Source organism: Apteryx mantelli, chromosome 1 (assembly GCF_036417845.1).
Source record: "Apteryx mantelli isolate bAptMan1 chromosome 1, bAptMan1.hap1, whole genome shotgun sequence".
NCBI classification, from domain to species: Eukaryota; Metazoa; Chordata; class Aves; order Apterygiformes; family Apterygidae; genus Apteryx; species Apteryx mantelli.
This window is the reverse complement of record NC_089978.1, coordinates 163,817,625-163,874,093: the sequence shown is the minus strand read 5'-3', so window position 1 is coordinate 163,874,093 and position 56,469 is coordinate 163,817,625. Positions and strand designations below refer to the sequence as shown.

The 56,469-nt window shown below is 48.5% G+C and overlaps 3 protein-coding genes across 7 annotated transcripts; all 3 read left to right on the top strand.

Annotated features, from left to right (window-relative positions):
- Positions 1-12,584: 12,584 nt before the first annotated feature.
- Positions 12,585-20,779, top strand: EIF3D (eukaryotic translation initiation factor 3 subunit D). Of its 2 annotated transcripts, none has more exons than XM_067309337.1 (15): positions 12,585-12,684; positions 13,100-13,231; positions 13,590-13,635; positions 14,018-14,154; positions 14,266-14,351; positions 14,839-14,911; positions 15,042-15,154; positions 15,374-15,506; positions 16,132-16,279; positions 16,487-16,617; positions 17,079-17,164; positions 17,389-17,518; positions 18,000-18,142; positions 19,230-19,510; positions 20,611-20,779. In XM_067309337.1, exons 2-15 carry the CDS (start codon positions 13,109-13,111, stop codon positions 20,622-20,624), a joined length of 1,644 nt encoding a protein of 547 aa, XP_067165438.1. In that variant the 5' UTR covers positions 12,585-12,684; positions 13,100-13,108; the 3' UTR covers positions 20,625-20,779. The 2 variants fall into 2 exon arrangements, with proteins under 2 accessions (XP_067165438.1, XP_067165429.1); XM_067309328.1 differs by having other exon boundaries at positions 15,039-15,154.
- A 639-nt stretch (positions 20,780-21,418) lies between these two features.
- FOXRED2 (FAD dependent oxidoreductase domain containing 2) lies at positions 21,419-32,974 on the top strand. Of its 3 annotated transcripts, none has more exons than XM_067309287.1 (9): positions 21,419-21,470; positions 22,335-22,871; positions 24,785-25,036; positions 25,805-26,074; positions 26,833-26,999; positions 27,672-27,837; positions 28,367-28,608; positions 29,520-29,690; positions 30,449-32,974. In XM_067309287.1, exons 2-9 carry the CDS (start codon positions 22,357-22,359, stop codon positions 30,712-30,714), a joined length of 2,049 nt encoding a protein of 682 aa, XP_067165388.1. In that variant the 5' UTR covers positions 21,419-21,470; positions 22,335-22,356; the 3' UTR covers positions 30,715-32,974. The 3 variants fall into 3 exon arrangements, with proteins under 3 accessions (XP_067165388.1, XP_067165395.1, XP_013803499.1); XM_067309294.1 differs by lacking the exon at positions 21,419-21,470 and adding an exon at positions 30,235-30,319 and having other exon boundaries at positions 22,261-22,871; positions 30,449-30,691; XM_013948045.2 differs by lacking the exon at positions 21,419-21,470 and having other exon boundaries at positions 22,261-22,871.
- A 243-nt stretch (positions 32,975-33,217) lies between these two features.
- On the top strand, positions 33,218-42,705 carry TXN2 (thioredoxin 2). 2 transcript variants are annotated; one of them, XM_013948009.2, is made up of 4 exons: positions 33,218-33,345; positions 33,985-34,235; positions 36,394-36,517; positions 41,999-42,705. In XM_013948009.2, exons 2-4 carry the CDS (start codon positions 33,985-33,987, stop codon positions 42,113-42,115), a joined length of 492 nt encoding a protein of 163 aa, XP_013803463.1. In that variant the 5' UTR covers positions 33,218-33,345; the 3' UTR covers positions 42,116-42,705. The 2 variants fall into 2 exon arrangements, with proteins under 2 accessions (XP_013803463.1, XP_067165406.1); XM_067309305.1 differs by having other exon boundaries at positions 33,335-33,404.
- The last annotated feature ends 13,764 nt before the right edge of the window (positions 42,706-56,469 follow it).

Genomic DNA, 56,469 nt, shown 5'->3' with positions numbered 1-56,469 from the left:
AGGGTGTATTAACACTTTGGCAGGCATGAGCCCTTAAATTGTTACTGTGTACTCCTCCTGGGTCATGGACCTCACTAGATTATGTCTCAGTGCTCCTGCTCATCTCCCCCATTGCTGGCAGTGTGGTCTGCTGGACACTGGGTATACCACGTGTGAAAGGGTGGGCAGGACATCAGGGTTTTCTTCTCCTCTGCGGTGCTGCGCCTGCAGGGCCCATTAAAGACCCAGGGCTTAGGAAGCTGGGAGACTTCCAGCCTTGTGATTGAGAGATTAGTTAAAATATTTGGGTTGGAAAAGCCCCTCAGTCTCAAGCCACAGCGCAGGGTGAGGACAGCTAGCAGACCTTTTGCAGCACAGCAGCAGTAGAGATGCAGCATGCAGAGCCTGCTCTGACACCCTCAGCCAGACCCCATCGCTCCCCAGCCCCTTACCAGCCCTGGACCTGTCTTCCAGCCTGTTGCTCCAACGCTGCAGTTGGCACTGCCTGTTTCAGGGGAATCCCCCTCCCCAGCTTTCAGGTGCTGGAGGAAATCGGCACCCCGCCCTTCATGGGGATGATTTCAGGCAGTGCCTCCACCTCCAAATCTGAGGACATGCTCTCAAACACTGACTGGGGACAGGTGGAAAGGGGCCAAGGTTTTTGCCAGGAAGGGTGCTGCCTTGCTCAGACAGAGAGGAAATGCAGTCCCCTAGGAAGGGAATTGCCCTAAGCACAACACTGGGAAGGTTTCCCAGCCACTAGTGGAGCCAACGGGCCCTTCCAGAGGATCCGGCAGAGTATCCAAGCTCGAGAGGACATGCTCTGCCCAGGGGAAAAGGACAGCAGTGGCAGCAGTACCAGATCTTCCCTCGCTGTAGAGGCAATGTGGCTGAAGATGGGGTTCCCTTTTGGGAGTGGTACACGGCAAGGGAACATGGCTGGCAGTGGGACTACTGCTGAGTAATGCCTGGCTCCTGGCTCTGGTGGGTCTGCCGTTAACATGTGCTCTCTGCTCCTCTGCTGCCTCTCTAGTATGGATTACATCCAGGGCTGGCTTGGTTTTGCTTCTGTGGGAGATACTCTGAGAGCTCTGCATGTGGGGAAACCCAGATACTTGGCTATTAAATTAACATAGGGCATTTAACAGCATCATTTAAATGGTTTAAACACCTAGGAGTGGTAATTAGTAATAATGGTTTGGTGAGGGAGGAAATTAAGACCCAGGTATGGAGCCCAATACTTTTCTCTGCAGATAATTTTTAGTGCCAAATGACTACAGAGAAAGGCCAGGCATCAGAAACACAAATCTATTGTTTTATTTGCATGTGAAGACTTACACGAGGGAGTAAGATAGACACTTATCTCACCTTTCAAAAAACACGCACTGAAGCCAAGAAGGGAGAAAGACTTGGGAAGAACAGCTCATAGAGAGAGGGGGTCCGTGAGGAGTATAGTCAACTAAATGAAAGCCACAGGAGTGAGCAAGGCTGACAAAGGACAGCTAAATGTCTCCTGGAGGGCAGAACTGCCTTAACAACCACAAGGCAGCTTGATGACCCATCCTTCAGTGCCTTCTGCTATTGGGTGTTTCTTCCCTCCTTCCTTCAGGCTTTTCTGGGCACCCACCAAAGAGACAGACAGAGGAGGTGACAGTTTGTGTAGAGAAGGGAGGCAGAGGAAGGATAAATTTTATGAGTGTCCAAGGACCTATATAAAGTTAAGGAGTAAGAATTAAATGCCACTGGCCTGAATTTTCCCTCCAGAAGCAGAGAACAAGTTATCACTCTCACAAAGATGAGGCATGAAGCTGGACCCTCCAGGGACTGCTGCCAAGTATGCTGCTGCTGATCCAGGCAGGGTATTTATAAGAAGTCCTGACTAAACAGGGTGCACTGGTACTGCATTTTGGTGACTCTGCAGAGCTCCAGGGCAGCCGTGCAGCTGTGCTGCAGCACTGCAGGCTCCTCTCTGCTCAAAGAGCAGTTCAGGTTTGGGAGGAGGATCATGGTTGGGTGACCTTACCCTCCATCTTTCCTTTCTTGAAGCTGGTGGTATCTGTAGCTGTAACTACTCTGTCCTGTTCCCAAACTCCCTGACCAGCAGCAGTGCCCTGAAAGCTGAAATCCCCAGAAGAGAGGAGAAAGTCTGGTTTTACAACAGTCTTCACGGTGCCACTGTGTGTAGTCCAGATGTCCAGTATTCCTGAGTGCCCCATTCCCAAACACACATGTCCTGCAAGGCATGATGGGCCCTATATCAACACCCTTTTCCCGCACATGCAGCCTGCCCCATCACTCACTCCAGGCCTCTCCACTGTAACATTTCCCATTTGGCCAGCCCTGCAAGATGGCTGCCCTGGGACTGCCACGTGGAGGAGTGCTTCTGGTCCCTGTTGCAGGGGTATGTGCAGGGACACAACTCTGCAAAGGTCACCCACATCTACCTGGAGATCACTGGCCACGGGGGAGTGCTGGAGTTGAGAGCTGCACAGTATTAACAGTGGAAAATCTCCAGGCTACCTCCAGCACAGACCAACACAGGAACAGCTGCTTGGGGGGAAGGAAAGGGCAGACAAATTTGCAACAGGAAGTATTTTAGGTGGGAGCCCTTTTTGGCTGGGAAGGCACCACTCCATGGCTACAAGAGCTTCTTCAGGACACTTTGGAGAGGAGGATGAGGGCGACAGCTGGACCTCCAAGGATGTTTTCAAAGAGGATATCAACGAGGCATCAGGCACCATATACACGCCACCTCTCCCCATGGCCACCTCTCTGCTGCAGGACCTGTCTCCTCTAGCCTGAGTGGAAGCCGAGATACCAGCCTGGCTAGGGTGAATGCATGAAGATGCCTCTTCCTTCCTGGCAGGTCACCAGCAACACCCAGCATCATGTCACCAGCTCCTCTCCTGGCTCATCTAGCGGCCAGGTTGGGGGCTACTGGGGTGGCCATTAGTTCCTGCCCCAGGCCTCTTGCCTCTATTCCCTGAAATGGGGAGGTGACCGAAGTGTCTACTCCAGTACCTGGCTCTCAGAGCTGGCACTGATCCCAGTCCCTTCTGAGGGAGGCTCTCCAGCAGTGCCTGCAGGGGCAGGCACGTCTCCTCTGGCTCATCTCAGCCAGGGGAAGGAAAGAGGGGGCTGGATGCTCCTGCACGTAGGATCCCTAGAAAAGGCTGTGCACCCTGGCTGGAAACACTGACTGCAGGGAGGGAGGCAGGGACATCAGTGGTCACAGCCCCAGTCGGGGTGCAGAGCCAGGCTTCACGCTGCCTCTTCTTTCCTGCTTGCTCTAGGGACACAGTCCGCTCATGCAACACAGCAGTTGCTGACCCCTGCAGGGCCTGGGCTGCACAGACAACCCACACTGCCCAGCCATTGCTCCTGCAAGCCTGGCACACACCTTCACGCTAACAGAGCGCCCTACGCAGGACGGGCTCTCCAGAGCCCTAGGACAGGTCCTAGAAGGGCCTTTCCTCATTGTCCACCCAGCAGCAAACCAGCCCACCAGTACACTATCCAGCTGCTGTCAAGAGGCCCCAGGCTGTCTTCAGCCCAGCCAGCACAAAATATGTCCCTTGAAGGCAAATGAGCAGCAGGCTAAAAGGCAGTAGCGTAAGCAAGAGAACCGCCTGGCCTTGCTTTAGTCATTCTGCTGGCAGCACAGACAAGCAAAGCTCAAGTTCCTGGCAGCAGAGACTAGAGCAGCCCAGTGACCATCATCAGCAGGCAATCCCAGGGCTCCTGGTTACAACTGACAGTGTCCCCTGCTACCTTCAATAACCAGGAGTATCCTCCCAGACCAGCTTTCCAGGGATCTGTGTCCACAAGGCTAGAGAGGACACCCGTGATGTTCCAGCATTTGTGATGGATACCCTGGCCCAAAGGAATCAACCAGCAGCATTAGCTGGTAGAGGGGAGTTAGGGAGCTGCTGGGCATTGGGCTGATGTGAGGGCCCCACAGGATAAGTGAGGGCCATTGGGCTGCACTGCTTCCTGTGGGTACAGCAACAGAAGCAGAAGACTGATGTCTGGGTGCACACAAAGCCCTCATGTTCCCGGGCTGCAAATCCCAGCTTTGACCTGGCTCTGGCAGAGCTGATGCAGACGTGAACTGTTCTGGCAGAGCGTTGTCATTTGTGCCAGTTTTACACTGTGGAGAGGAGTAATGTGTGAATGACGCCAAACCCTGCTGGCCTCATTTCGCTTGCCCTTTATTGAAACCTCTGGGCCTATTCAGAGGTAGGAAATGGGGTACAGAGTGATCCACCAGAGCTAGGAACCTTGGTGTGGAATGAGGAGGATGTAACATCTCATGTGCGCAATGAGAGCTAACATGAGGAGGCCTTGTTGTCCTCTGCAGTGACCAGCCCTTGACATTGTGGAAAGTCGCTTGGAAGCCAGCTGGCCCAGCATCGGCAGCTTCAGCAAAGGGGTCAAGATATACGGATATGGGTTGAGTCCCAGAAACAGATCTGCAAGGGCAAAGCACTGGGCTAGGGAAAAGGTTTTCATTGCTGCTGCTCCTCCTACCACTCCTGATCCCCTCAGGGATGGAGAAAACAAGGGACTTTGCTCTCTAGGGACCTGTCAATCAGAATCTGCCACCATCGTTTAATTTTCTGAATTTATCCCTGCCAGGAGTGAAGGCCTCTCTGCCCATTCCTTAGCAGGCAGTGCCATCCTGTGGGACAAGCTCAGCATAGCAGGAAAGTCTCAAAACCGCATTGTGCAGGAAGCAGAGCAGATGCACAGTTCTGAGACAGTGTGAACCTGCAAGAGATCTCCCAGCTCTTTGCAGCAGGACCGGAACTCAGAGTCCCATTTGTGTGCAGGGGGTGGCCAGCCAGGCAAGCAGACTGGTCAGGACATGCTGTAGCCAGCACAAAAGCTCAGGGAAGAGCCTGGCATAAAGCCTTACAGAGTGTTTGAACTAAAAAGACCTCTTTGTCACCAAGATAAGGCAAGAAAAGTCTTTCGCTAAAGCTTTCCTAAGCAGTGTTACCAACCACGAGGTGTGCTCAAAACCATACCACTGAGGGGTACAGCCCCTGCACTCAGGAGCTTACAGCCCAAGCTGACAAAAGACAAGAGAAGGAAAGTGCCAGGGAGATCAAACAAGTAGGTCAGGAGCTGTTGCAGAGCTGTTGCTCCCACATGCACTCCAGTACACTGCAACTAGGTAACACTGACTTTTAACCAAAAACGAAGTTTGTATGTGCCATCAGATGTGCACAGGGCAACTTCCAGTTTGCTAGGGTTCCTCACTACCTGCTTCCTTCTGCTCCCCCTCCTTCCAGCAGGAAATCTCAGAATGAACACAATGATATAACTCAGTTGCACACAGCGATTCAGCTCATTCCCATCCTGGACATGCTCTAGCCAGCCTGGGGGAAAGGTATGATTTTTAGGAGGAGAGAGCAGACACAAAGCTGTTGCACTGAATTTGGTGTGGTAGTTTTTGAGGCAGGCATGTCCTAACAAGCTGCCTGCTGAGCAGAGCCAAGGCCATTAGCAAACCTCATCAGCTCCCCAACCTTTCCTCTCCTAAATTTTACAGCTCCTCCAGTCTCTGGCTGGTGCTGCGCTAGGGATTGTCCCGGAGAGCTCAGCTCCGAGATATTTCACACGTGCAGAGAAAAGCACAGTCCCACTGAGCAGTTCTGACTTTGGGAGCTTTGTGCCTGTCCTATGCCTTTTCTCACCTCTATTGCTCTCCCCTGACACCTTGGCACTGTTTGTGTGTCCTTCTGGGAAGCAAGAGGTGCAGGATAGGTCCTTTGACCACCCCAGGCCCTTCCCATCCTCTCCTGCACAGCCAAGGCCATCTGGCTGCCTCGGTTCAGAGGCTGTGACCTTGGGAAGTGCGTAATTCGGAGAGAGGGGTAGAGGACAGGGAAGAGGAGAGAAACACCTTGGCCTGCTGCAGTGGGAGTTTTCTAGAACAAGGCTGAAACTGTGCATTCTCCTTCCCGGCTACCTTGGGGTGTCTGAAGCCCAATAGGGGACATATGCAGCACAGCTTTGCCAGAAGAGACAAAAGCACACAGCTGACTCCTCCAAAGGCAGGATGGAGCAGATGGCACTGAAATCTGCTCAAGAGGAGAGAAAGGAATAGCCTCGAGGCTTAGCACACCATATACCTCAAGAAGCACATTTGTCCCTGTCCAAGCGCGGCAGCCAACCCCGTCTCTGACTTTCTGAGGGGCAGGGAAGGGAATGTCAACAGTGGGCCTGCCGGACTGCTGTGTGCCCCTTGCCCCTGCTGTCTTTTGTGGGGACTTTCCTCACTTAGACTGAAAACCCGCTGCCTCAGATGATGAGGGAGAAAGGGGAAGTAAGGCTGGGGGCTGAAGGTGGCATATCCTGCAGACAGCAAGGTAAAGGGAAGGTTGGCTTGCCCAATATTGCTGCTTCAGAGAGCTCGGAGGGAAGGAAGGTACTAGAGCAGAGTCAGAGAGCCATTGGGGAGGGGAATAGCATATTATATACTGGTAGCACTTGCATTCAGCTCCCTTCTGTGGAGACAGAGTTGCCTTGATAACTAGGCCTTGTGCAACTGGGGCTTGACTCCTGACACTGTTCCCTAGTAGAAATCGCTTATTCTGTTTTTCTTCCTCAGCTCCTGATGTCTTGCTTAGTTTTGCCTGGTTGGTTTATTTAAGCAGTAAGCTTTCCAGAGGACAAGGGGGACAGCTGAGCAGGAGCATTTGTACAGCACATTTAGCTCCAAAAAATCCTGATTTTTCACAGAGGTTATTGTCACACTGCTCAGGTTGAAGGAAATAACTGTGGGTGCTTCTGTGCTGGGCAGGGCCCTTGTAAAGAAAGCCTGCATATGCCATACATTGCCTGCAGTTTTGCTCACATACACTGAGATCCAATTCAGGGCAGTACTGAATATAACTTGGGTACTGCAGAACCACAGGGCATGGAGCAGGACTCCCACAGTTAAAAGGCATAATGCTAATTAAGTGGTGAGGAGTCATCACAGTCCCTGCACTCACCATCATTCAGAGCCCCATTCTTTTCCCTGCTGTTGCTCCTGTTCGTGTCTGTACAGCATTTCCCAGATGCAGCAGTCATGATCTGCTTCTGCCTCTATTTAAACGGTTCCTCATCATCATCATTCAGAAGCACCTTTTATCTTTAATGTATTTCTCCCCCTGATGAGGTAAGAAGATGCTGTCCCTCCCAGCACCCACATCCAGCACTATGACCCAGGCCCCAATTCTGAATGGCACAGAGGTACCTAACTCCCACTGACGTGACTCGCGAGAGTCGCCCAGAAGACTGCAGTGCAGCAGGGATTTGCAGTTCAGTCAGGGGAGCCCCAAGCCCATACCCCAGCTACTGCACCAGCCTTCCTCTCCTATAAGCGCAGAGCCAGCAGGGACACTGCCGGCACCAGCTGCTCTAATTGAGCTTTGTAGAATAAATTTGTGGAATTAGCCTGTTGGCTGCTGAGATAAGATCCAGTGCTGAATGCAGATCAAAGGAGACAATCTTCCCAACAGTTAGTGTGGAGACAGATGAACCCTGGGCTCCTTCTACAGCTCTGGAAAGGGCAGTGTTCAGCAGCTGAGGACTAGGATAGAGAGTGATAGACATTGCCCCTTTGATAATGCATGTGGTCCAGGTCCTGAAGCTTTAAGTTACAGGTGCCTTGGAGAGATGTGACACTGGTGCCAGTGCAAATAAAAATAGTCAAAGCCAGGCAAGAGACAGTATTAATTCAGAGAAGGACAATATTTCCTAGAATATATTCCAGGAAGCTTTGCCCAACATCCTTTTTCTAGTAGCATGAAAGGAGTGGCTAAAGTAGGGCAAAGCTCTACATCTAGCCTGCAAAAGCAATATGGTTTACAAAGAAGAGGAAGCCTGTGCTTGCCAGGTTTCCATATATCCTTGGAAGTGAGATGGTCTGCCCCAGCAGAAGTAGGGAGCACTAAGCACGGCTCAAGGAGGAACAAGGAGAAAGCCTAGAGGTGAAAGCACTATCCTCTACCAAGAATACACTCAGCCCTTCCCCTGCTTGGACCTTACTGTACAGACATGACTGGTCTGAACACATGCAGCAAATCAGCCAGGTGCCACCTGCTACCAACCCAAATGGATTGCACAGGCAGCAAATTCAAAATCACATTCCCAGCACACAAACAGGAAAGTTGCTCTATGGCTGTTTTTCCAGGATTTCTAAAAATCATATCAGTCATCACCCTGAAAAAGCTGGTGAGCAACTGTCACTCAAGAAAGGCAGGTTTATAGTCCAACATCCAGGCAGTTTAGGAGAGGGGTGAAGAAGGAGCACAAAAGGAAGCCACACTTAGCACTGAAGGCACTTGGCCCAGAAGAACAGCAGATTGAGAAGGCAGTTAAAAGTGCAACTGGAAAGATGAGATGCAAAGAGGAATACATGCCAGGGAGGTAGGAGGGCTTCTCAATCTGTGAACAGAGGGAGAGAGCAATTGAAACATGTCTTTTTCTGGTGTACAGTGATCCTTATGGGCAACTGAGCAGCCAGATAGTTGCTGGCCTGTGACAGGAGCCACTTCAGATACAGTGAAGGTCGTCTGCAGTGAGAACCCAGGAGCCAGCATTAAATCTTGCCACTTTAGAAAAGATGACTTTGGAAGAACAGTCTGATCTGAAGAGGTTTGTAAACATTAGGCTTCTCAGCTGGGGGAAGGTGTTAAGGCTGAAGATTATTTTCTCTGGTTTCTGGGTTTGGACTAAACATATGGTACAGGCATACAGTGTGCTTGTTGTCTAGTTAAAAAAAAAGAAACAATCTGCTATTTTGATGCATTTGCTATAAGAACTACAAAAGGAACTACTGGAAATTAGTGTTTCAATGAACGTTAGTCTTCAGGTCCCCTCTTTGAATAGAAGTCCTGCACAGCAAATGGGAATCACAGTCACACAAGTTGGAAAGCAGCTCCTATCCTAAGGCTTTCTAAGGTGTCTCCAGTTAGGAAAGAGAGTAGCATTTCTTCTAGAAAAGGACCCTAATAGGTTGGGAGCTTTGATTTTCTTTCCTTCATTTAAATCCGGTAAACTTCTGATGATACTGCCTGAGCTGCATATTGTACTTGCTCAGCAGGATGAGTCTGCTGTTCAGTACACAGCCAGCCCACAGAACAACAGCTCTTGAATGAGCCCTGAATTGCTGTGGGAGATGGAGGGAAAGCACTAGATTATGGCTATGAAGCCTTTGGACTGGAACAGCCATGATGCTAGGACAAGCCTGCTTTTATAGATTTGCTAACACCAGTGCAGATCCCCAAAATAGAGAAATGGGAAACAAGTCTGCAAAATCAGATAGGAGCAATTTATCCTGGCTGTTCTCATAAGCATCTTCCAGGGAAAATTGATTAGCCTGATTAATTAATTGATTAACTGGAATTGTGGATTAATGATTAAATGATTGCAAGGAAGTGTATTCTGAGCAACTCCAGACTTCACTGGGAAACTCATATGCCTGTCATTGAGCTAACAGCCAGATGGCAAATTATTTGCAGAAATGGTGCTTGGGGTTAGGAAGATAGAAACAGAGGGGTGCACACAACACTGGAGCCCTGACCACAGCATGGGACAGGAAATCAGAGGCTGCAGTGTCTGGTGCTAAATAAAAAGTGAGATAAAGCTACTCACTCCCCACCCACCCCACCCACCCCCCCCCCAGTAAATTTGATCTAAATGTGGCAGAGAATCTCACCCTCTTCCAGTCTGGAATATGTTCTTAGAACTGAAATACTTTCCCCTAAATAAGAAACTGGTACTTTACGTTGGAGCCCAAAGGAGTATTTATTCTGGACAGGACACTCCCTATGCAAGCTCTGCCCTCTGAATCATGCCTTGTACCCAACTCTGTCCCCAGAGAAGGTATTTTGCTGGGCTAGGCCAAACTGCAAATAATCTGTCGGCTCTGGAAGACAACAGCAGCATTACAGTCTCTTTTAAGAACCTCACACAGGATTGGGAGTGAAAGGGATTTAAATTATCAGTCCATTTGTCATTGCTTCTCTTTATTCAATCCCTAGTCCAGTTTTCTCTTTGGGGTTTCCTGCTCCTTTTATCACTGCCTCCTAAGCAGGACATGAACATAGCAATGCTCAGACTGAATCTAATGTGTCAAGTTGAATAAAGTGTATTTATCTGTTCCACATAGATAGATAATGAGGAAATTAGTTATAGGCTGGAATACAGCCACAGCAGTCCCAAAGGTGTGCATGGCCACTTCCCACAGCCAGAGTCCTTCTGAGCCTACTCAGCCCAGCACCCAAGTAGGGGAGGGCAGGGAATGGGAGTTGGTAGGGTGCTGCAGGAGTCATCTGGAGCTAGAATCCACTGCGCTGCCACTGGAGAGCAGTGAGGCAATTCCAGCACTCATTACGTTTGTCCCCAGGAGGGCCGTTTAGGTGGGACAGTTACAAATTGTATTTTATAAACTATATTTCTATAAGTGGCTTTTTCACCAGCTAGGAAAATTGATTTAATAATCCTACTCCTGATTAATGGGGATGCATCCTGGCAAAGTAGAGACTGCTGTAGCTTCCGTTCTTTCTCAGAAAGGAACTAAAAGTGGTGAATTTATAAATAAAGGAGAAAATGCACACCCTTCTGAAAAATATTGATCTAGACTCTTCTTGGGTTAAGGATACCCAGAAAAATTCTCTAAAGAGTTAGCTCTTAGCCTGTGAGCTGAAGACAGCTGTAAACTGAATCCTGCTCTTTTTAATGTTAGAGAAAATTTCAGTCACTCTGATATGTAAACATCTAAGATTTACCAATGAATTTTTGCTCTCACCATCTGAGAGGGGGAAATATATCCCAGTTATAGACAGGAACCTGAGGCATATGATATATCAAATGACTTGTTCAGGGTCTCCTAGAGAGGCTCTGGAGTTGAATCTGAAGTTGTAGCCCTATGTTTCCCCTCTAGCAGGTCAAGGAAAGCCACCAGAGACAATGCAAAACATTGAATACCATATTGTGAAGGCAACAGGGACAACTGCAATTACCACTTTTCACACATCCTTACCCCTCAAAGTCAAGTATTTTGTAACAGCCTCTAAAACCAAGGTCAGTTGTATGATCATACAACTGCAATCAAGACTACCTACTTTTCTAAAAAAGCATTACAAAGTTTTCAATACATTTTTATTTCAAGAGGCTAACAAAAAATATTTTGTCTGACAAAATTCAGAGGCATAGAATTAAATCATGCTTCCTATTCTGATGCACTGTCTTATTGACATACTTCTTGTCAGGAGCCCCGCAAGTCTGTTCTTTATCACAGACACAAATCTCTTAATTTCTGTCTCCATGTCTATCTGTGAAAACAGGACTGTGAAAACAGGACCTGCCAGACTTTACAGTAAATCTATTTCATGTCTGCAGAACAGCCTGGCACAACTGGAAAGGGGGGACTGAACCATAGCCATATAAATATTTGTTTTACTAAGCTGAGGATCAGTATTCTTTCCTATACACAATTTTAGGCAGAGTAATTTGTGCTCAAGCTCTGTCAAAGAGAAAAAGTCTTCTGATATGGGGCAGTCACCTCTGCGATCATGAAGTTCAAGTATCCCTACGAGAGTAATAGATAGAAGAAACAAGGAACTCTGTGAAACAATCTGTGCCATTCCACTGCTGCCTGGCAGATCAATTATATCAAAATCATTCCCAATAGATATTGGCTTAACAAGGCTTAAATACCCCTACTGATGTTACACATTTCTAGAAGTTTAATCAACTTTACTACAAGAAAAAAAATTTCTAACATTTCACTCAGATCTCCATTGTTTCAGTTTGAACTCCCTATTTCTACTCTACCTTCAGCAGGCAGGGAAAACAATGTTTCCTTCCTCTTTGTGACAGCTTGGTACAAACCGAAAGGCTTTGTCATGCCTCATCTCAGCCTTTTCTACTTAAGGCTAAACCCAAGCTTTTCAATGGGTTTTCAAACTACCATTAATGTCATTTTTTTCCTTAATCCTACATACTTCTGTGCAGGTAATGAAGAGGGTGTGAGATTTCAGTAAATGTTATTGTTACAACAAAAAGACATCATCGGGACAGGCTAACTCAACCCCAACACAAGCTACAGGTGATGCGGGTTTACCTGAACCGTGAGCCCCCACCCCATCCATCCCAGCAGAAGTGGCACCCCCAGAGCAGCTCCCGGGGCGCTGACAGAGGGCTTTGAGGCACTCCACAGGCTCAGTCCTGCGAGCAGGCGGCAAGACGAGGAGGAAAACTCTGGCAGACACAAGAATCGCTGCTGCCGGGGGACCCAACACCGAGACCCCCCCGAGACCCGTCGCCCCCAGGCCCGCGGCCCCAAGGCACTCTGGGATAGTGGAGGGAACGCGGCGCACCATGGGGCGCTCGCTGCCGCCCGCCGGCGAGCTGCGGCCTTTCTAGCCAGTCCCTCCTGCGGCTCTATGGCTCAGGCGTCATCAGGATGACGTATGGCGTTTGGCGGGGTGGGGGAGGGGCGCCCACGCTTTACGGCAGCGCCGTGGAAAAAGCTTCTCGGCGGCCTTTTTTTTTTTTTTTTTTTTTTTTTTTTGATCGTTACGGCGGCGGCGCGCGGCGATGACGCGATAAGGGCGGGCCGGAGCTGCGTAGGGCCCTTTCCTCGCCGCCGCCGGCTCGTGCCGCCGTATCCGCCGCCATCGGGGCCGCGCCGGGGCCGCGCAGGTGAGGAGCCGCCGGGGGCGCCCTCGGGGCCGGCTCGCTGCCGTGCTGGGCCCGGGCCCGCGGGTATCGGGGCCCCCCCCGGCCCCGCCTCTGCCCCCGGTTCCGGTTGGGCCGAGGTTCCCTCCCCCCCCCCCCAGTACCCACCCCGGGAGCGAGGCCGCGGCTCCCCGCGTCGCTCCGCCTGCGGCATCGTGCGGGGCCAGTGCTGGGCCCGGGCGGTGAAGCAGGCCCCGTCCTTCCCCTCCCGGGGCACCGAGCCCTGCTCGAGAGGGGGTGGGCCGCGGCCAGCGGTGTTCGTAGCGCAGCCCTGGCCTGCAGCGGGTGTCACGGCGCTTGACAGGGCTCGCCACTTAAAAACAGAGCTTTTCTGTTTGCTTTTTTCTTTTTCTTTTTTTCTTTTTTCTTCCTCCTGAAGGTTTAAAGAATGGCCAAGTTTGTGACACCCGTGATCCAGGACAACCCCTCTGGCTGGGGCCCTTGTGCTGTGCCCGAGCAGTTCAGGGATATGCCATATCAGCCCTTCAGTAAAGGAGACCGCCTGGGAAAGGTATTAAAATCATGCCATAATGTGGAGCCAGGGAAGGTGGCAGCCTCTGTGTTAACCTGCTGAACGATCCCTGTATTCCTTCTTACATCTCACCTGTGCATCGTATTGATGTTTTGTTTTTAGAACTTCTTTACTAATTACTGTTATTGTTCTTGAAACATTCTTTGTAGTGCATCCTAATTAGCACAGTTGTGAACTATTAGTAAGGCTGGCAAGCAGAGGTGGGAACTGAAAGGATTAATTCTGGAGCATAGAACCATATTTGCTTTTGCTGCTTGAAGTCCTGCATATGTAAAATCAGAGTAGCAGGGAATGTCATGTTGCTACTCACTTATTTTGACTGTTTGTTTGTCCTTAGGTTGCAGACTGGACAGGAGCCACATATCAGGATAAGAGATATACAAGTATGTGATGTCTGGTGACTGCTCCAGTCATTTGTTTTGTGCAAAGTTTACTTCAAATGTCGTTCCTGCTCTCGTGTTTCGTACCAGCTCTAGTGGTTATCTACATACCTCAGCAAGAGCTGCTTATATTCAAAAGTGTGCCTCGCCCTTGGGAGAGCTCCGTAGGGCTCTCCCTGTCCTTAGGGTTTACTCCTGATTTTGTACTACCTCATGATGAGTGCTTTTCTTGGAGATTTGGAGGGAGAGGAAACTGTGGTGGTGTAAGGCAGACAGTCCCAACTCATGCATCAGACTTGGGGGAAGGCAGTTGGAGGGGTTTGTTCCCCCATCCCCTGATCTTTTCCTGGAAGCTTGGTAGCAAGATGCTGTGTTTTATTTTCAGACAAGTACTCTTCACAGTTTGGTGGAGGAAGCCAATATGCATATTTTCATGAGGAGGATGAGACTAGCTTCCAGTTGGTGGATACGGCACGAACACAGAAAACCGCATACCAGAGGAATCGTATGCGATTTGCACAGGTAACACCTGTTTTCTGAAACTCCCGAAGGAGAGCTTGAGTGGTAGACAATAATTTTATAACTGAAATGTCTTTTTTTTTTTTTCCTCCTTCCCCTGTCCCCTTTTCACAGAGGAACCTTCGGAGAGACAAGGACCGTCGGAACATGCTGCAGTTCAGTATGCAGACGCTGCCAAAGAGTGCCAAGCAGAAGGAGAGGTGAGTGCCTCAGATATGAATATACTGTACTTGTACAAAGTGTGTCAACAAGCTTTTGATAAATTGGTTAAGTTACTGCGATAGAAACCACTAGAGCTAACAGTCACCAAAGAAGAACTTCAAGATACTTTCAAGTCCAGTGTTTTGCTGAAGTCACTTGTAGTTATAAGCATGGGTTTCAAACAGCTACTTAAGAATTTAGGAGAGTTTCTAAATCCAGTTCAGAAAATGACTACGGTAATTTAAAATGGAATATACCCTTTTTGGAAGCTGTATTGTAGTCTTCAGAGGAGAAAATATTTAAAGAACTGCTCAAAGTAAAGAGCAGAGCTTGTAATGCTTCAGGCATTTTGATCAACAGCAAATGTTTCAGTGGCTTGGTGCCTAAAGGCATTGTTCCTTTGGTAAATTGGAAATGTAGGAGTGGTTGTGGCATCTAGGAATCTAGAACTTGTCTTGATGGCTTTTCACATACTTGCCTTTTTAGAGACCGTTTGCGTCTACAGAAGAAGTTTCAGAAACAGTTTGGAGTGAGGCAGAAATGGGACCAAAAATCACAGGTAAACTAGCTTTCTGACCCCTATGATTGTTTAGCTTTCTGTCTGCTTTCATGAGGCAACTTCTCTTTCACAAATCCTGATGTGCTGTGTCTCTGTCTCTTTGTCTGTCTACCCTCTCGCTGCACAGCAGAAGCCTCGTGACTCCTCTGTTGAAGTTCGCAGTGACTGGGAGGTGAAGGAAGAGATGGACTTCCCTCGACTGATGAAGATGCGCTACCTGGAGGTGTCAGAGCCACAGGACATGTGAGTTTCAGAAACAGCTGGGTGCTTGCTTCCTGACCTGACTGGATTTTGGAAAGTAGCAGGGCAAGGGCCTCCTGGCCCATGCCCGGTGTTCCCACTGAAGTCACAAAAGCAGGAGTGTTAATGGAAAGCCTGACGGGCACCTCAATCCTGTGGTATTTATGGGTGATGTTATTTGTTGTATGGGGGTATCAATATTGCCTTGTCATATCTTTGCAGAGAGTGCTGTGGAGCCTTGGAATACTATGATAAAGCCTTTGACCGCATTACAACAAGGAATGAGAAGCTACTGAGGAGCATTAAGCGCATCTTCCATACTGTCACTACTACTGATGACCCAGTTATCCGAAAGGTGTGTTTACCATTTTGCACACTCCAGTAGTATGTTTCTCACTGCATGCTGTTAGAGGCCTGTTGTCACAGTTGGACCAAATTTAAGGGTCTGCAAGTAGAGACATGTCTCTGAGTAAGAAAAGAGATGGGCAGAAAAACTGCAGATCTCTATGCTTACAGGAAAGAGCTTTAGCTGGTAACCATTAGTTTTCTTAGATCCAAAGCAGAGATAGATTAATGCAAAATTAGGAATATTGGCCAAGGAAAAGCTATAATTCTGGAAAGGTAGGCAGACTAGTACTTGAGCCATACTGGAAGAGAAACATCCAGGTTAGAGGTCTGGTTCTTGAAGTTTCTGCTCTTGGAGAAGACAGAAGTTTGGAGATTTCTCCTTACAACACTACCAGCAATGAGGAACTTTTCTCAGCCAGCTCACTTCTTGTAATACCTTCCTTTTACCTTGTTGCAGCAGGAGTCAACCTGGGTTGCTAGGCAGTTCTTCATGCTTTGTCTAGTAATCTGCTTCTGAGAGTGGGGGAAGAAATTCGGTCTGGTTTGCTAACACTACTGAATTTGGTTGGAAAGGGAAAGGATGTATGTTCACATTGCTGAAACACACTTTTCTCCTCCTTCCCTTTCTGTAGCTGGCAAAGACCCAAGGAAATGTGTTTGCCACAGATGCCATCCTGGCCACACTGATGAGTTGCACTCGCTCTGTGTATTCCTGGGACATCATTGTCCAGAGAGTTGGATCCAAGCTCTTCTTTGACAAGAGGGACAATTCTGATTTTGGTGAGCTTATTTTATTTATTTATTTTTGAATTTATTCTATGTCTCAGTGTCCAGGTTATAGTTGGAACAGTGTGACTGCTGCAGTACAGTTACTAGCTGTGAAGGGTAACTTCAACATTGATCTGTTTCAGCATGGGGCTAGAAGCTCCTTGAAGGAGTCATAGTTACTCTTCTGGTATAACCACTTGTGACTTGTTCTTTTCTCAGACCTACTGACAGTGAGTGAAACAGCTAATGAACCACCACAGGAAGAGGGCAACTCATTTAATTCTCCACGCAACCTTGCCATGGAGGCTACCTACATCAACCATAACTTCTCCCAACAGTGTCTGAGGATGGTACGGTCAAACAGCCCTGGGTAGTAGGGTCTGTGTTTTGGAGAGTCTCAAGGAGAGATTTTATTAAGGATTTATTAATACAGTTTGTTCAGCACAAAAACATTTTATTTGACAAAGATACTTCACACTAATATTGTTTGAGTTTTGAAAGAGGTGGGATGGGTCAGCAGTGTGCTTTTTATAGAAAATTTTTCACTTTATTTCACAAATGGGAAATTCCACTCCCATTGGTGAAGCAGGCAGGCTTCTGAGTATGCATAGCAAAGCTGAAGTGCCAATGGAAATAATGCTTATAGCTAAGTGGCTAAGGTGGAGAAGAGGTTTCTTATTAGCTGTCTTAATTTTCTAAGCTCTTTCTATGTAAAAGAGATTCGTTATTCTTGCTGTAAGAGAGCATTTGTCTTATAGAGGTAGTTCCTTTGTTTTTTTCCTGATGTGCCCTTCTTTTTTTTCCTCTGCAGGGAAAGGAAAAATACAAGTTTCCCAACCCAAACCCCTTTGTGGAGGATGACATGGATAAAAATGAAGTAGCCTCTGTTGCGTACAGGTACATTGCTCTATCTCTGATGCCTAGGTTTGGCAAGGGTGCAGGCTATTGGTGTGATTTGCAGGCAAAACTTGTCAGTAGTAGTGCTGTAGCTTTACTGTGAGAGGGATGCCTGGACTTCCTCACAGTGGACAGATGGAGGGTGAAAGAACTTTGCTGAGTACTTGCATAGCTCTAAAAGAGGGCAAGGGTCAGGAATAACCAACTGGAGTGTTTGTTTGCAGATACCGAAGGTGGAAGCTGGGAGATGATATAGATCTCATTGTCCGCTGTGAACACGATGGAGTGATGACGGGAGCTAATGGAGAGGTGTCATTCATCAACATCAAAACACTGAACGAATGGGATTCCAGGGTGAGGAAGAACAAGATCCCAAAGCTAGCTCTTACTGCTTCACTGCTGCCTGACATACCAGGTATAGCAGGCAAGATGAGACAAACATCTGATGGTGTCCCCTTGGTTATTACGTTCCATCAAAGGAACGTAACTTTGGTGGACAAGCAGTGCTGGTAGTCTCTCCCCCAGAAACAAGGTAGCTGGTTGGAACCCTCTTCTGTTCCTGTGTTTTTTGCAATAGCAAGTCTGTTCAAATGCTTCCCTCGTGAACTCTTCCCTCTCAGATTTTTCCCTTCCTAACTAGTTCTACGTCTGTTGGCCATACATGCTGTTCTCATTTCTCCCTTTCCCCTGTGCAAGGGATTTAAGTTACTGTCTGGATTCTCTTGTTATGCTGTCAAAGGGTAGACAAAAAACTTTCCTGCATCATGTCAAGATGGCTGAAGAGATGACTGATTCTGGCTTGTTAGACTGACCCTGGTTTTGATTTTCCTCTCAGTATTGCAATGGAGTAGACTGGCGCCAGAAGCTTGATTCTCAGAGAGGAGCCGTGATTGCCACAGAGTTGAAAAACAACAGCTACAAATTAGCCCGTTGGACATGTTGTGCGCTGCTGGCTGGATCAGAATATCTTAAACTCGGGTAAGACAGGATTTTAACAACAAACATCTTTTGGGTGCGTTTTCCATTGTTTTAACACAGTATTTGTCAAACCATTTGTAGAATGTGAGCAATTGTAGAACTGCCTCACATTTGGAGTGTGCAGAGAGAGCCTGCAGTGAGTGTTGTCAGTGGTGACCCTGGCCTTTGTGTAAGCTGCTTCCCCTCAGCATCTGATTGATGTGCCACCCATTGTGAGTGACCTTGAGAGACCTCACACAAGTGAGAGGCAGGCGGCCTGTGCAGTTCTTGACAACTTCTTCACTTCTGAGATTGCCAACAAGGGAAATAAATCCAAAGACTGTGCTACCTGTCAGGAATTTGATTGAGATCCTTAGTGCATCATTACTGAGAAATTGAGCTGTGGCAGTACCTCCCTTCCACCAATTTAGAATCAGCTTAGAATCAGTGAGTCTGTGTCCCATTATTGATGGCCTGAATGAGCTGCTTTGTGTGCTAGCTTCTTCCAGGCATGCAGTTTCCCAGGTGTCTCAGTCAGAGTAGATTTTCTGTGGTTCCTTTGCACAGCACCAGCACAGAGCAGATGTGAGTCCCTTAGCTAGGACTCATTGGTAGATATCAAAACAGATGAAGTGGCTGCTGCACTGTTTATTTTGCCTCTGTTGAAGTGTTACCAGATTGTTACTGCAATACATGTTTTTTTTTATATACATTTATTTATTTATTTTTGGTTGGGGCTAGTGAGAAGCATTTGCTAATTCAATTCTGGTGGCTCTGCAGTTCTTCTGGATTCCATCCTTGTGATATGGGACTGATTCAGTCGCATCTGTTGAGTCCAAACTCCCTGCTAATCATGCTACTGCAAAATTTTTATTTGTGGAACTAATTCTTCTGTCTTCTGATCTGAGGTAGTGGAAGGATTTCAGGTACATTACTGACAGACGTGGAAACAGCTTGTAGCCAGGAGATCCTGTCAGGTTTCAGTATTGCAGTGTAAGGATGGTTCTTGCTGCTCAACGCAGAAATAATCACACTGCTTCTCTTGGTGGTGTTCTTACATTGGATGGGCTGAGTCTCCTAATATTCCTTTGCTTTCTTGTCCTGCTAGGTATGTATCTCGTTACCATGTGAAGGACTCTGCCCGACATGTGATCCTGGGCACGCAGCAGTTCAAGCCAAATGAGTTTGCCAGCCAGATTAATCTGAGTATAGAGAATGCCTGGGGCATCCTGCGATGTGTCATTGACATCTGCATGAAACTAGATGAGGGAAAGTACCTCATCCTCAAAGACCCCAACAAGCAAGTGATCCGTATCTACAGCTTGCCTGATGGCACCTTCAGCTCTGATGAAGATGAGGAAGATGAAGAGGAAGAGGAGGAAGAGGAAGGTTTGTAGTGTGCTTGATAGTTACTTTCCAGTGATTTGACTGATCTGGATGAAAAGGGTAATATAAGGTTAAAATTAGATCTAAGGATTAGATCTGACTAGTATAATGAACGTCCTCAGGGCCACACATCTGTCAAGTTAGTGATGGAGATGATGTATGTTAATGACATTCAGAAAATACTAAAGTGGAAGGACCAAGAAGGTAAGTAAAAAGAGCTGAGAGTTAGTACAGATGTTGTGCCTCTGTGTGGGTACTAAGGACTGTTTTTGTTTTGTTTTTTTTCTTTCTTTCTTTTAAGGGGGTGGGGAGAAGGGACAGGTCCAGAGCACTGACTAGGAAAATGGAACTTGCCAAGGAGTGCTTCTTTAAATGTTGCCAGGATTTGATGTGTGGTGCTCATTAATTTCAGTCAGTAGTGGATGCTGACTGCTGCTGACATCAGGATATTTTTTACTACAGTTCTAGAAATGGGAATGAATACCAAAAAAAAAGCATTAAAAATGTGCTACTACTTACCATGAGTGAGACAATTCAATGAATGTTTCTTTTAAGTGAATATCAAGAAGTTGGGGGATCCCTAGTCTGAAAGCCTGAGAGTTTGGGAGGAGAAGTCCTAATGTCTAACTGGACAGCTGCTATCTTGCCCTTTGTCTAAAACAATTTATGATGCCTGGTATATGCAGTTTAGGTGCTTTCTGTTCACTGTGGGAAGCCATTTGGCTTGGAACTCTTGCTCCTGTGATGTGGAAAAATACCTTACTTTTTTGTGTGTGTGTGTGTGTGTGCGCACTGTAAAGTTAGGCTAGCTATTCCTTTTTATTATGGAAATTTTAAAGTTGCTGCATAATTTGCTCAAGAATGTAAATTGCCTAACTCCAAATTACATGTATGTGGCCTTGACTAATAAACAGCTTTGCACTGGCTGAGGAGGCCAGGCAAGTTGAGGGGGGATGACTTGCCTTTAAATGTCTGACTTCTCTTTTTGTTCTTGTTCTCTGTGGCATTTTCTTGAGCAAAGGAAGAGGGTGGGAGGGAGAGGTGTTTTTTCTCTTCTCTCCCAGCTGCACTTGTTCCATTATTGTTCTTCTTCTCTTTTTCAGAGGAAGAGAGCTGAACCCTGTGGTTGGATAATGGGGGTTGCAATGTGACCCAGACAGTCATCCCTCTCCTGTGCTGTTGATGGGTGGGATCATGGGTCAATCTTTGCACCATGCTGTTCTGGAGATCTGGAAGGAAAAAAAAAAAAAAAAGAAAAACAGAATAAAGTTACTTTGTTCTGTTAAAATGTGTTCTGTGTTCTATGATGAAATTTACTGTGAAAGAATGAAAGGAACATAATGGGAAATTTTGGAGTGAAAATAACCATGTGGAACAAAAAGAGAAATTATATGAACTGAATGGCTGGCTTTATGTGTATTGTCTGGCAGCTGTGCTGTCCCTTTTCCCACATACTCCCTTGCAGTAAAGAAGGGGGAGTTAAGGATTTTTTTCTTCCTCTCATTTTTTGAAGGGCAATCTTGTTGCTGAAGCTGGAGCCAGCACAAGCCGCCCTTCGTACCTGTGCATGCCAAAATCTGGGGCTTCTTCCCTCGAGGTGCTTCCCGCTGCGGGTGCCGCTGGAGGGGAGGGGGAGGGCTCCTGGCCCTTTAAGTGCCCCCGCTCTGGACACGTGATACGCGTGCGGCGGCGCCACGCAGCCGGCGGTGGGAAGCGGCTGCGGCGTCATGTGACCCGGCTGGGAGGGGGGCGGGGCCGTTATGCGAGGGGCGCGGCACTCGTCCGGCTGCTGGCGGGGCGTGCGCCTCCCGCGGAGGGCGGGCGGGCGTTCTGACCACCTCTCGCTCGTTGGTGGCGTACGCTCTGCCCGGTGGAGGAGGACCGGAGCGGCCGGAACTCTATGGTGCAGGTGTGGTTGCTGATGGGACCGGCCTGATCGATTCGCGGCGGCCCGGCGCGCCAGGTGCGTCACTACATCACGTGCGGCGCTCGCGGGCGCCGGCCACGCCCCTGTCTCTATTGGGCGGAGGTGGGGGGGGGGTCGTTGGGGCCAAGCCCTGTTCCCATTGGCTGGGGAGGGAGGGCAATGTGCGTTCTCCCCCAATGGGAAGGGGTGGAGAGCACAGGGGGCCCCTCCTCCCTATTGGCGGGCCAGCTAGTGCCTTCTTTTCCCATTGGCTGACAGGGAGTGGGGGAAATGAGGAGTTTGCACCCCATTAGCTGGAGACAGCTGCTCCCTCTTTCCTGTTGGCTGCAGTGAAGCAAGGGGGCTAAGGAGGGGCTTCACCCATTGACTCCAGCATTCACACTCCATTTGCTGTTGGCTGGGGCAGCAGGGGGCTCAGTGTGCCCATTGGCTGGAAGACCCAGGCTCCTTTTAGCCATTGGCTGACATGGAATTGGGGGGCAGGAGAGGGGGGGTGGGGTCATCATGCAACACCACTCATTGGTTGGGGCAGCCAGGCCCATTTCCCATTGGTTGGCAGGGAGAAGGGGGTTGTGGTGTGGTGCCACCCATTGGCTGGAGAATCCAGACCCTCTTTGCCATTGGCTGGCAGGGAGAGGGGCCAGGCCCTGCTCCTGGTGCCCTGGGGCCTTGCCTCCTCCCATCAGCAGTGCTCTTCTGGTGGGGCAAGGCTGTGAGGGCAGCGGTGCCCCTGGAATGGGAATGGGAATGGGAATGGGGATGGGGATGGGAATGGGGATGGGGATGGGGCCAGGCACTGCCAGTCACATGCCAGGTGCTGCTGGGACCCTGCGCAGGGGGAGCTGGGTGCTGGAGCAGTTCCTGCCCCCAGTGACTCGCCTCTGGGGTTTTCTCCAACAGAGCTGGCTTTGCCATTCCCGCCATGGCCCGGGCAGTTTGGGGGACGCTCCTGAGGCTCACCTTGTGCACAGGCGCTGTCTGCACCACTGCTTTTCTCTACCACGACTACTGCGTCATCGGGGCTGGCCCGTCAGGCTTGCAGATAGCCTATTTCCTCCAGCAAGCCGGCAGGGACTACGTAGTCTTTGAGCGCAGCCACGCTCCCGGCAGCTTCTTCACCCTGTATCCTCGCCATCGCAAGCTCATCAGCATCAATAAGCAATATACGGGCAAATCCAACAGCGAGTTCAACCTTCGCCACGACTGGAACTCGCTCCTCAGCCACGACCACCGGCTGCTTTTCCGACACTACTCCCACGACTTCTTCCCCGATGCCGACACGATGGTGCGCTATCTGGAAGACTTTGCTTCCCTGCTGAAGCTGCAGGTCCAGTACAACACGGCCATTGTCCACGTCACGCTAGACAGAGATCAGCAGGCCTGGAACGGCCACTACTTCATCCTGATGGACCAGAACAGACAGAACTACAAATGCAGGTAACGGGCAAACTGAGGACTATCTGTACAGCTCTCCACGAGTGTATTTAGAGTCACAGAATCACAGAATCAGTTAGGTTGGAAAAAAACCCGTAAAGGTCATTTTGTTCTCTTGCTCAAAGCAGGGCCAACTACATCAGGTTGCTCAGAGCCTTGTCCAGTCAAGGTTTGAATATCTCCAAGGATGGAGATTTCATAGCCTTTCAGAGCTGTACAAAGGTTTATCTGCCATCCTGGCAAAAAAATTTTGCAATGATCAGTGGGGCAGATGGGTAAAAAAACTGCTCCTGGGAAAGTGTTGCCTTTCATGAGCAATAAGGAGCTGTCAGAGGAGAAGTCTGCATTGCTGAACTGCAGCTGGTTCGGTCTGTGGTAGCACCTCGCATTCCACAGCTCACAGACCTGTCTCGCTGCCTGTGGTTTTCACCACCAAAATTTCCATGCCGTATATGTAAGCTTGAAATCGCTTCTTCTATCACAAGATACTTGCTTTCAGTGAAAAAATAACTCAGCTGTACTCGCCTTAGCCACTACTGCCTTTATTACAAACTTGTGTCACAGAATCACACAGAATCACAGAATGGCTGAGGTTGGAAAGGACCTCTGGAGATTGTCTGAGTCCAACCCCCCCTGCACAAGCAGGGTCACCTAGAGCATGTTGCACAGGATCATATCCAGGCGGTTTTTGAATATTTCCAGAGAAGGAGACTCCACAGCCTCTCTGGGCTCTGTAGCCCTCACAGTAAAATGTGTCAATCAGTACAGTGACAGCCCACCTCAGTTAACCCACATGTGTTTAAAAAAATCAGTATTTAAAATATGCCCCAGCAAGCTCAAGCTCTTTGGTAGCATGGAACGAGCAGGAGAGACAGAAGGGAATCAGGGAAAAGGGGGGCTGTTGTGAAAGAGGGAGCAGACTATGAGAAAACACAGTCGAGGTTACTTGCAGGACAGATCTCTGAATTACCCTTCCTCTTGTCATACTCCGCACATGCATATCCTGTACTGCTACTGAATTACATTGTTATAAATAATCTAGAAGCATATGGAGCTTCTATGTGAGCTCACATATTCCATATGTGAGCATATGGAATATATTTCTCAATTCTTGTGAGAATCTCAGATCTAGAACAGCAGGTCATGCTGGCTGTCACTTGGAGGTACACTGGCTGGCAAGCATGGAAGGACAGACATGTAATATGGGACTCCACACATCATGAATGAGTTACTCTCAGGAGCTGTATGAACGAGGCTGGAACAGTAGACAGTGCTGCTAGCCTGAGCTGATATTTCCTTCTATGTCATAAAAATTCCCCTAAAATTTACATAGAAGTTCCTACAGTGAGATATTAAAAAGATTACCATACTTTTAGTGTTAGTGATTAGTATTAATTCTGATAACATATATTTTATGAGTAGTACTTAAGTTTTAAAATACTGAAACCATTTTCTATCCTACTTTAAAATTACTTGTGTTCCACTACTAAAAGGCAATGCAAATTTTAAATCGAAGTAATTTTTTATGCAGCATATAATCAACCTATGAAACATGTTGGTATTGTAATATATATTGTCCGTGAGTATGTATGAGCAATACATGCACATTTACAAACAACTAAGGGAGACTTAGGAAAAGAGTGGAGATTATATGCGCAGCCTATGCATGGACTTTTGCTAAAATTACATTACTAGTCTTCATTGGCTTAGTGATAGGGAAAATAGGAGTAGGTCATTAACTGAAGCTGGGGAGAGGTTTCTGTCCAAACCAGAGCACCAATTGCACTAAGCAGCTGATTCACTGTGGCTGGAGGTGGCACATTACAATGGTCTTTTGCAATGGGAGGAGGGAGGAGTGATGAGATGGAAAGATGGTCTGATTCCTGTATGCCCTAATGCTATCTGTGGTTTTGCAGCTCTTTGTTGGTAGCCACTGGTACGTGGGTCCCCAACGTGGTAAACTTTCCTGGCTCAGAATATGTAGAGGGTTATGAGACTGTGTCCATCAATCCAGAGGATTTTGCTGGCCAAACTGTGTTGATCCTGGGCCGAGGGAACTCTGCCTTTGAGACAGCAGAGAACATTCTGGGCGTCACTAATTTTATCCACATGGTGAGCCGATCCCGTGTTCGTCTCTCTTGGGCCACCCACTACGTTGGAGACCTGAGGTAGGAAACTGTTCTTCCTCTTTTTAATGCAGCTGGAGTATTAACAAAGGAGAATCACTTCTTGCCCAGGAGACTAGTTGGACTGGCACACCAGGCACTGTGGTTCTGGGGGTCACTAAGGAAACACGAGGCCTTTTATGTTTAGGTCCTTGGTTTAGTACCAGTCCAGGTTTGCAGGTGCTGCACATAGGAACTTTCTGAGAGCTCTTCACTGGTCTGTGTGAAACACAGAGATGTTCCCGCAGAAGTGTATCATAAAAAGTGCTAGCTCCCAAGTTGTTCCTTTGCAAGGGCAGCACAGTGATCAGGGTACAAGTCTGGGGTCAGCAGATCCACATCTGGCTACTTGCTCTGCCACAGACTTCCTAGGTGACAGTGAGCACACTACTTAGGCTCTCTGTGCTTCTCTGCCCCATCTTTCAGATGAAGCTAATAGCATTCCTGCACCTTGCAGGAATGCTGTGAAAATTAATGCATTAATGACTGTTCAAGAATGGGGCCAGATAAGAGGTTGGGCTCCCCTTTTATTTCTGCTAGGTGCACAGGGGACGACCCTGATGAGTTACAGGAGTGGTGCCTAGCACTGCCTGTCCGCGTATGTTACCAGCGCTGTTCCCATTAGCCCTGAGGCACTAGGGATAACTTTTACACTGAAGAGGAGTGTGGGATCCTGGGTAAACTTGTCCAGTCTCCAGGAGCTGGGATGAACCCTGGATCCCACCTCTTCTCCCTTCTTGTAGCGCTTCTTACATTCCCCTTCATTCGTAGAGCAATTAACAATGGCCTGCTGGATACATACCAGCTGAAATCTCTTGATGGGCTTTTGGAGGGCGACCTAGAAGATCTGGCTATTGTCAAGGACAAGAAAGGGAAGTTGCACATCACGCTCCGGTTCTACCTGGAGAACAGGAACACCAGCGCAGGCATTGACTCCATCACCCTCCCGCAGGACGAACTGGATAATTTTGCCACCCGTGCACCTTATGACCGTGTCATTCGCTGTCTGGGCTGGAAATTTGACTTCTCTATATACAACAGGTGAGGAAAAAACAGTATCTACAGGGAAGGAGGTATCTATAGCAATAGACTATGAAAGGCCCTACCAGAGAGGAATGGGAAGGGCAGGCAGGGTGCTCATGGTTCTTATCCTGGCAGTACTACCTGGTCCCCCATGTGCTCTGAGTCACCTGGTGCTGCACAGTCCTTTGTTCACCCTGCAGCTACGTCCATGTCCCAGTGGGAACATGTGTGCCTCTGTCCTCTGACAGACAGGCTGTAGGACTGAGCAAATGGTGTTGTTGGGACTTGGCTCATACAGAAAAGGCTTGTGCCTTTAGAACTGAAGATCTTGACTCCCCAGATCACATGGAAGTGGTTAGCTGTTTTTTGAATGAGGATGGTATGGATGCGGATCAGTACAAAAGGTTTTGTCTGCTTTTTGTCCCTGACGATGCACTCTTCACTCCATCTTAGTTTGTCTCCTACAGCTGAAAATGCTATTGCTAGTTCTGCTAGTTCTGCTAGTTCTGCTCTCTTCTAAAATTCACTGTCAGTGGCTAAGACTGTAATTTGATCTTGTCCAGAACTATCTTGAAATGAGCACACTTGGCTTCTGGAAGATACGTGTTGACTTCAAGTGCTAGGGAAAGTAATAAATCCCACTGAACCCAGTGGAGACATGAAGTTCTGTACACATCTTTCAAAGTGACTACAGTTTAACTTGTGTCTCATCAGAAATGATTTATTTTTCTATCCCTCTCCCTCCTGACAGCCTGCTTTTCTCTTTTGCACATTAGATCCCTTAGACTGATGCCAGGAAAAGGGAATAAAAAGAAGTATCCTCAGATCAAACCCAGTTATGAGTCTAGAGGCACTCGGGGGCTCTTTGTTCTTGGCACTGCTAGCCACTCTGTTGACTTTAGAAAATCTGCTGGGGGCTTCATCCATGGATTCCGGTATACAAGTGAGTAATGGGGTGTACAGAAAGGGCAGAGATTGGGGTTCAGCTCTAGACTTCAAAGGAAAAATTCATGGCTTACTGCTGGAAAGAGATCGCCCTTAATCTGGTGCTAGCAGCGAGAATAATAACACACAGCCAAGTTACAGCTGCATAGCAAGGTCTGAAGTGGAGGAGAGGCCATGGAAGTGATTTGGGGTCATATCTGAAGTCTTTAGTTGTCTGTCTTTGTTTTGTCTTGCGTCTCTCTTGCCCATTGTCTCCTATTTATGTAACATAATACATTTCTGTCAGCCAGATGCTCTGCCTCGTGACATGCTGTGGGTGAGAGGTCTGTTCTGTGGAGTTAAAACCTAGCAGCTTGGGCAGTAGAGAGAATTTGTGTGTTTGTGTGTATGTGCCCATCCTTTTCATTAAAGGGCTGCCCAGAAGTAATGAAATATCGATGAAGACCCCTCTCCCCCTTCCCAACCACTTAGTATTGCCTCAGCTTTCTGAGGGCCTCTCTACTACAATTAGCAGTGATCTGAGTGTGAGATTCTGAGCACAGCTGAACTGTGAAGCTTATTTATTGTGTCCTGCCAGTATCTGTGTGTGTCACAGTGGAGTGATCAAGTTTCTTAAAAGTGTAAGCCTGGATTTTTAAATAAGATGCCTTTGTTTCTCTCAATGTCTTAGCTCGTGCAGTCCACCACCTATTGGAAAACCGTCACCACAGTGTCCCCTGGCCATCCACAGTCTACCCTATTACACAGCTGACCAATTCCATCATCAAGCGGGTGAATGAGGCCTCAGGCCTCTACCAGATGTTCAGTGTCCTGGCTGACATCATACTGCTGAGAGAGTGAGTGAGTGAGTAATTATTCCCAGCACTGCACTCCATCATTTAATTCCTTTTCTTTACCATTATTTCCCACGGTGCCACATACAAATTGTTCCATTGCTGTCTAGGGACATCAGCATCATGTCGGTAGCCACCTCAAACCCTGTACCACTGCCCCAACTGATGTCGCCAAATCCCATTCTGCCAATTACTTCCCTCTCCTAAATGACTGAAATGGTCCAGAACTTCCTGCTAGGCTCAGAGGTGTAGTACCCTTTCACTGTCCCCAGGGAAAAGCTTTCCCTAAGCTGTGCTAATGTAGAGAGATATCTGGGAAATGGTCTGGGAATATAATGGAGTCTTGTAATAGTATATGCAGCTTTTGTAAGAGCTGCATCAAGTCCAGCACAGGTCTGTAATGACAAAAAATCATTATCATCTGATGGCTTTTTGGCCCTAGCCTCTGTCAGCTGAGGGAGTGCTGGATCACAGTTAGTTTTTCTCAGTCTTACAGACAGAAAAGTCTCACAGGTGTGGTTGCAACTCTTAGGAATGCTACAGCATTTGAATACCTCGAAGAATACCCAGTTGGAGTCCTGGCTGAGCTGGAAGCACAGACAGGGAGAAAAGCTCCCAGTGGACTGTTTGTCATCATTATGGAGTACGGGAGAAATTTCTCTGGGGCCGATAAAGACGTCTTCTACTACAACCGAGCTGTAGGGGAGGCACAGCATGCCTGGCAGTCCAACTTTCTGCACCCTGTTATTTACTATTACAAATGCCTCCCAACAGGTAAGTTCTCCAGCCTCTGTTTGCTAATTATCTGATATGAGCAAAATCAAGAGGGCTGAAGATACTTCAGGGCCAAAGAGGGGGTACGCAAATGCATTGCACACCTTCCTTCTCCACTTTCTTCATGTCCATCCTCTGTGACATCACTGCATGAGCTAAAGAAAAAGCTGGAAAATGGTAAGAAGTTCCCATCAGTCATACAGAAATGGAGTAGTAGGACTAGAGACCTCACATTTGAGAAGAGAGACAAACAAGGGTGCTGGGAACTTCTCCATACCCCAAAAGACTCCAGAGTCATGAGGCAGTGATGAACATTACTTCCATTTGCCTGGCACCCTGCAAAGCATGTGTATTACAGAGTCCTGGCAGTCATGGCTGGGGTGTTCAGTGTCATTGCCAAAAGGAAGCTGCTCTCTGTGGCCTGCCCAGGTCTGAGGGGTCATGTAGTGATGGAGGCAGCCAAAGGCAAGAGTTTGAAGATGAATGTTACCTCCAGCAAACAAACACACTCAGAATAAACTTCCTGGGGCAATGAGTGTGCTGAAACTTCATCTTCAGAAACATAGGGTCAGGCTCTGACCTGACTTGCTCAGAGAGCAGTGTGATGAGTAGTAGCATTAAAGCTTACACACAGTTCAGCTTGACTGGCAGTCCCTAACCAGAGGGAACCAGGCTGAAGGTACAAAACTGAAATGACAGGAAGTGCTGCAGTCAGGGAGGGATAAGGGCCAGCTGTAGAGTGGCAGGGCTGTTCAGAACGGAACTAGCAAAGGGTATTGCAAATGAAAGTAAGGTAGGGATTAGAAGGCTAAGACAAAAGCTGGAACAGCTGTCATTGCTGCTTTCCTCTCCCCAAGCCTTTTTTAATGCCATTTTGATTCTGAGAGATTCCTTTAATGTTCTCTTGGCAGAGCAGGAGATGAGACTTCGCCCCCCCAACTGGTCTCTTCCCCGCCCAGATGCCATCCATCACATTGTGGAGGATTTTCTGACAGACTGGACGGCCCCGAATGCTCACATCCTGCCACTGAGACGTTTTCTGGAGAACTGCCTCGGCACTGACCTGCGCAATTTCTTTGCAGGTAATTTGAGCAATGAGTGGAGGTGGCAGCAGGAAGAGGAGGGATGCGAGGGATGTGCAACAGGAGCAATCTCTGCTGCAAATAGCTGAGATCTCTCTGTGATGAGCTAGTGATCTCCCAGTCAGTCCCACCTCTTTGGTGTGCTCCCCAGACAGTGAGAAGTGCTGGTGTGTGTGTATGTTCCCAAATAGCTTGTGCTCTTGGTCACCACCAGAAAGAAAGTGACTGCCTGCAGCACACCCTGTTTTAGGGAAAGCTATATGAGGTTCAATTCAATCCCTTTTCTAGCTGCAGTTTTACCTCCTCTTCCATTACCTGAATGTTCCTTTGTGCTGTCGGGTACCAGTTCTGTTTTCACATATTGCTGATGGGATTGTTTTCATGCTGCTGAGTGGGAGTGGGAGTGCTGGGATATTATGCTGGAGAACTGCTCTGGGAACCTAATGCAGGAATCCCATTTGGCACCCAGAGGGAAGCAATTTTGGGCTACCAAGAAGATGACAAAGGGCTAAAAACTCAAATCCAGCTCCTTTTTCTCTCAAAGTGCAGGCTAGAGATGCCATCCTACATCTCTCAAGCTCTGCAGTATCAAGTTGGTTACTCTGCTGCCATCCAGGGCAGGGTGCCAGGTGGGAGACTCCTGTCACCTTCCCTGATCCTCCCTCCCTTTTGTTCTGAATGCATTCTCAAGCATTCATAGGAATTGTTCTCTATAGGGTATCTCTGCTGAGTCTGATTTTTGGTCCTTCCTCCTACAGAATCCTGTTTCCTGTTTGCCTTCACCCGTCAGAAGCTGCCCCCCTTCTGTCAGCAGGGATATGTAAGAATGCAAGGGCTTGTGGGGAGCAAGAGACTCCAGCGCCATGCAGTAGATGCTGGCCTGCTGGAGGATTACACTGGTGCAGACCTTACAGGTGACAGACTCCTTGGCAGCCCTGAGGGGTCACAGGACCAGTTGCTAAGAGATCACGCAATGCCAGTTCCTCCGCTGCAGCATCTTGTTAATGCCAAGGATGAACTTTAACCTTTCTCACTCCACACTGAAATCCATAGGTGCTGTTGTGACAATATTGTAACAGAGATCCACAGCAGGACTCTTCCCTTTTCCATGTACCTTTTTCATGCCCATCCCTTCCATTGATCATGAATTGCCAAAGACCTGCTAAGATCTTGCTGTTACAAAGAGGACCAATGTGCTCTGGAGGATAAGTCAGGAGCTGAAATCCAGTGATGCTGAGACTTCTGCTTTGTACTTGCAGAGTTCAAAGTTGCCTGAAGACAGTGTTTGTTTTTATCTCGCAGACCAATATCTGCAGCAATGGCCAAGTGTTCAAGAAGAGAGTGCAAGAATGCTCAGAAAACTTAAAATGTCATGTTCCTCTTCTGAGGTGACATGCTTACATTCTGCGGTAGGCCGTTGCAGACTCTCTGATTACTGGATACTGTATGCCATGCGTACTTGAAGATTTGCTTGTGTGCTGAATCCAGAAGCAGTACTCTAGGCAAACTTCACAAGCAAGATTTTTCCAGCATTTGAATGAGGGCAGTTGTGCAGCTTGAGTGGAGAGAGATGGTATTTTTTAGTTAGAGTGTAGGAAGGATAATTTGTCATTTCCCAGAGAGGACTGCAAGGTACCTTTCCCTCCACAGAGGACAAGCAGCTTGCCTAGAATGCCTAGGACATAGTGAGAGTTGTACTGAGATTGGCCCTGCTGTCCAAACATTTCTCTTCTCCCACACCAAACAACCTGAAGTGATAGCGCCTGTGTTTTATAAAGCATGATCAATATTTCTCCTATTTGCACTATGTCCCATCAAGAAAGTTTCAGGTGGGTTTTGATGTCATTAAAAAGCTCATCCTCTATTACTTTTTTTCCCCTCCAGTCACCTTGAGCTCTTACAAGTGTTGACTGGTAAGTTGTCTGCACTTTATTGCTCCCTCTTTGTCAGCCATATGTACCTGTCTGTCACTCCCTGGTGATTCTTCCCAAGGCCTCGCAGTTGTAAACCAAGAGCAGTTTTGAGCTCAACCTTACAATGTCCCTGTGATTTCTAGGAATAGAGGAGGGGCAAGAGGGAATAGGCTCTTACCCCACACACACATGCTCCAACCCCTTAGCACATAAAAGAATACCCCTTTGCGCTTGTGCTTCCTTATACCCTAGACTGGGCAGAGGCTATACCTTAATGTACCTAAAATTCACGATTCTTCAAATTTGGCTGCTGTTTCTGTGAAACCCCAGTTCATATACCTCTTCTGCTTCATGTTTGGAGAGGCTGGGGAACAGAGGTGAGTGACATGACAAAGGGGTTCTTGCTCCTATTTTGGAGTACTGGACCATGCTGGTGATGCTACTGCTACCAAGAGATCTTATGTGTTGGTATGCAGCTCTTAGCATGCTGGTAAGAAAAAATATCATGTTCTCAGTTGGTGTAGATCAGTGTCACTCCACAGACTTTACATTCCATTAGTACAGCTCCAAGGCTGCCCCAGGGAATGGCTCTCACGGCCTCTAGTTGTTCAGCTGGTGCTGCTATTTGCTGCATCTTTAGCACCATGGGCTTTCTATCTGGGGATCATCCAGGAGAGGACAAGAGCCTGTGACTGAATCAGGTTGACTGGCTGTCACCTAGAGCCTGTTTCATTCCCTGTATGTGCTGACATCAAGAGCAGCCCACTTGTACATACACACACACACCTTCTCAAAATGTTTTCTCTTCCATCCTCAAATTCCCGCAAGAGATCTGAAGACTGTAAATTCACAGTATATGTGTTGCCTTAGATTGTGATTCTGCTTAGAAAGCGACTGTCTAAAAAACGGCACCCACTTACTCTTCCAGTGTGCCCCGTGTATGTCTCCCAGGGTTGAAGCTGGTGAGTTCAGTGTTGGAGGTCCTGCTCCACTCACTTCTGTAGTGCCAGTGGATCCCCGGGAGCAGGGACGCGAGTCCTTCTGATTCGTGCATAGTTGATGAAACCTCACAGTTCCCATTTGTTCCTGGTGATCCCGACACCTGTCGGAGCTCACGGGCAGGAGCGGTGGCTCCATACTGCATTGTACTGAATGGCCATTCTGGTTACAGATGTCACAGAGGAGCAATAAACAATGCCATTTTATAGTCACTTGTCGGAGCAGGATTGCACTTGAATACTGGTGCCCCGTTTCATTCGATTGTATGTCATGTTGAAGTGAATTACTGCCTGTAGTATTTCGTTGTATTACAAATATGTTTTGTATGGTTATATTCTTCCAATGAAGTTTAAAAAAATGTTTAAAAAGTCAGCAGTCAGAGCAGCGTAGTCTGTTGTTCAACCACGACATGAGCCCTGCGCCGCCCCCGCGGGCCGGGGCCGCGCCGCGCCCACGTGCGAGGGGCTCAGGGGCAAGGGCCGCCGCGCGCCGCCGCCAATCAACGCGCAGGGTCTTGCCCTGCGTCACAAACAGCGCTTTCCCTGCAGGCCGGTGGAGGGAATTGAAGGACCATTGCGCTAGCCAGTCGGGAATCGGCGGCGGGGAGATGTCACTCCGTTCCTCCTTCGCCGGCCAGTCAGCTGGCGCTCCGGCCGGAGTCATCCGCCGCTAACCAATCAGCTCCAGCCGTACCAGTTCCGGGCTCCGCAGCTTTCCTGCGGCTGCAGCCAATCAGCGCGCAGGTCGGTGCAGCGCCGTGCGAATGCTTGGTCGGGCGTGGGTCACCTCCGGGCCCGGAAAGGTGCGGGGCGGGGGCCGCCCCGCGGGGCGGGAGGGGCCGGGCCCAGGGCCGGGGGGTCTGTGCGGCAGGGGGCCGTGGGGTTGAGGGGGGCGTGTCTCGTGGGGCTGGGGACAGCGGGCCTCCGGGGTCGAGGGGGGCCTGTCCCGTGGGGATGGGGGAGCAGCTGGGGCCCCATGGGCAGGGGGCCTGCCCCATGGGTGGGTGAGGAATGGGGACCCCATGGGGCTGCGTGGGAGGGCCTTGCTCCATGGGGCTGGAGGAGGTAACAGGGCTTCTGTGCCTGGTGGGGGGCTCTGCCCCATGGGAATGGCAGCATGGCTAGGACCCTATAGCTGAGGTGCCCTGTGCCATGGGGGTGGGGGGTCCTTGGGGGTGGGGGGCTGGACCTGCAGTGGGGAGGCAGGGCCTGGGTGCAGGGGGCAGTAAGCACTCCCATATAGTGCCCCATATTTCAGTCTATGGCACCCACTGGCTTCAAGGCCACCCCTTGCAGTTGGCTCTGAGCAGGGTGCTGCTGCAGCAGGACCAGCTGTGGGGTTTGGGGTGCATCCACCCCACGTTCTTCCTCCTCTCCCCACAGATGGCCCAGAAGCTGGTGCTCCGGCGGCTGCTGTCCCTTGCCCCCCGCACACTGTCCCCACCAGGACCATGGGCTGGGCTCCCCCCACGAGTGCCCCATGGCCCTCTGGTGCCCCCTGGCCCCCCAGCCCCTGGCAGGGCCCTGGCCACCCTGGCGGGCTGCGGGAGCACCTTTAACGTGCAGGACGGCAGCGACTTCCAGGACCGGGTAGTGAACAACCCCAAACCTGTGGTGGTGGATTTCCATGCACAGTAAGTGCCTGGGCCCATGACTAGGAGCAGCTTTCGCATGTCTCCATTGTCTCAAATGCAAATACTTTTGCATTGTTTTCCTGCCATGGTTGCCCTTCAGGTACCTTGTCCCTTTCCACCCCTGCTTTTTGTGCAAGTTGTAGTGTTGCTGGCCATCTCCCCAGGGCTTCTGTTGTTAAAAGGTGCTTCCGCCTCTATGGCGAGGTCCTTGGAGATTTCACCTGTCTTACATCTTTGTAGCATGGCCCTGCCAGTATTTAAAACAAAAATACCAAGAAAGCGTTCCCTGGGCAGCATAGCTACACTTTCAAAATGCTTTGGTGTCACCTTGGTCTGAACACTTTATCATCCTGCAAAAAACACCTCAAGACTGAAAAATTCCCCCTATCTCTGTGCACCCTCTTATATGACCTCTTAAAAACGCCTAACAATATTAACATTAGAAAAGCACTGTGCTTTATATGTTATCAACGTGCCAGTGTAGCTAATGGACAAGAAATAATGAGCATAACACAGTGGACCTTAAGAGGGCCTGTGTTTGCACAGTGCTGCTGTGCCTTTCACTGCCTGGAGCCTGTGGTCTGATGGCAACAAGTCCCAGGGACAGGTTTTGTTGCTCTGTTTTGCTGCCTTGCAAAGCTCATTGCTCCTGTATGGCTCAAGAGATGCGCTCTGCGCTGTGCCATAACGGTGTCTGCTACAGCACGTTGCCCAACTGGCTGTACCTTTCTTCAAAGGTCCAGGCAGATGACTACAGCAAATAATCTCATGAATTTAATACAAGTGAAGCTCTGCCCACTGTTGAATCATTCCTTAATGCTCTTTTTATTACCTTCAACTTTTTTTTAAGTAGCTCTTAGCATTCAGATGACAAGAATGAGTGGCTGTGAAGATCTGAGCCTCCCTGAATGGTCATGTTGTGTCTTTCCAGTTTTCTTAATGCTGCTTGCTCTTGAGGCAGGGCTGTTGACAGCAAAAGCCTTTGTCGGTAACAGCCCTGTGATACCAACAGGAACATTTGCCATCAGTAAAGATTTTGCCATCCTATTGCCAATAAAAATATACCTAGATGTTAACTGCTGGATTAAGGATATTGGTTATCTTTGTTTTCTTAAGTGTTTTGCTAGTCCTGCATTGTCAATGTCTGAACCTGTTTGTGACAGATTCTGGGCAAACAGCACAAATCAGCCTGAAAACTTGTGCTCTAAATAGACCAAACAGACAAACCAAAATGAACGTTAACTGGGATTGTCCAGGGAGGAGAGGGCAAACTGAAAGCCTGAAATCTGAGGTGGAGAGAATCTGAGGAGGAACAAAGCTTACCAGAGCTTGAATTTTAAATAAAAAAGAAGACAATAAGAGCACTTAGAGATTTAACTCATGTTTTCTTGAACTAAATAAACTCATGCCTTCCTAACTGGCACAGTTAGAGGAAGCAATGAATGTTTTCTGTGTACAAAGCTCTGCAAATTCTGCTATTACTGCACTTGGGTTTGAAATAGGTAGCCTATCTTTTAACAGATGCTAGGTCTTTGCAATTTTTGCAGCTAAAGGGGGCTTTTCTGTAAACCCTGCAGTTATTATGGAGGCTAAGTCTGCTGCTTCACCATTAATGTAAGCCAATCTTAGTGTGGGCTGCTACCCCCATACCCAGTGGCAGCACTCACACGAGTGCAACTGAGCGATCCGCTGGGTTACAGCTCAATGTGTAAGCACCAGTATGAACACAGAGGTGGGTAGGGATGAATGGCTGGGAAGAGAGGGAAGGAAGACCCCATTAGCTTGGCAGAGCAGATTTTGATATGATTGCAATGACATCCAAAGCACCCTGGGAGTAAAAGGAATGCTAGATAATGACCTCTTCCTCTTCTTACCTACCCCTACAAAAATTTGACAGTGCCTTTGTGATAGAAACATCTTTTGAAATCGTGATTTAGGAATGGCCTTGCTAGCTTAGCTTTTGAATAGAAGGACTGCAGGAGGGTTGGTTAATGTTTACACTCAGTGTTTAAATCCTAGTGCTGTCCTGTGGCACAAAGGTCAGGGTGAAGACAAGAGAGGTGAAGTGGCAGTAAAGGCACTGGTGTATCAGCAAGCCCTGCTGTGGCTGCTGCTGTGCTTGCCTCATCTAATGCCTGCTCTCCTCTTTCTTCATCAGATGGTGTGGCCCCTGCAAGATCCTAGGCCCCAGGTTAGAGAAGATGGTGGCCAAGCAGGAGGGGAAGGTGCTGATGGCTAAAGTGGACATTGATGATCACACAGACCTTGCTATTGAATACGAGGTAGGGGCCAAAGAGCATGGGCTTTGCTTTGCTGACAATGCAAAGATAGTCTCACTCTGGGGAGAGGTGTGTCTGCATGGCAGCAACATTGGCAGGGAGAGGAAGCCCAGTGCCACTGCCTACAGGTTGCTGATTTATGGGTCACTCTTTATTCGGTGGATCTCACTGCTTGACTCTCTTCCAGCTCTGCTGCTCCTGTTCAGTATCCTCACCTCTCACTGCAGAAATGTGTCCTTTCAGCCTTGCAGAAGTGTGTTAACATAAGTGGTTGCCTGCCCCCAAGGAGCTTGGAGAATATGCAGTGTTTTACTGTGTACATAGGCTGCTCAGATGTGATGCAGGACATGAAGTAACAAGCCCCAGTCCGTTGAGCTCTTGAACACAATTCTTCATGCAACCAGCCCATCCTCTCCTTCCCTTTCTTGTTTTGGTTTTCTTGCTGGGTGATAATGTCACATCCTTAAGATGCGTCACAAGGAGACACTTTGGGTTTTGCTTAGACAAGTGAAAGGCAGCACGGGGAATGTACATAAGCAATAAGAGCACACATCCCTCTTTTGGCAATGGGGGCCTCCGTGGTTATGTTAGTATTTCACGCTCCTGTTGCATGTGTGTGTTCTCTGTGCTGCCTTGCCCCCAGGAAGGAGCAGAGTGACCAGAGAAGGCCGTGACCTTGGCTTATGTTTTGGGTTTTTGGTTTTTTTTTCTTCCTGCATCAGTGAGTAGGCAGTTTAAGAAATGAGAAGACCTCTCTGAAGACTGTCCTAGCCCCTACTGTCTCCCCCTGTAAACAACTGCTCAATCTATGGAGACAGGGCATCCTGCTGCTGTGTTTTACAGCCAAGAAAGAGCTTAATTTTCACTTGCATATCACGCAGATAGGAACTGCTCCCTCTCCTTAGATGGCGTCCTGTTCCCAGGGCTGAGGCTAGCACAGGAAGCTTCTCAATTTGTTCAGCAAACTGAACTAACTCGTGAGCAAGCTGTCATTTTGCTAAGCCTGGAGGAGATGTTCTGTGCTGTTCCCATACCCTGCAGTGCTGGAAAAAGGAGGAAGCTGAAGCAGCTTGTTCCCTCCCACTCTTTCCTAAGCAGAACTTTCTGCCTGTGCTGTGGTGGGACGTCCGCCCAGCGGGTGCCCACAAATGGGAGGATGCAACTTCTACAAGTTGGGCAAGAGAACCCCTGATGCCATCCTTGGTGACAGCATGCTCACAGATATGCCAAGGTCAAGGAGTATGGCTGCTGGCTTGTTAACAGGGCTGTGTGCTGCAAGCCTGAAGGCTGTATTGCTCAAGGGTGCTAGTGAGAACAAGCTGAGGAGGCGGAGGTCGTTTCAGCGAGGGTCAAAAAGTATTAAATCCTAATCGATGCAGGCAAGGTCTTGGTAGCAGCTGTCCTATCTAAGGAGAAGAGATCGGAGATTATTAGCTTAACTCTTTTATTGTTCCAAGCCTTCCTGTAGGTAGAATTAGCTAGGATTACAAGAGGATAATCTCAGATGACTGGAAAACAGCAAATAGAGTGCACATATGTAAAGAAAGGTCTTTTACAGAACTGAACAACTTTCAACCTTTTTAGACTGATTACTCTGTTCAGCATCACGTGCACTTTCACAAGGCAGTGAGTGAGCAGCTGCACCATCTCCCATCACATGTGTACATTTATTTGCAGGGTCTGCCTTTGCTACAGCCCTGGTGGGGTAGGTGCAGGCAAGAGTCAGGCTGCGGAGAAGGGTTGGCTTCCAGCTATTCCTTCAGGTGTCTTAAACACAACAAAGTTTCATTTTGCAGGACAGCCTAGAGATAGTCACCACACCCTCTGCTCTCTGGGTGATGTGTGTGTCTAGTCTTGACTGTTATCCTGTGGCTAAGACCCCCTCTCTTGGCAGCATCCGTGAGTAAGATAGCCACAAATGGTTAGGGGTAAAGGAGGAATTTTTGATCTGGTCTTCATAATTTGGGGCATCCTTTTCAAGACAGAAGTTTGGTCCCCAGTTTATATCATACTGAGCAAATGCTTGGTTTTGCTTCTTGTTCTGGGAAGTTGCCAGTTATGGAGATGTGAGCATAAGGGCTGATGGGAAGATACTACGTCAGGATCAAAGAAGGACCAAAGATGGTATTTGGAAGAGATGAGGAAAGCCAAAGAGGGATTTTTCTTAAAGCCCTTCCACCTGGGATCGGATGTCTCTAGGCTGAGATGGTTTTCACCTTTGGGGTTTTCAGTGTCCATGCCACCCCCATAACTCCTTTGCTAGCTGCCAGGAAATCTCCTCCCATCTGTGTTTATTCCCTGCCCACGCACGTAGACCCCGGCTTGCTGCCTGATTGCACAACATCCTCTCCAACAGATTCACTAGCGTGGGGGGAGGAAGAGAGAGGAGGAGAGACCCCCTCGAAGAGCTGAGGAATGCCTGTGCATTCCTTCACATGCGCTTCTGTCTGCCCTTGGCTCCGAGCTGTCCTGGCTTAGCACGAAGTGCAGACGCATTTCCTGCTACTAGAGACATCCCAGACACCCTTCCCTGTCCAGTTATGCACAACACAGAAGTTCTTTCTCTGGGGGTTCCTACTCCTTTTATCTAACACCTTTAATCTCTGACTGCAGCCCTTTCCCACTTTTCCACTCTGCTCTTGACCTCTTGCCCCAAGAGCAAAAAGGGATAAGGAATACTTTTGTTTCATCTGCTTTCTCTTAAAATTCTTTAAATCTATATTTTGCCTTGGCCTGTTGCCCTATGCATGTCCACTGGGAAAGAGCAGTCCCTTCTGCTGTGGGTGGGCAGTACAAACCTCAAGTAGCCCTGGAGAGTTGATGGACACAGGGACAGTCATTCATCAACAGAGCTCATTCCTGTTGGGAGTTTTATGTCTTGTTCCCAAATATGGGTGAAATCCTTCCCCCTGCCTAGCTGTGTAGGATCTGAATTAGTACAAAAGCCTCAGCTTTGGTTGGGAGAGAATTTCCTTGGTAGAAGTGCTGCCAGGAATAGCCTGGATGGCTGCTCTCTTTTTTTTTTTAATTGTTTTTTTTCTTTATTTTTTTTCAGGGCTGATCAAAAGCAGCCTGACCTTTTTTTCTAGAAATGTTCTGGAGGAATAGGAGGGCTTATTTTTTTGTTTCAGTGCAGATTGGATCCAAAAAAAGAGGAGAAAACAACAAAAAGCCCAAAGTTTCCTGCCTTTTAGAAATTCCCATGATGTTTGCTTCACAAGCACCAAAACCAAGTACATGCTCCATTAACAGGCTGCTTCTTCTGTAGCTAACAGGAGGGATGCTGTCACGAATGTCATTTTCTCTGAGCAGATGCAAGGAGCTCACAGGGTCCCTGGTTCTTGCCCAGCTCTGCAGTCTCAATCCCTGGGCCTGTTGTCAAGATCTCCTCACTGCTACAAAAAAGGGGAGCTGTGCCCCACTCAGAGCTTCCAACTTCATGGTGCCTAGTTTTAAAACTGCCATTGCACCTTTCTCTTTTAGACTGTTGGGTTTTTCTTTGACTGGTAAAAGCATAGAGCACAATACTTCTGCTGCCACCCCAGAGAAACAGGGAGGGAGGAGATCTGGGCATGTTGCCTGCTGATGCTGATATTTTGCCTGACTAGAGACATGTGGGAGGAGATGAAGGGAGCAAGTATGCATGAAGCTCATGGGTCTGCTGGTCAGCATGCAGAGCCCTGTAACTCTGTAACTCAGTATTATCTGGTCTTCTCTAGTGCTTTGAAGTGTCATCTGTACCTCACCTGGCCTAGTGCTGTGTCTTGTGACATAAGATTTAATGTTGCTGGTTGGATACACTATTTTTTGAATGGAGCTGGGGTAACTCTGCTTGTTATTACCCCCCTTAACAAATCAGAGGGAAGCTCTGTGGAACTTTGCCCTTCTAGGAGAGGAGAGACCAGTCAAATGTAGTACTTGCACTGTTGTACTTCTCTTGTCTAAAATCACAAGTGAGCATGTCAACAGCCCTGGGGCCCAAGTTTTCCAGATCTGCTGCAGCCAGTCACTAGGAGGAGCTGAAGAACATGCACTGCACCAGCACTAGAGGAGATGGCAGAGGCCCCATTGCTGCCATCCTGTCAAATTAGACTGCACAAAGCCCTGGAGGACAGGCTACAAGGAACCATGCTGGACTGGCCAGCTAGGATGTGGTAGAAACGGAAGAACAAAATGTGTCTTTCATCTCAAACTCCTGATGGAAGCAAAGCCAGGTCTCTGGAGGGTTTCCTGCAGGAAGGATTTGTGAGCATGGCAGATCCTTGCTGGCAGCGAAGTGGAGGACAGCTGGGAGCATATGAGGGAAGGCGCTGCAGGCTGGCAAACAGGCAGCAGGCGAGATATGGACAGGATGTGTTTCAGGGGAGAGGCTTTGTACAGATAAAAGGGTGCTGAGGCTGCAGGGGTATGCAGCTGTCTATTCAGAAACACAACCAGATCTCCCCTTCATGCAACTCTCTGAGCTTTGACCACTCCTTCTCTATATTGTGTCCACAAGGCCTGAAGGTTCTTCTGTTGTTGTTCACTCGGCAGGTCCCTGGGGAGCATTGTCATTTCTACTGCTGTTCTCTTGGGTAACTCCCAGCAAATTTTGTTCTAGGCTAAAATAGTAGCACCCAGCGCAATGCGGCTGCTTGCTGTCTCTGATTGAAGGGATTTCTCTCTTTTTACATAATTGTCAGGGATCCGCAGTGGACAGCCACTGATATGTGACAAGCTAAACCATTGAAAAGGACAGATGGGTTGGAAGGAGTTGTCAGTACTATGGTAGGATAGAGCAGGAAATCTTCTGCCTGTTCAGTGATGGGTGGGGAACCGTCCTCTAGCTCCTGTCCTATCTGGAGAAAAACACAGGCCCAGTCTGATACCAGCCCAGCCATAAAATGTCCAAAGATCATGTCTGAGAGGTGTCCTGGAAAGTACTGGTAAAGATTGGGTTTGTTTGATCATGAGAGCTTAAAGTGGAAGCCTGAAAGGAGAAGAGGAATTTGTATTGGAGGGGGCAAAAGCTTTAACTGTTTAATTTTTTATTAGGTTTGGGGTTTTTTTCTTTTAAATTTTGGGTCTTACTTAAACTAGAAAAGTTGCACAGACTTGAGCAGTGTTACTTAAGTCAATACAGAGATAAGGCCACAGAGAGAAGAAGAACACGGAGCCTAGCTGGCCCTGGTTTTGCTAGGGAACATGTTAGCCTTGGCCAGTGTACAGTTACTCTCTTACAGAGCTTGCTTTTAATAAAATGCCTTTAGCCATGGAAAGTGAAGTCCCTGGAAGTGGAAAACAAAGTCTTAACTAAAAATACCTTTCTCTTTTCTTATGCCTGGCTTTTGGTCTCTAGCCAAGTGTAGTTAACCTGCTGCTCCCAGGTGTGAGGGATGCTGAGGAGGCGCAGCAGGTCTTTGTAGAGCTCCAATTGGGGTCTGAGTGCAGCCGGGCTCCTCGCAGCCTTTGCTTACACACATCCCTGCTTCTCTCGTCCCCCAGGTGTCAGCAGTGCCGACCGTGCTGGCTATGAAGAATGGAGATGTTGTGGATAAGTTTGTGGGGATAAAAGATGAGGATCAGCTGGAAGCGTTCCTCAAGAAACTCATTGGAGCCTGAAGTAAAAAGGTGGCTGTACCTCTGCCTCTGGATGCATCCATGTCGTGCATTCCTTGCCTGGGAGAGCTGAGGGGCACATGACCTGCCTGCCTTGTACAACCTGGGGTTTTGTTCTGTTTTGGGGGTTTTAGGAGACGGACAATGTTGTAACCTTTCCTTCTCACTCCCCCCTTCTCTTGGGCAGCAGTAGTTGTAAAAGGTGCTGGGGAGCATGACTGCTTATTCTCAAAGTGGGGAATGTGGCTGGAATTAGGAGCCCATCTTTATCAGCAAAGAGCTGACGTGTGGAACTGCTGCTGAGTTAGAGGAGGAATGTTTTTCCCTTTGCCTAGAGTCAGATAGCCCAGAGCAGAGGGCAGCTACTCCCTGCAAGATGTGGATGCATACCTGCCCTGGGTGGGTTTGTTTAAAGCCAAGAATGCCTCTGCATTGTCTGTGAAACGTGTCCTTGTCCCTCTGTCCTCATGTTGCTGGGACATGTACGAATCTTCTGCAAATCTGTGGGCTTCTTCTTTTATAAGAGAAAATAGAGAGAAGTATTTTATGGGTGTCCTTTTGTAGGTCTGTAATAAAGAGAACTTTATTGGTCACTTCTGTCTACTTGGAGAATAAAACTTGATTCTCTGAAATCCTGGGGAAGTCCCCTTGTCTGTCCAGAGAGGTGAGAAGGAAGATAAGCAGAGCAGTGGCTTATTTCTCATGATGGGTTGGAGGAGTGCAGGTTAGGACTTGAGACACTCCCATAGCCTAAAAAGTAATATTCTTAAGAACAAATAAGTGGATTATTTTACAGGGCTTTCAGTGCTGCTTCTCTGACTTCCCGGTCTGATCAGACCCACTGTTGGTGCTGCTGAATCCAGGACTCTGGAAAAAGGACTCTCCTGTGTGCAGAGGAACACTGGCTCATTGCACACAACAAACCTGCTTAGCACCCCCCCACACACCCAGTGTGCTTTTTTCAGTCCTTTCCTGGTTGAGGAGTCTGAGAGCCTCCCTCTCTGTTTTGTGAGTAATTAAATCTGTTCACGCAGGTGAGCCATGCCAAAAGGCAGCCTTTTGACTTTAATTGCCTTGACCTTTAGACCAAGGGATGGAACTGTGTGTTCATATCACCAGCAGCTTTCAGCCCTTCCCTCCTCCTCCTCCTCCTGTCCTACACCTGTCTCCAGTCAACCTGACTTTTGGATGCTTCCCATTTTCCTCTACAGTGCCCCATTCCAAGCCTCCTTGCACTTGTAGGCAGAGCACCAGGCCAGGGCTGATGCCCATTATAACACTTAGCTTCAGGTGACTTACCTAAGATGCATGAGAACACTGTAAATGCTTAATAACCATGTAAAAGCCTTTTTCCTCTTCCCTGCTTCTGTTTCCCTTCAGTCGCTCTTAACACTGCTTTGGCTCTGCACCATTTTGCCTCCCTGGCATAGGTTGGTTGTTAAAAGCAGCAAGGCAATTTTTTCTACACCTTTGCAATAACCATTTATGACCTTTTAAGGAGTGGCGGAGTGGTGATCTAAGTCCTGCGTGTTATGCTGCAACTGCAGTGCTGTAGGCATTGCTGTTCTCACCTGCTTTCCTCACCCTGGGCACCATGTGGCCTGAACAACAGCAAAATTGGTGCCGGTTGCCTTAAAGGGAGTACCTTGCTGACAGGTTCAGGCTGAGCTAACACCCTGGCATGTTGCTGACATAGTATGCTGCTGGAAGTGATGTCACTTGGAGGTAATTCAGCAAAGCACTGTTGGTCAATTATGATCAGTTAAAATAGCACTTTATTTTATTTTTGAGACCACCAAAGTTATGCTGCTGGTATCCTGCTCATGTTTCAGGCCAGGCAACTTGCTCTGCAGTTTCAGTTCACCTCAGCGTTCCTGCTCCATAAACACTTCTAGTAAAGACAGTCTCCATTTTCCTGCACATGCAGGAAAAATAGGGGAACAGCGTCATGTATGCAACAAAGTCAACTTTCATGCCTCACCATCCCACAGAACAGGAAAAAACACAGTGACTTTGCATTGTGCATTTAAGAGACAGTATAAATTAGCTATTTTATCACTTCCTTCTAAGGAAAAGTGGAGCTAATGTGGCATTCAGTTATTAAAGCGCCAGCATGCTTTAGAACGCATTGCGTGAAAACCACAACTGTTTCTCTAAGGTAAATACTGAAGACCCACATATGTGGTGCACTGTGAAAAATCTCTCCGAAACAGCATAACTGGTGGAGAAGGAGAAGGGAGAGTCTGGGAGCACCTTCAGACTCCCTTAGTGATTTGCAAAATTTTCGCCATGGTACAGGACTTAAAAGTGCAAAGATGTTTTCTGCAGCAGGATCTTAATTCAAATCCCTGTTTAGTGTCTGCTGAGGGAGGCTTCAAGGATTTCCACAGTTGCTGTTAATAACAGATGAAGTGTAAGTGGGAAGCACTACAAGCAGTGTATTTATATAGAAGTAAAAAGAGGGGGGTTACAAAGCAATTTTCATGCCACCTGAATGTGATGTTGGTCATTCCTGAGAGAGACAATGCAATAGGTTATGTCTCAACTGTAGTTGCTTTTTCCAGGTCAGTTGTTAAAATGTTTTCTCTGTTCTTGTTCTGGCAAGGATGCAGTTGTTCTTCATTTTTGGAGTTAAACATGTCTAACGTTCCTCTGATCTGTTAAACATTTACTTTTTCCCGCCCAGGACTGCCTGCATTACAGCACTGTTCTCTGCTTCTGATGTTCCTGGTTGCTGTTTTAAGAACGTGTGGCAGTTGGTGGCTTTCCAAGGGTGCAAAGCTGAACCAAACCTGCTTCTTGCTCCCAGGTGCATTCTGAACCCAACACCAAGACCCCCACAAAATTCCTGTACCTGACCTCTGCCTTTGTGCTCATGTTCTTGACAAAGGGGCCTGATTCAAGGCAATTGGAGGTTTTCCATTCATTTCTGTTGACTTGCATCAAGCCCTAAAGCGGCTGCTCCTTTCCTCAAGATGTTTGTGTCCATCTGCTGAACTCCATGTTAAACTCCATCTGCTCTGTGCCATGCCAAAGACCTGCAGGGAAGGAGAACTGTGTTACCTTTTCTGCTAGGTATGCTAAGCTGCGACCAGAACAATGTGTGGGTAGACATGAAAAATTCAGGTTGCCTGATTTGCAGCATACAGGGAGTTGGCTCCCCACAAATACGCGTACAACTTTGATGGGGACAGGAGTTGGGGCCAGATTTGGTTCCAATCAGATATGGCCTCAGCAGTCTGGCCACCTATTATTAATAGTAAATCCTTTGCTTTATCAACATATTGTACCATTCCTCCAGTGTAAAGAAAGAAACAAATATCAGTCCCATGTGAACAGGGAAACAGCCATCACTAATTCTGCCCTAGGCAGGGCCTTTCACTAACCTGGCTTTACTGTTTGCCACTACAGCTTGTTAACTGCTCTGAGGTTTTTTCCTTTTTTTTTTTCAATTAGTAATTATAGGATTCAGACAGAATTGGCAATTAAAATTTCAAACCCTGGAAGACTTATTAGCAGCAATGTTAGGCTCAATGGTGTTCAAAAGTGTTTGAGTCGCATTAAACGATCACTGAAGCTTCATGTAAGTTAAAGAATAACAAGTTATAGTAATACCCTCATAGCTTGGGAGCTGAAATATTCTAAGCAATAAAAAGATAAGATAAATTATCAAAGTCTTGAGGTCCAGACAGAAATCAAAATACATCAATTGTTATGCAGCCCCATCTTTGTTACCTGCCACTCCAGCCCACCCAGGATTGAGTCTGTCAGCATACATCCGTCCATCTTTCCCAGCAGTGCAAGAACAAAAGGAGAGGTGAGAAAGGTCCAGGTGCCCCAGTCAGCTCCAGAGCTGTGCTTCCGTATTGCTTTTCTGTTGTTCTTCTCAAGGACACTCAGATCACTTGTAAACCTTGTGGTTTTTCTGACTCTGCAACTTTCTACATTCACTAACACTTTCCCTCTTAAAAAACCTCTCTGAGGCAAAAACTGGAGGCTGCAACTAACTGCCAGTGCTGCAGTTGCAGCCTGAGTGTGATGCCAGAAGGGTTTGCTGTGCTGAGCAATACCTGTTCCCTCCCCTATTTCGTGCCTGGTGCCCTGGGCTATGAGTTCAGAGAGGAAGCAGGGAGCAGTGGAGCAGTTGCTTTTTTTCTTTCAGTGCTGTGCTCCATGGAAGGAAGGAGCCAGGAGAAGCAGGGGAAACCTGTGTGGTGGGAAAGAGGGGTGGGGCACCAAATCTCCCCTTATGCTCCCAGAGCAGCCAAATGGATGGAAACTGGAAACCTCTAGAGAGAGCTTGAAAACGTGGCTCTCCACATCCTAGTGGGGTTGGAGCAAGGAGAAACCCTATATTTGCCTCCCTGGTGCACTGGTGGCAAGAGATCCCCAGTGGGGACTGAGACTGGGGGACCGGTCCCACACAGAGGGGCCAGAGTGGGGGACCGTGGAGCAACTCATCCCAATGGGCAGACAGTGTGGACAGCTGCAGACAACAAGGCTCTGCTCCAGGGCAGTACCCAACCTCCTGCCTGCCTGCGTGGACCTCCCAGACCCTGGTAATCAAAACAGCCACAATAAAAATACACTAGAACTGACTGACTTTTCTTCAGGGCATGTAGCTTCTGTGGAGAAATGTCCCTGAATATATATATATATGTGTGTGTGTGTGTGTTTATGTACACGCACACTGTAGCTGCTGATGAATGAAGATATGACCCAGCCTGTTTGCTCTTCCCTCTTAGGGGAAGGCTGAGTTCCTGGTGCCCTTCTTGGTCCCCACTGCTAGTTCCCCAGCTGCAAAAAGGCACCCCCAGCTCCATCTCTCCTCTGATCAGAGAAGTAGTTGAGTAGTACTGAAAAACAGGACATTTTTGCAATGAGAGTCCTAAAAAACATCCACTTCAGTTTGTCCAGACAGTACAAAATACACCATAGATTTTGGTGTTTTCTGGAGATGATGGTAACCTCAGGTCTCCCAAGCTGCTGCAGGTCCTCCGTCCTGGTGCCTGCAGAGCAGGGAGCAAGAGGACATGCATCTTACATGGCTCTGCACATGTGGTGCATGTAGCTTCACAGACCTAGGACTGGAGAGGAGCTATGATGCCCGAGATTGCTTTCTTCTGCTTGACCCCAAAGCAATAACGCTTCCCCACGGGGCCCAGGGCAGCAGGTACAGGAATTGCTGAGTTCCTTTCCTCACAGACTGCTTTAACCACCGTGTTGTGGCACATTAGAGTGAGCAGGTAACTAGTGCTCTGGGTCTGGCTAGCACAGCAGATGTGATGCAAGTGGAGTGTTGTACTGCATGCAAGCTGTGACATGCCTTCCAGTATTTATATAACATTGTTTTGCTTTAATCTGGCTTTTTAAGTAAATTGTCAAAGCCCTTTCTGTTCACTAGAAGCCTTTTTTCTTTTCTTTTCTTTTTTTTTTTTGACTGCAAGTTTCATCTTTCAAAGCTTAGCTAGTTTTGAGTGATGGTGAAAAATCCCATTTGCAGTGACTTTTTGTTACATGCCTGTATTGTTCATGCAAAAGTGGTTGTTTTCTTTTCACCCTGGCATAGCTCAGGAGTGACTGCATGGTCTTAGCTCAAACTTTCTAAAAATACTCATCTGCAAGGAGAGATCCAGTATGGCAGTGTTCAGACCAAGAGACTAATGCTTTGGAAAGGCATGACTGTCTAAAAAGAGGGTGGGGACAGCATCATGCAAACTATTTGGTAAGCATAAGCAGTGGAGCTGCAATGTGCGTTATCCAGAGAATATTTGCAGAGTGCTTTGGGTCTCTTTGGGGTGCAGCAGGCTAGAGGAGTAATAGTACCCAGATTACAGGGGAAGTCCAAGCAGTGCCCAGAGAGCAAAATGAGCATAGGGGAAATATGTCTGCAGGGAGGCTATAGGGTGACTCAGAAGTCATAAAGAAAAACACCTCCTGCTGCTTGGAGAAGCAAGTCTGAAAGATGAGCCTGCTCCTCAACAGAAGTTGGTCTTAATAACCACATCCTCTTCTCCAAGGGTGAGACACCCGACCCTGGGGGAGGGGAGGATGGCAGGGACTAACCAGAGTGTAAATCACACATATGACAAATTCCAGGAAAACATGTGGAAGCTCCTTTTTGTCCTTCCACTGGCTGATTGCAGGAAGCTCCCCAGGTGATGGCTTTAGCAGCTGCTGGGAGAGGAGATCTTATTGTTCTGTGCGCATGATTTTACAGTCTTGCCAATTTTTGGCAGGAAACTACACAACAAAACCTTCTAGTTCTTTCTTGCTCCCTGGGTTTGCTCTCAAGGGGCTGATCCTTTGGTTTACCTCTTTCATTAGTCATAACCTGAGGAGATTCAGCTTCCCTTTCCCAGCCCAGCCAGGTCTGATGGGCTTCAGCCTAAGATCCTGGCAGGAACACAGAGAATTTTCCCTAGACCTCAGACAATATTAAACATTGGCACTCTCAAGCCTGTCACTGCATTTCTAATGCTAAACTATGTGGTTGCCCAGCATGCCAACTCCCTTGTACCTGTCTGTGTAGTGTTTAGTTCTTGTTCCCATTTCTCTGGCATTGGGCTCAAGTTCTGTTTCCAATTCAGGTTTCCTTAGTGACACTCAGAGGAAGCACATTTTGCATCTTTTTGACCTGTCTGGCGCAGCACAGGTGGCCAGAAGGTGGTAGCACCCCTGATATTAAAGGATATGAGAATGTGAGGGACCCACTGCTCTGGTCTCACTAGAGTCTGCAGCATGGAAACTTGAAACATGAAGCTATGTTCATGAGCAGACTTTCTGGGTAGCCATCATCTCCCTGTTCTGCTGCTTCCTTGTGATGCCGTGCCTCCCCCCAACACTGTGCCCAGCCTGCAGCTACGAGCAGCACGTGGCTGACCCAAGGACACAGTTTACAGCCTTGTCCTTTTTAGTCTGCAGCCTGGTGCACTGTGACTGAGCTCAGGCAGTGTTAAATCCTGAACCTCTAACCCTGCCTTTTTTTTCCTTCCCTTCACTGGGTTTTACACCAAGGTCAGGAATGAAGGTCACATCCTCTCTGAGGTGTTTCCAGCGACGAAGGCTGTGCACTGCCCTCATTAAATCCACCCCCACCATGGAGTTGACAGTGCAGGCAGGTTGGCATGTTACTGGTTTTGCTAAGGTTGTCAGCGGGGGCTGAGGTTTTGCATCAAGTGGATGCATCAGGTGTTGCAATCTCACCTGGAGAGTGCCTGGCTGAGGTTCAGCCCTCTCCACGCTCGCTTGCGCCTGTGATCTCATGGGGTTTTGCAAGCGCTGGCTGGGCACAGTCAGCCCGCATTGGGGGAGCTGCAAGGAAAACTCAGAGCTCATGTGTGATTCAGTTTGGGGTGTCTCTCTTGTAGCTGAGTCAGGCTTTATTCCAGCGTCTTCGTGCTGTGCTTCAGGGGGGGCCATGTCTCAGGCACAGCAGGAAACCCAGGCTATGGTTGCCCCCGCATTGCTGGCTGGGAAAAAGTGAAGGCTGGGGTTCTCCTCTGCTCCCATGCGTGAGGACAAAGTGGGCCTCCCTGGCACAGCCACCCCTCTGCCACCTCCACCACAGCATCCTGGCCAAAACTGGCCAGCTTGAGCCATGGTCCGCTGACCCGTTCCATCTGGCCATGGGGGGAGACAGGCCATCACTTTGCAGCAACAAGCAGCCAGATAACAGGGCCCTGTGCCCAAAGGAGCCTGGCCAGAGACCACTACTGCCGGCTGGGGCTTTGCCCCGCAACCTTTCCCAGCACGCTGTAGCCCCATGTGCCAGAGTCTTGTGTGCTCATAGAGGACTCCAGGAGGCCTGAGAAACTCAGGAGGTCTCCTAGACTTATCCACAGCCCTCCTGTCTCACTCCTTGTCCCTGACTGCATAGCCTGGGGCCCAGGCGGCCTCCCTGTTTGCTCTTCTGCCCCCAAACTGGCTCTTGCCATGGTTGCTTCCGGTTTGCGGTATTGCTGTGCACAATTAAACAGCTGCATCATGTCACCCTGGCAGGCTGCGCCGCACTGATAAATGGTACAATTCTGGGATGGAGGTGCCAATATATGGTTAGCTAGACTGAGGGGAGAGGAGAGGGCCACTTGGCCATGACAGGGGAACCCCACTGCACATTTCATTTGTGTCTCCCACCAACATGACATCTCTTGATCTCATCTCTTAACACACTGACATTGGTACAGCAGTAAGGGTAGCACCCAATGTGAGAAAATCAGTAACCTCTGGTTTCCAGAAAAGGTGAATACGCTCTCCCCAGACAACAGCATCTGTCTGCGGGTGGTTGGCAACTGGGAAAACGTGCTGATGATCCAGGCACTATCCATCTACCTTTAAAGCTTCCCCGCTGTGTGGCGGTAGGTCGGACAGGTTGTGAAAGCCTGTCGGGCTTTTGCACCTTGTCTGTAACGTTGCCACGGCTGTGCAGAGCTCCCTGTGCCGCTGGGGCTCCTGCCCTGCTGGAGCATGCAACCAGATACTTCCCGTTTGCACACACCCTCAGGGCAGGCGTTTCCAGAGTTCAGCTCCCTTTTAGCCCCTGTACTAAGCAAAAAGATCAGCGTCCCGAGCGCTTCAGAAATCTGTGTCCGAGTGCTTGGAAACAGGCTGCGAAGGCTGAGCAAGTGCTGCCTACCTGGGCATGAAGGAGGGCCCTGCTGGTCGCTCGCTCGGGGCTGGAGAGCGCGGCAGCTCCCCGCTTCCAGCCTCCGGTCGTCTCTTGGCAGCCCCCGCGAGCAAGCTGCAGAGAACCGTGGCACTGGGAAACAAACCACGGTCTGAAGGGGCAGCTCCTCCCGGCTGAGAGGGGCTGAGCGCCCTGTTTCTGCCCCGGTCTGTGCCGACTCTGCCCTGTCCTGCCTGCCAGGGCGAAACGGGGGGAGGGGACAGGAAGGCCCTCGTTATTCAGGGCTTGCTAATTAGACAGGAATGTTATCTCCAGCCCAGATGTCAGCTCTGACCTCCCTCTAACCTCCGTCTGGAAATCAAAACAGACATAACTCTGTTTGTTTAAAAATAATAAAAACAAGTTTGGGGTGAAGCAGGAAAATCCGGCCCTGGGGGTACGGCTGGGCAGGGAGGAGGGCACGCGACCAGATAAGCCCTGTGAGATATGCTGAGCTGCAGAGTTGGAAGGGACAGGCCAGCCACCCTGCCCTGAGCAGAAAACAAGGTCCCCATGGCTTACTGTGGCTGTAAACATATTTTGGGTCCTCTGACCTATTTCCAGCAGCGGTGATGGTGCAGGATGGCTCAGACCTTTGCCAGATATGGCTTTCCATCCCACCCCAGCTGCTCCTGGTAGATCCAGAGGTGGAACTGCTGGGGAGGATGAGCTGAGCTGGAATTTTACCTCCATGCCTTTCTCTGGGATTGGCCAAAGGGTCTCAGTAGGAGATGCTGAGCCCTGAAACGAGCTCAGCGTTTCAAACCCGACCTGACCTCCTGTTGTCCACACCACCTAAGGCAGCCCCCCAAATTGTTTGCAGGCTCAAGAGAGCTGTGTGATGTGAACAGTCAGTGGTTTTTGTCCTTGGCTTGTAGTAAAAAAAATTATCATATTGCACTTCTGTAATAATCTCTTCTAGCTGAGGATCAAACTTTGACCTGCTCTGAGCCAGGCCTTTGAGCACCTCGCCCTTCATTATGCAGATTTATATTTTTGTTTCTCGTAGGAGACCTCCTCTATTTTCTTCCTCTTCTTTGTAAGTCCACAGTTCTGGATTGGCTCAGCTCTGAATGCCAAGGAGGTCTTTACCCAGTATCCCTCATCCCTCTCTGCCAAATTTTCAGCACCATGGGCTATAGCACCTTAATATAGAAACTTGATGGCTACATTCCTGCTCCAAAATGAGGAACGGATGTGACCAGCTGAGAACCAGCACTCTCAGGCTTTCTCTTTCTGTTGCTGCCTCTTCCCTGGTCTGTAACTTAGCACTGCAGTGCCCATATCTTACACCAAGGAGCTGCTGGTCTGGGCTTGGCCCTACCCTGCCTAGTCTGTCTAGACTGCACAAACAAGAGTTTGGCCTGAACTGAAGTACCTCACATCCTCTGTCCAGGGAGGTGCAAGGACACCTCCTCACAGGGCTTCTGGCTTTGTAAGGTAGATAGGGGGAAGCTGAGCTGCACACTCAGCTGACAGCACAGAGATACCCTGTCCCTGCTTCCCTCCTCCTGCCTGCAGATCATGTCTGTGACCTATTTGTTAGCCTCATATCTGAGGTCTTGCATCCCGGCTCAATCCCTCTTGCTATGTATTTCCCCGATACAGAGCCTAGAGGTCTTCTCAACCTTCCCTATTCCCCATCTTTTATGAAGACTCCAGAGGGATTGCTCATCATGCCACAATCAGCAGTTCTTCTGACTGTGCGGGGGGATCCTGATATTGCAAATGCCACCACTGATTTGCAATCATAAGTCATTTTGCCTACCATCACCCCCAGGCAGCAAGCAGGTAAGGTCTTCCTTCTCAGTATCCTCCTTTCAAAATGCTTGACTGGTCCATGAGTAATGGGTGTTCTTCTTTTTTTACTCTCTAAAGGTTGTACCTCACAGTTATGACATCATGGTAGTGATGCATTGCCCTCCGGCAACATCGCCAGAGTAGAACATGATTTCTGTCGTCCTGCCTTTTGTCTTCCAGTCCTAGCTACTGCCTGGTACACCCTGTCTCCCTGAGCCTCAGAGTTACTGAAGCAGAATAATAACTGAGAGGTGAGTAATTGAGAAGCTACCTGACCAGATTTAGACCTGACTGTAAACATCTTCTCCGGTAACAATGGGAAGGAGGATCCATGTTTGCTAAGGTACAGAGCCACTGAAGGAGAAGGATGATACACAGGCGTCTCTGGGTGCACTTATGGAAGGCATTCATGCAGTGTATGTGCAATAAAACTCCACTCCAGAAACCAGCACAGATCCACAGACTTCAGTGAATTTGCACTCACTTTTATTAGCTGAACTTCTGAGACAATATTTACGCGATAGGTAGGTGCACTGGCTCTCACTGTGTGACCATGCCTCCAACACACTTAACATGCACTCACACAAACACTAGTACTGTACACACACACACACACACACACACGCCCCGACAAATGCACTCACAAAGACATGTGCTTATACAGGTAGGCAGAAACATCTGTTCTTCTCCAGGAAGCGAGACAGACGGTTCCTCAGGCTGTTTCAGGATGGTCCTTTGCATTTGCGAGAAAGAGATTAACAAACTGGAGCAACTCCAGGAAAGAACCATTAAGCTGGCCAGGGGGCTAGAGCATCTGATCTATAAGGAGAGGCTGAGGGTTTGTTTGGCCTAGAGAGGAGAAAGTTGGGTGGGGACAGGGATCTAACCACCATCTTCTACTGCCCATAGCGGGGTGATAGAGAAGCTAGGCCAGACTTTTGTCAGAGGTGCTCAGTGAAAGACAAGAGGCAACAACACAGAGATCATGGAACCACCATCCTTGGTTTCAAAACCCAGCTGGGCATGGCCCAGAGCACCCTGATCTAACTCTGAAACTGGCCCTGCTCCAAGCAGATGGTTGGACTAGAGACCTCCAGAGTTACCTTCCACACTAAATGACTCTGTGACTTTGACAGTCCTATACATTTGACAATATACTTTCTTTATTACAGGTACTGATCACAAACACTTGCATCTAGTATCTGGGATACTATAATAACCCCTGTGACCAGCTGTGCAGCTGGAGTGAATTCATGGTGTCACTGCAAAGGAGGTTTTCTGGTCTCTCCTGGGCTGTGATTCCCTGATTGTTTCTGACCAGCCTATGTCTGGGCTGCCACTGAAAAATCCCTCCCACAGCTGTGCCTTCCCAGTGCCTCTCTAGCACCCGGCTAGTCAACTGGACCAAGAAAATGATCCAGCTGGAAACATCTCTCTTTCTTTCGGTTCACATTCGTTTCCAGCTGGATCAGTTGATCGTGTAATGTAGGGGTGGCAGTGGGAGTGTGAATATTGGAGGAGGAAGGGGAATAGGAGGGAAAGGGAATTCCTCTTTTGGGGTCTGCCCAAACTTGAGCTGGCTTAGAGCAATCTTCAAACAACAGCCCTGATCTTTGTTACGGTAAGAAGGAATGTGATGTTCCATCATTCTAGGTTAACCTAATCTAAGTTACTTGTCCCAAGGAAAGGGTGCACAGCCTCTCCTTCTTGAGCCATGTGCCACCTGCGAGCAGTTCCAGGATGGCTGTTGTGGTAAGTGCAGGACAGATGGTGCTGTGCTGGGGCACAGCAGATGAAGATGCAGGGTAATCTGAAATCACAGCTACAGGAGGACGTGAGCCAGTCAGTGTCTTGCGGACAACACCTTTGGGTCTCAATGCATGTCTGTGTGTATCCTGGCCTTGGTGCATCCCATGGGGAGGTGGGGAGGTGTCCTGCCTGTGAACCATTCCCATAGGTCCTGCTCCCTTTGGATGCTTTCTGTCTTGGCTCTTAAAATGTGTGGTCTGAGAACTATAAAAACTCTGTACATGGTATTGAAGGTCATTAAATTTGGCAGCTTGTGTACCCCAGACTAAACCTGAGTGTCTGGCAATGGTAAGACCATGCAGTAAGCATTTAGCCCACTCAGCCCTGTATTTCTGGCATTTGTATTATAGAGGAAGCTGTCTGTGCCAATCTTTCCGTTCCTGTAAAATATAGGTAACTACCTCCTGGAGTGCTAAGTATGACTGTGTCTGGTAAGGATCTCTGAGGGCTGGCAGTCAGTGTGCTCTGTCCTCTGAAATGCCAGCCTTTCACAGCGCCTTAGCAGAGTGGCTAATCCCTTGCCTCCCGATCTGCTGTTGCTTCCCAAAGCATTTCAGTCATCTCAAAAGAAGGCGGGTGCTGCAACATCCCTCTTTTATTCTGCATTGAGGGTAACTGAGTCACACAGGGCTGATGTCCTACAGACTGGCAGCAGGCCCAGAAATAGTTACAGTCTGCATCCCTGCTCACCATGCTCCCCCATCCTAGCCACCATACACATGTGATCTGGTGGCTTAAATTTTCATGTCCTAGCTTTAATGAGTTTGTGCCAGGAATGGTATGGTATGAGCATAGCAGCCTTATCTGATGACAGTGACATTTTTAGCATGTTTATGTTTGGTTTTATTTGTAACCAGTTTCTAGAGCAATTCAGCTGGACGGTTTGAACAGCCTTGAAATGTTTAAGAGCCCAATGCCTACACTGGCCAATCTGCCAGAGATACTGGGGGACTCAGCAGTGTGTACAGAGGCAAAAAGCTCTGTGGCAGAGTCAGTTTGGGCACCAGATTTGCCAGCTGCAGCCTTTCACACACTCACTAGTGTCTGAAAAACAACACTGGGATTTTTTTTTTTGTTTTTCCTTTCTTTTTTTCTTCTGGTTCTCAGTACTATCGTGACCAGATGGGAATAGGTTTCCCATGTCTGATGCTGGGGACTCTCCAACCCATTCCTCCCAGATACCCACTGCATCACAAACGCGGACGTTTCTCTTGCAGCACAGCTCCAGCTAGTAGGAGGTATGGGGGAGAAGGGGAGGGGTTCGAAATTTAAACAGCTGGATTCAGTGAGGGTTCCCAGCGTTTTTCCCAGGAAGGAGGTCAGTGGGTTTTACAGGCAGATAGCCTGGGAGCAAGCACCAGGAGTGCCCCTTGAGGCTCCACCTCCGCAGCTCGCTTGGAGTGGAGTTCTCTTGCCCATATAAGGCTGTGGTTGTCGCAAAGCAGAAGAGCCATAAATATCGTATGCCATAAAGTCGTATGATCGTTACCTGCCCCACTCTGTGTGAGACTGGGCACCTTCCCAAGTCAGACTCTTCCTGCCTGTGGTTCTCAGTTCTCCCCTCCCCACCCCAGCTCCAGGAAGGCAGCGTTTCCCGTGTTTCTGCTCGCAGATGTGTAAGCACAGACCTTGAAGTCTGATTTCTTCAGGTGCTCTGCCCCAGACCAGTCCTTGCCTTGGACTATTCAAAGTTTATAAAGCCTCCCATCTGAGACTATGCACGGGCTTTATGGTAAATCGCTGCAGGAGGGAGGGCTCTGGCTCAGTTTCTCATATGTCTAAGTGCCTTTTTTAAGCAGCTTGTGGGCCAGAAGTTTCTTCACTTTGAAGGGTAGTACTTTCATTCTTCAACTGAGGGGGTTTATTTACAAGGAAAGCGGTAGGAGGAGAAATGAAGAATCGTAGCGGGGTGAAACAAAATGCTAGTGGAGAAGATAAGTAGCCATGTGCAAAATGTCTCGTTTGCTTCTCTTTCAGCATGTGAGATCCTGCAGGAGACGATGCACCCAGGCAGGGGACTGTGTGAGGGGTAGGGGGCTGTGGTGTCTGGCGTGGGCAGGGAGTGCACTGCCTTGCTGAGTTC

Excerpts from the sequence above, each read along its gene's own strand:
- TXN2 (XM_067309305.1), top strand. The coding sequence starts at position 33,366 with ATGCTTGGTCGGGCGTGGGTCACCTCCGGGCCCGGAAAG. Across the intron at positions 33,405-33,984 it reads TCACCTCCGGGCCCGGAAAG|ATGGCCCAGAAGCTGGTGCT; the intron begins GTGCGGGGCGGG and ends CTCTCCCCACAG. Across the intron at positions 34,236-36,393 it reads GTGGTGGATTTCCATGCACA|ATGGTGTGGCCCCTGCAAGA; the intron begins GTAAGTGCCTGG and ends TTTCTTCATCAG.
- EIF3D (XM_067309328.1), top strand. The coding sequence starts at position 13,109 with ATGGCCAAGTTTGTGACACCCGTGATCCAGGACAACCCCTCTGGCTGG. Across the intron at positions 14,352-14,838 it reads AGTGCCAAGCAGAAGGAGAG|AGACCGTTTGCGTCTACAGA; the intron begins GTGAGTGCCTCA and ends TTGCCTTTTTAG. Across the intron at positions 16,280-16,486 it reads GAGGGACAATTCTGATTTTG|ACCTACTGACAGTGAGTGAA; the intron begins GTGAGCTTATTT and ends TTCTTTTCTCAG.
- FOXRED2 (XM_067309287.1), top strand. The coding sequence starts at position 22,357 with ATGGCCCGGGCAGTTTGGGGGACGCTCCTGAGGCTCACCTTGTGCACA. Across the intron at positions 26,075-26,832 it reads GACTTCTCTATATACAACAG|ATCCCTTAGACTGATGCCAG; the intron begins GTGAGGAAAAAA and ends TTTGCACATTAG. Across the intron at positions 29,691-30,448 it reads CCTGCGCAATTTCTTTGCAG|AATCCTGTTTCCTGTTTGCC; the intron begins GTAATTTGAGCA and ends TTCCTCCTACAG.